We start from the raw sequence: 72089 nt of genomic DNA on the forward strand, positions 1-72089 counted from the left end.
GATATTACTGATGAATGGGTCTGACTGTCACTTCCAAGCTCAATATATTTTTCTGGCTCTCTGTCTCCAGGATTAAATAGAATTTCCCTTATTTGACATTTAAATCCCTTCAGGATCTGGCCCCAGTCTATCTTTCCAGACTTATCTCACTAGTCTACTCAGTGTTCACCCAGCTTCCTGCTCCACATGTTCCCCCCTGCCTAGAACTTTCTCCTTACCTCTGTTTCATGGAATCACTTACTGTCTTCCTTCAAGGCTCAGTTGAAACATGACCTGTGAGGGAATTGTGGGATTTGAGTGAGTCACCCTGACTCCATCTTGTGACTCAACTCTGGCTCTTGTTCAGTTCCTTTTCTATTCAATTATGGGTCTAGTTCAATTTCTGTCCAGTGAGAAAACTTTATTGCATTGTTTGAACCTAGCCCTACGTGGCTGGGAAGCTAGACTACCTCCACCTGTTGCTTAGAGTCCCTTAACCAAGGACCTGGGTTATGCTGCACAGAAACCCAGTCATATCCAAGGACTGGTGTCAGAAGTTTTCTCATAATTTTACGTTTCAAGCAACCCATATGTCTTATCTGAAAACTGGACCAATACTGATCAATCAGTTAGTTTCCATGTTCCTTTGATTGAATACAGATACTTGGGGATGGGGGGAAATGGGCCACTTTTTTTATATTTCAGGGAATTGCATCTGTTTGCTCTTCCCCTCCCAACTTGTAAAGTCCCTAATCTTTCCTACAATTAGAAATCAGATGACCAATCTTGGATCCTGGTTTCTATCCTGTTAATTGTTTTCTTTTAATGTATAAAAATCTGTCTCCCCCTGTATTCAGGGTCCAGTGGTGAGCCAAGGAGACCTGGTCCTGATTTGTTTGGCAATTGGCATGCATTGCCTAATAATAATAAAGAAGCTCAATCTTTTTTTCCTCAGTCATTTCATATTCCACAGGCCACACCTGCTACGTGTGGCCGTTGTTGATACCATCAGCTTTTATTGTTACGCTCCAACAACTCTAAAATTGTTTTATATTTATTTCATTTCTATTTTGTATTCATTCATGTGTATGAGTGTTCACAGTTCCCAGGCGAATTGACTGAGGCTCAGAGAAATAATGTAAATGCATTGTGGCAGAGTCGGGAATCAAAAGATCCTGGTTTCTTTCAAAAAAGCATGCTATACATTCATTGCATAGAAAATCAAGGATACTGTACTTAGAATCCCATTGGTTAGAGTTTGGAAAGAGTTCACTCTTACCACAAGAGGGCACTGTCCTTTAACTCTACTCTGCAGTTTTAAAGTTCTTTTCGTTTGGTTTGGTTTAACTCTACTCTGCAGTTTTAAAGTTCTTTTCATTTGGTTTGGTTCTAAATGTCCACCAGTCCCTGTATCTTTTGTCCTTCGTTCATCTGTCTATTTCTTGTTGTATATAAATCCGTAGTCATTGAACTCTGAGTGTAGAGCAGCCTAGATAGCCTGAAGAACAACTGAAGTTCAGTCCAAGGGAAGAAATGCTAACATTGCCTAAAACAGAGAATGTTGTTCAGTCATTTCAATCCTGTCCGATTCTTTGTGACCCCATTTGGGGTTTTCCTGGCAGAGACGCTGGAGTGGATTGCCATATCTAGCTCATTTTACAGATGAGAAAATTGAGGCAAACAGAGTTAAAGTGACTTGCCCAGGGTCACACAGCTAGTGAGTGTCAGAGACCAGATTTAAACTCAGAAAGATGAGGCTTCCTGACTTCAGGCTGGGTGTTTTATCCATTGCATCACCTAGCTGCCCCTGTAAACCTTAAGTGACAGTAAATCTTTGCCTTTCTAGGACACTGGAAAGGTCTAATATCTAGAGTCCAACCTCCTTTGTTTTCACCAAGGAGGAAACTAAGACCAGCCATTTCCTGATATTGTTGGGTGAGGCTAGACCCTTTCTTTAGGAAGTCTTTTCTTGAAAGATGGCTTCGCACTTTATGTCATAGAGCAATGGACAATTCAAAGTCTTCAGACTCAGGTCTCTGGCTCGGAGGCGATTTCTTTTTTCTGTGCATCATGCTGTCCAAACTGTACAAGGCAAAAAAACATCAACTCCTTTGTTCAACATTTCAAGTGTTTCACTCCTTGGCCCCTTCTTACCTTTCCAGTCTTTCTGGAAGTCTCCCATTCCTCCTTCCTCATACTCTACTTAGCAGACATTCCACTAGTCTCTTTTGCTGCTCCTCACACACAGCACCTTTTGTCCTGGCTGATCTCCAGACCTGGAATGAGTCCTCTCCTCACCTCCGCCTCTTGAGATCCCTGATTTGCCTCCTAGACTCAGCTTAAGCACCACATTCTTCATGAAGCCTTTCCTGATCATCCCCCATACTCCCCACTGCAGCTGCTCAGGGTCCCTTTCCTACAGCTATTTCACAACCATTTAATTTATACTCACATGTGTTCCCTTATCCTCATTATTACAATGTAAGTTCCTTGAGAGCACAGACTGCTTTGGTTTTTTCTTTATATCTCCACTGCCCAGCACAGTGCCTGGCCAGGGTAAGGATTTAAAAAATGTTCATTAATTGACTGATTGAAAGACATGGAACTTGAATCCAAGTCTTCCAGTTCTAAGGGATGATCTCTTTGCTCCGTCATCATTATCATCTCAAGTGATATTTATTTAATAATTTAAAGTTTATGAAATACTTTGTCTACATTATCTTATTTGAATTGCACCATTATCTAGGGAAGCAGAGGACAGGAGAATATTCTAACTACTTTGCTGATGAGACAACCAAAGGGTGAAGAGTTTAATAGACATATGCAGGATCTCTTCATTAGCAGGTGGCTAAGGCAAGATCTGAACCAAGATCTGCCTGCAGGTCCAGGGCTCCATTCACATTATGCTGTTAGCAAACTCAGAATGTTCAGTCTGGAAAGGACCTCTGAGATCATTCCCCAGTCCAACCCCCTCCTTAATGAATGAGGAAGCTGAGACAAAGAAAAGTGCAGAGCCTGAACTGTGACTGCCTCATGACTTAACTTCGGCAAAGACTGAAAGTTCAAGTTCCCTTCCAACCAGGCTGGTGCGCTTTCCAGTCCATGAGGATTATCTGACGTGCCCAGGCCCCCCAGTGTAAGGCAGGCAGGGTTTGGAGAGTTAAGGACCAATGGAGTGACTGGACCTTCCTAAAGGCCTGGGGCTATTCACGGAAAAAAAATCCAGCTCTTAGATGCTGCACAGATTATTGGCTTGCGAATACCTCCTGCCATGGGTCAAGGGACTTCTCAGTAATGATGACCATGAAGGCAGATTGTTTTTAATTAGTCTATAAGGCTGAGTAACAATGTTCATGATAACAATAATAATAACAGTTAGCATCATGATGCTCTTTAAAGCCTGAAAGTGCTTTCCAGATGTTGTGGCATCTGGCCCTCACAAGAACCCTGGGAGGAGATGCTATCATTATCCCCACTTTAAAGATGAAGAATCTGAGACCCTGGGTGGCTCTGTGATTTGCTTACTAATCGTTCATGGCAGAATTTGAACTGACTCCCAGACTAGCACTGTTCAAGCCTTATTCAGTACCCACTCTGCACCAGGCCCTTGCTAGGTGTGACAGTTCAAAGTGGAGCAAATAGGCTCCTGCTCAGCAGACCACAGCCAAGCTAAACACATCTTCCCCTCAGGGTATGGGGGCACCATGAAGAGCTTGGGGTTGTCTGCTCTTAGCTTGAGGCTTCCCATGTTCCCTCTCCCCATTTGTCAAGCATCCTTGACAAGTGCACCAGCACCATTTTAACCACTTAGCATCAATTAACTTTTACAAAGCAATATTTACTTCAAAGTTATCGTAAACACAAATGTATCAGCATTCCCCGCCCCCCACCCCATGCCCTCACTCTCTCTGAGGGGAGTAGGCTTTCTCTGTTTCTGCGTAGCATTGGTTCCAACAAGCTCACACCCAAAGGCACATTGGTACCAGATGAGACCTCAGAGACCACTGAGTCCAACCCCTTCATGTAACACTTGAGGAATTTAAGGCCAAAGGAAGCAAAGTGGCTTTCCCAAGTCACACAATAAATAATAAATAGAGATTTAAACCCAAGTCCTTGGTGCAGTGGATAGAGTACTGGCCCTGGAGTCAGGAAGGCCTGAGTTCAAATCTGATTTCAAATATTTACTAGCTGTGTGATCCTGGGCAAGTCACTTAACCCTGTTTACCTCAGTTTCTTCATCTGGTAAATGAGCTGGAGTAGTAAATGGTAAACCACTCCCATATCTTTGCCAAGAAAACCCCAAATGGGATCACAAAAAGTTGGACACTATTGAAACAACTCAACAGCAACCTTTGACTACAAATCTGGCTCTCCTCCCAGTGTACCATGATGAAACAGGGAAGTGAGGTATGTACCATGAATCATATGTCTTCCATGAAAATAGAAATACTGGTTTATTGTTGATGACAAATTATGGGACTTCAGAAAAGCAGAGCCATCCCTACCCACAGGAGCAGCAGGTGGCTGCCTTCACGGCATGGCATCAGACAGTTGGAAATGACTTTAGCAGGCACATCAGCTAAGATTTATTTCATGGATGAGGAAACCGGGGAGCAAACAGAAGAAGCCACTTGTCCAAGTTCACATGGATAGTGAATGACTGAGGCAGGAATCTGGCCTTGATTTCCTGGCTCCAGATCCAGTTCTCTCTAGTGCACAGTGGAAAGGGCTCCAGGGCCTGAAATATGGCTCCTAATGGACTCTCTTGGCACTGTGCTCTCCCTTTATGGGGCCTAAAAGATTCCCCTTTAGAGTCATCCTTTTGATTGAGACAAAGAAGTTGGGGCTTTGATTCCAGGTCACTGTGAAAGGAATAGAGAAATGAGACATCTCCTCCCTTCTCTAGAAATTTAGGACAAAGGTAACAGGTTAGCTAAACAGCACTGTCTATTGGCCAAAAGTGAAGAGGATTTAAGAAGCATCTTGATGAAGGTCAAAGAGGAGAGTGCAAAAGCTGGCTTGAAGCTTAATGTCAAAAAAATCACACTAAGATCTTGGCAACTGGTCCCATCACTTCCTGGCAAATAGAGGGAGAAGAAATGGAAGCAGTGTCAGATTTTATATTCATGGGCTCAAAGATCACTGCAGACAGAGACTGCAGCTGTGAAATTAAAAGACACTTGCTCCCTGGAAGAAAAGCTATGGCAAACCTGGACATCAGTCTAAAAATGAGAACATCACCTTGTTGATAAAGGTCCCCATAGCCAAAGATATGGTTTTTCCAGTAGCAGTGTGTGGCTGTGAGAGTCTGTCTTATAAGGAAGGCTGAGCACTGTAGAATCAAAGCTTTCCAATTGTGGTGCTGGGGAAGATGTTTGAGTGTTTCTTGGACAGCAAGGAGATCAAATTGGTCAATACTTAAGGAAATAAATGCAGGCTATTCACTGGAAGGGCAGGTACTGAAGCTGAATCTTAAATACTTTGGCCACAGAAGGAAAAGAATTATTGGGAAAGACCCTGATGTTAGGAAAGATTGAAAGCAAAAAGAGAAGGGGATGGCAGAGGATGAGATGGGCAGTGTCATGGAAGCAATAAACATGAATGTGAACAGAGAGTGGAGATAGTGGAGGATAGAAGGGTCTGCCGCACTGTGGTTCGCAGGATCATGAAGGGTCAGACATGACTGAATGACTGAACGACCACAACACAGCACTGAGGAAAGGGGAATTTGACTTTGATGGAATCTGATTATGATAATGCAGCTGGTGACTCACTGGAAGACCTGAGTTCAAATCCAGCCTCAGACATTTATTATCTGTGTTATTATTCCATTGCCTCGGTTTCCTTATCTGTGAAATGAGGATAATGTTGTTCAATTGTTTTCAGTCATATTTGACTCTTTGTAACCCTATGACATGGGAGTGATTTGTCATTTCCTTCTCCAGCTCATTTTACAGATGAGGAAACTGAGGCAAGCAAGGTTAAGTGACTTGCTTAGGGTCCCACGGCTAGTAAGTGTTTGAGGCCAGAATTGAAGTCTGGAAGACGAGTCTTCCTGACTCCAGGCTCAGTGCTCTATCCACTGGGACACTGCTACGCAAGGATAATAATAGCGCCTACCTTTCAGGGTTACTGTGAAGATCATGCGAGATAATATTTATAAAATTCTTCACACAGTTGCCAGCATGTGGTAGGTGCTATATAAATGCTTATTCTCTTCCCTTCCTCCCTTAAAAATAACTAGTATTTACATAACCTTTTCAGCTTTGCAAAGCACTTTATACATTATACACAATTTTGAAAGGTAAGTACTACAGGTATTTTCATTCTCTCTCACTCCTTCCCCCCCTTTCCTCTCTTCTCCTCCTCTCCTCTCCCCTCCCTCCCTCCTTCTCTCTCTTTCTCCCTCTCCCTCCCTACCCTCCCTCTCTCTTCCTCCCTCCCCCTTCTCTCTCCCTTCCTCTCTCTTTGTCCCCCTCTTCTTCCTTCTTCTCTCCCCTGTGATTTCATCAGATATCTGTCAGTGAGGACACTGCTTTTATCAGTGTAAATCCTGCAACTCTTTTACAGTCTTAGAGACTGGGACACAGAGAGATTAAGTCACCTGCCCAGGATCACACAGACAGGTGTGTCAGAGGAGAAGTTTAAACTAGATCTTCTTGCCCCTTAGTTCAGCCATGCCACAAGCTCTTGTTCCCTTCCCTCCTTCCTTCTTCCCACCTTTACTGATGAGGCTAAATGTCTTCTCCCTCATCATCAGGTAGGATTTTCCATGATCCCATAGAGCCTCTTACATGATATTCAAGCTAGCAAAAGTTCAGAGGAGGGAAAAGGAGGCTTGGCTAGCATTGGGCTACCCTGGTGGGCACTGACCAAGAAGAGAGGGGGCTGAAAGGAAAATCTGCTTCTTTGCTCATGAACTGTACCACTGGTGGACTCCTCAGTTCTGGACCTCTGGGATGATTGACCCTTTTTATGGGTTCTGACTCATCAGAGAGAGGATTTTACTGTAAACCCTTTGGGGTGCATCAAGGGCCCAGATGAAGTCTATGTGATTCCAGTCTGGCAGCATCTCAAAGAAACGGAGATTCTTGATTTTGGGGAGCAGCATGGCCACATCGAGAGGGTCGACAAGCAGATCTTTCCCACCAGCCCAGATGGCTGTGGGCACCTTGATGGTAGCCAAGTCATAGAGTGGAGGGATGCTCTGTTGGAGAGGAACAAAGGGTTTTTCAGAAGAAAGTTATCACAGTAACCCAAAGAGGAGCATTTTTTAGGACTGGAAAGGGACTCCTTAACTTTAGGGAGGAAGAGATTGAGGCTTGGAGAATCTAAAAGACTCTTCTAAGATCTTTCCATGCTAGTAATATCATTTGCTCTTGCACTCCAGCCTCTTTACTGACCATACAGTCTTCATTCTATTCTGACTCACTCTCTCATCTTTCATAATGCCATGTTGGTCTCTCTCTTCTTCAGTCCATAGGCACTTAGGATCTACTTACGGTCATAGCTCATGCAGCTCCATGATGGAGAGTTTTAGAGGTCATCCTGTCCAATCCTCAAATTTTATAGAAATCACACAGCTCCTAAGTGGCAGAACTGAGATTTTGATCCCAGGTTCTTTGACTTCAAATCCAGGGTTCTGTCCACTACACACAGAGAGTGTGAGGCTTGTGGAGGTGGGAGTCTCCCTTGCACTGGAGGTCTTTAAGCAAAAGCTGGGACTTTGTCAGGGACTTTGTAGGAGAGATTTTTGATCAGGTAAGGGTTGGTGATTCACTCTTTTAATTTTTGATACTGGTAATTTGGTTTTCTTTATTTTTCTAATCAAATTAACCAAGTTTATCTAATTTATTGTTTTTTTTTTGTTTTTGTTTTCCCATGAAACCAACTTCTGGTTTTATTTGTTGGTTCAATGGCTTGTTTTTTTTAACTTTTTTAAAAATTAATTTCTTTGAGTTTTAGGATTTCTAATTTGGCATTTAACTGGGGATTTTTAATTTGTTCTTTTTCTAGGTTTTTTTTTAATTGCATGCCTAATTCACTGATCTGCTCTTTTTGTCTTTTATTGATGAAAGCATTTCAAGCTATAAACTTTCCCCTAAGTACTGCTTTGGGGGCATCCTACAAGTTTTGGTATGTTTGTCCATTTTTGTCATTCTCTTTATTCTTTCTATGATTTGTTCTTTGACCTACTCATTCTTTAGGATTAGATTATTTAGTTTCTAAATAATTTCTAATCTATGTTTCTACAGCTCTTTTTTTGAATGCAATTTTTATTGTATTATGGTATGTAAAGGATATATTTAATATTTTTGCTTTTTTATTTGGATTTCTTTGTGAGATTTTTATTCCCTAATACATGGTCAATTTTTATCAAAGTGCCATGTATAGCCAAATAAAAGGCGTAGTCCTTTCTAGTTCCATTAAATTTTCTCCAGAGGTCTATCATATCTATTTTTCCCCTAAAATTTATTTATCTACTTCTTTTTTATTTATTTTGTGGTTAGATTTATCTAGCTCTGTGAGGGGAAAATTGAGGTTCTCTATCAGTATAGATTCTGGTTTCTAATCCTTTCTGCTGCTTCCATTTTATGAGTGAGTTCATCCCATTCACATTCACAGTCATAATTACTGTGTACTTCCCTCCAATCTGTTCCCCACTCCCCATTTGTCTTTCCCTCTCTCACTTATCACTTTTTATACTATCTCTCATCAAAAGTCTGTTTTGCTTCTGGTCATTGCCTTTCTTAATCTCTCCTCCCTTTTATTATTCCTCTTCTCCCCTTACCCTCCTACTTTCTTGTTGGGTAAGATAGATTTCTGTACCCAACTGATTGTGTATGTTGTTCCCTCTTTGAACCAATTCTGATGAGAGTGTGGTTCAAGCATTTCCCACCATGTACCTCTTTCCCCCTCTTTGGTAAAAACTCTTCCCTGCATGCCTCTTTCATGTGAGATATTTTTCTCATTCTTCATCCCATCAAAGTCAACTCATACCTATGCCCTCTGTCTATATACGCTTGTTTTAACTGCCCTAATAATGATAAAGTTCTTAGGGATTACAAGTATCAACTTTCCATATAGGAATGTAAACAGTTTACATTTATTGAGTCCCTTACGAGTTCTCTTTCATTTTTGGCTTTTGGTGCTTCTCTTGAGTCTCGTGTTTGGTTAATTTTTTTTGTTCGGTTCCTGTCCTTTTTTTTTACAATTAGGAATGTTTGAAATTCCTCTATTTTATTAATTATTCATGTTTTCCCCTGAAGGATTATACTCACTTTTGTTGGGTAGTTTATTCTTGGTTGTAATTAATCCTAGTTCCTTTGCCTTCTAGAATATCGTGTCCCAAGCTCTCTGCTCCTTTATTATGTAAACTGCTAAATCTTGTGTGATCCTGACTGTGGCTCCATGGTGTTTGATTTTTTTTTCTTTTTTAGGCTGCTTACAATATTTTCTCCTTGACCTAGGACATCTGGAATTTAGCTATAATATTCTTGGGAGTTTTCTTTTTGGAATCTCTTTCAGGTAATGATTGGTGGCTTCTTTCAATTTTTATTTTACCCTGTGATTCTAGAATACCAGGGCAGTTTTCCTTGATAATTTTTTGAAATATGATATCTAGGCTCTTTTTCTGATCATGACTTTTAGGTGTTCCAGAAATTCATGAATAATTTCTCTCTCCAAGTCAGCTGTTTTCCTGATGAGATGTTTCATATTTTATTCTATTTTTTATTCTTACGACTTTCTTTTATTGTTTTTTGATGTCTCATGGAGTTATCAGCTTCCAGTCGCCCAATTCTAATTTTTTAAGGAATTATTTCCCTCAGTGAGCTTCCACACCTCTTCTTCCATTTAGCCAATTCTGTTTTTTCAGGAGTTTTTTCTTCAGTGAATTTTTTAACCTACTTTTTGATTTGGCCTAGTCACTTATTAAAGTGAATTTTTGGATTTTTTTTTATTATTAGGCTGTTTTGACATGGATGTCTTCTTCTAAGCTTGTGTTTTAATGTTCCTCACCACCATAGTAGATTTTTATGATCAGGTTTTTTTGTTTGTTTCCCCAGCCTATTTCTTGACTTTTAAGTTTTTATTGAGTGGCGGAGGCACTGTCCCAACTTTCAGGTTTTTCAAGCTCATGTTTTCAGATCTAGTTCTGAAGATCTGTAAGTTTTTTGTGCTTCCAAAGTAGTGTGATTTAAGGAGAAGTGTAGTCACTGCTCTTCTGGCCTGCACTCTGGTTTTTACTCAGAAAGGGACCTTGTTTGCTTACAGCCATAAGTTTTGGCCCTGGAGCTGTGTTAGTGCCTTGGAACTGAGACCAGGGTTCCCACTCCCCACATGCATTCTTCTCTACCCTGGAACTCTGACTGAGGACCCTGATCCCCTTCACCACAAGCGTTAGTGCCTCTCTCCACCAAGGGTCTGTGACCCAGAACTGTGTATAGGTAATACAACAGGGTCCTATACCAAGTGCCACCAAAGATTCCCCTGTAATCAATCTATTTCTGACAGACCCCCTTACTGCCTCTGGGCTGAGACCTCCTGAAGCTGCCACCACTTTCTGTTGCAGCTGCCTCCAAGGTCTGCAGCTGGTGTGCACTGTGCTCCTGGCTGAACACTACCTTGCTGTGACAAACCTTTCCTTCTGACCTCCTAAGTTGTCTTGGGCCGGACAAATGTTGGCTCTGCCACTCCAGAATTCTATTTGTGATGTTATTTTAAAGTTGTTTGGAGAAAAACTTTGGGAGGGTTTTGCTGAATTGCTACCTGTACTCTACCATCTTGCCTCCCCATATCAGCTTTCTAATCTTCCTCTATAGGACAAAAATCCTTCTGGAACAATGAAGAAAAAGGGCCAGTGCTGTCTAGGGCAGAGAAGATTATTGAATGGGAAGTATCTATGGAGGACAGACCAGGGAGGTCAGTGGTGAAAAAAGGAGAAAAAGAGGAAGGAGAAGTGAAGACAAAATCCGACCTTCTGAAATAGCTGTTTGTCACTTCTGAAATTATACCTGGAAAATATCTGATGTTGGGGGAGAAGCATTCAAAAACAGGGAAATAGTAATGGGGCTTAGTTCTCTTCCTTAAAATGAATGAATAAGTGAGTAAGTGAACAGATGAGTGGAAAAGCCTTTATTAAGCCCTGTGTGCCAAATGCTCTTCTTATGTCTGGACATACAAATACAAAAAGTGAAGGTGGGCCCTGCCCTTAGGGAGCTTATCTTCTCTTAGGGGGCTAAGATATCTGTGGAAAAGTAGTGGCCAAAGGGAGTTATTTTGGTTTGGAAAGTAACTGGAGCGGTAAGTGGAGCAACAGGGAAGTATATCACTCACCTTTCCTGCAAACAGTGGCTGTAGTGAATTAATTAAGGCTGCCGAACTGGAAAGGGGATGGGCATGCATGTAGCAACATGGTGACTGGTGAAGAGATGGTAAGGAAGCAAAAAAAGCATGGTGGGGCATGCCTAGGAAGAGCAAACCACAGAAGCCCAGCTATCAGCCCATGCTGACAGAAACTAGATGAAATTCAGGGGATAACTGCAAAGCATCAGAACCTTCTGGAGGCTTGTTGGATAGAATGCTGGCTAGAACTTCAAGCAAGCAGAGAATCTGGTTCAACATACTTAAAATAAAACTGTTAGAGTTAAAAAGGATTAGAGAGATGATTTAATATAGACAGTCCTGCCATTTATCAGGTAAGGAAACTGAAGCCCAGCAAAGAAGTGGCTTGGTCAGATGAATGTTAGACCCTTGGGTTCTAATTGTCTTATCTGCCGAGGAGCTAACCTGGTTGTAATGACGAATATTCTCGGCCTTGCTACCCCAGTCGTAAGCTCTGAGCTCATCTGATTGGAAAAGCTGAAACAGACAAGCAAATGGTAAATTACAACGTGAAAGAGCTTCAAGAGTGCCTTATGGTGCTAATAACATTGCTTCAAGAAGAACCTAGCCTTCCCATGGTTTAGGGAGGCGGAGGTGTCAGAGGGCAGACAGAGGCACAGACACTCATGCACATGCAGATATACACAGAGAATGGAGGGAGAAAAAGGAAGACAAGGAGAGAGATGCACAGACAGTTGACACAGAGACAAATAGAGGAGGAGGAGGAGGAGGAGAAGAAGAAGAAGAAAGAGAAGGAGGAAGGAGGGAGGAGAAGGAGGAGAAGAGAAATCAAGAAAAAGCAAAGACAACAAAGAAAAAGAGACAGAAATGGAGACAAAGTAAAACAGAGAGACACAGAGAGGCAGAACAGAGAGGACAATAGAAAGAAAGATAATAAGATAAGAAAGATATAGAAAGGAGATAGGAAACGGGAGAGGGAAGAGAGATGGTGAGAAAGAAAGGGAGAGAGAAAGGGAGAGGGAGAGGGAGAAGGAGAGGGTGATGGAGAGGAAAAGGGAGAGGAGGAGAGAGGGAGAGAGGGAGAGAGAGAGCAGAACTTCAGTGATCACTCTTACCTGTTTCAAATGCAGAATGTTCTGTATGGATGTCCCAGAGGGAGAATGGGAAAAGTAGATGGAAGTTCGGCTCTAAAAGAAAAAAATGCTCACTCAGCAAATGTCATCTGAAGAGATAGAAATCTCTATTCCTCAATTATTATTCAGCAGAGAGCAATCATCTCAAAACCTAGAGCTGAGTTTGTAGAGCAGGAAGTTACCTTGAGTTCTAGTCTAAGCCCTTCATTTTACAGAAAAAGAAACTGAGTCAGAAGGGGTGTGAAAGGGAGGTGAAGTCAAGCAGAAGTTAGAGGGAAGAGGCTTTTTCTGCTTGGCCTCAGAGGTCAGAACCAGAAGCAGCAGGAAAATTTGACTACAGTGAGGTCAGTAAAACCTGTCCAAGAATGAGATCTTTTAGGCTCCCAGGTTAGAATGGAAAGGAACTGCAGAGGCCTCTGGTCCAACCAGCTTTTTTTCATCGAGGAGGACACTGAAGTCCAGAGGGGCTCAGAGATCTCAAGGTCACCCTGCTAGTAGGTGATGGAGCTAGAAGTGAATCCATTTCCTCTGATTGTAAATCCAAGGCTCTGGACTGCTACTGTGTCATGGGAGGTCAGGCCCTACAAACCAGGACCCTCCAGGCTTCTTTACTGGAATTCTGGATGAGTTCAAGTAGCCTCACTCATTGGTTAGAGGGTTTTCTAGCTCTCTTCCTATTCTTGTCTGAGGGTGTTCTGTGAATGTGGTGTTATGTTGTGTCCTGCCTGGAGCAAAACCTACATTTTGTATGGGGGTGGGGCTCTGATGAACTGGGGTCTAAGAAAATTTTGGACCTGGAACAAAGTAGTAGGGGTGGGAAGGAAGGAGTCTTAGTTGGGATGTAGCACCTGCGGGAAGGAAAAATGACTGAGGAATATATTCAGGTTTTTGTACTCTGGAAAGAGAGGTATTGAAGAGTGTGAGGTTGGGGGTGTGACTTCTGGAAAGGGAGACAATCAGAATAGGGAACAGAAGTGTTCCTCCCCACTCCCCCAACGGGACAAGATAGTGCAGTGGCACTCTCTATATTTCCCACCCTGCGGCAAAGTGTTAATGGCTTTGCCCTTGTTCCTCTTCCTATGCCAGGTGCTTGTTTTTCTCCAGCTTGGCCAGGAACCCTAAGGAGAAGTCACACATTGGGGGCTTCAGATGTGGATGCACAGAATAATCTGAGTTCATCATCAGTGCTGGACTCTGGGGCATATGGGGCTTATAAAGCCCTAAAAACTAGGTGTGAGCAGAGAGGAACCAGAAAAATGAAAGAAGTATAGATCCCTTAAGGCCCTGGGTTTTACATACCACATTCAGGTTTTTGGCATCATATCCAGCCCACAAGGAGAGAAACCCAGAACATATCCAGGAGAAGATTTTCCTGTTGCACAATTCAGTAGAAGGTGTTTTCTTTACAGTATCTTCTAATAGAAAACCTTTGTTTCCCCAGAGAGCCTGTGAACATGGCAGACAAGTTTGATTTGAAAGAGCAGGCAAGCTTCTTGACTTGGGAGGTCATTTTTATCACTGGCCACTTAAAACCTTCAGGGTCACATTCACTTGTAAGAAGTCAATTTTCATCCAAGACAAGCCAGAATAACAATAGAAATGTTGGCATAGCCTTGGACACACGAAAGATGGCATCCCACTCACAACCCAAGGAGGGAGGCAAGTAGGGACTATGGCCCCTATTTTGTTATTATTGTCAAAGCTTAGAGAGGCAGAATAGGAACATGGATTTAGAGTTACAAAAGACTTAAGAGGCCATGTGGTCTAACCCCCTCATTTTACAGATTTCAGAGGAAACAGGTCCAAAAGCATTGTTGCGTGATATACAGTATAGGGTGTCCCAAAAGTCTTAGTGCAGGTTGAAGTTTAATAGGATTAGAGCTAGAATTCTTTAAACGGTACTAAGGTTTTTGGGACATCGACTTACAAGTGTTTAGAGAGAGATCTATTGTCTCCCCCTCTCTATCTTTCTCTGTCTCTGTCTCTTTCTATCATCTATCTCAAGACATTGCCACCATGCCTCAATTTTCCATCTCACCTGAAACAGCCCTCAGTGCCTGCGATCTTCTTGTCCTGGAGCAGCCCTCTGTATCTCCAACCTCTTCCTCCCTCCTCTCATTTTTCAGCTTTTTTTGGTGTATGATCTTCTCCAATTGGAATGTAAGCTCTTTGAAGGCAAGGGCAATCTATCTTTCTTTTTGCTCATATTTGTGTTCCCAGGATTTAGTACCTGGCATATAGTAAGTGCTTAATAAATGCTTATGGCTTATTGACTACAAAATCTAAAAGGCAATAAAGTAAAGGGAATTCCATTCCAAATAACTATAAGGTGCATAAAATATTTGGATATTAATCTGCTAAAGCACACAAAGCAGTTGTATATAAATTCAGTCACAAAGCGATCCCTAAAGAAACATTAGGAAACTCAAACATTCAGTGCTCATGGCTGGGACATGCCAATATAATGAAAACAACAATTCTACCAAAGTTAATTTATAGTTGTAATTCTTGAGCCATCAAACAGTCCATGGGGTACCTTATATATCTTGCTAAAATAAATTCATTTGGAGAAAAAAGTTCTAGAATTGAGGGAAAAACAATAACAGTAGCAACAATAATAATATCCAGCATTTAGAAAGCACCTACTATGTGTCAATACTGTACTAAGTGCTTTATAATTGTTATGTCATTTGATCCTCATAAGAACCCTTTGGGAAGGGGGTACTAATGTCATCCCCATTTTACAGATGAGGAAACTGAGACAAACAGAGACTAATTGATTTGTCCAAGAACACACAGCTATTAAGTGTTTGAGACTGGTTTTGAACTCAAGTCTTCCTAACTCAGGCCCAGTGCTCTATCTGTAGAGATGAAAGAGGTGAAGGGATGAAAGCATTTCCAGACCTCAAACTGTATTATAGAACAGAAGTCATTCCAAAAGACCTACTGTTGATTAACAATAGAGGAGATCCAGAAATACAAGGCTTAAACACAGCTCCAAAGGACTCATGAGGGAAAGAGCTATCTATACCCAGAGAAAGAATTATGGAGTCTGAATGCAGATTGAGGCAAACTATTTGCTATCTCTTTTTTTCTTTTTTTTTCCTCCTCTTTTCTGGTTTTATTTCTTCTTTCTCATGGTTCATTCCATTGGTCATAATTCTTCTTTACAACTTGACTATTGTGTAAAAAAGTTTAATGCAAAAGTTATGTGTGGAACATATATCGGATTCCATGCCATATTGGGAGGGAGGGGAGGAAGGGAAGAAAATTTGGAACTCAAAAACCTGTGGGACTGAGTGTTGTAAACTAAAGATAAAAATCTAATAAAATAAGAAAATGATGAAAAGGACAGTTTCAGAGAAACCTGAGAAGACTTGTATGAACTGATGCACAGTGAAGTAAGTAGAACCAGCAGAAAAATTTATACCACATCGATAACATAGTAAAAATAAACAACTTTGAAGGACTGAAGAACTCTGATCACCATGTTATCAATGATGATAAATCACGATTCCTAAGGACTGATGATGTATTATACCACTTACCTCCTGATAGAGAAGAAATGGAATCATGGTATAGAATGAGGCATATTTTTGGACATGGCCAATGGGGGAACTTGGTTTGTCAAAGTATGAGAATAAGTTTATTTAAGTGGGTTTCTCCTCATTACAAAGGCTCTTTGACAGCCTTTAAGAAATATTTATTTTTAACATTAATTTTAAAAAGAAATTTGAGTTTCACATTCTCTCCCTTCCTCTAACTGTTCCCTCACTCATTGAAAAGGCAAGCAATATGATATCAATTATGCATATGAAATCATTCAAAAGATATTTCTGTATTAGCCACATTGCAAAAAAAGAAAAATAAAGTAAGTGAAAAATGATACTTCAAAAAAATAGAGGAGATCAATGGAACAGGTTAGACAAAGAAAAATCAGAAGCAATGAAACTTAGCACCCCAGTGTTCAGTAAATAGGAAAACATAAATTGCTTAGGAAGGAACTCTCTGTTTGATAGAAACTGCTGGAAAAACTGGCAAGAAGTCTGAGAGAGTCGAGGCTTAGACTAACATCTTACATCATCTTCCATAATCAATTCAAAATGGACATGTGACCTTTATGTTAAATATCATGCCATCACAAATTGGAAAAGATTCAGTTCATGCACCCTTCCACAGCTCTTGGTAGGAGATGTGTTCTTAACCAAAAAATGATAGAAGATTTACAAAAGTCAAAATAGATAACTTTGGCTACAAGAAAAATGAAAAACTTTTGCAAAAACAAAATTTCTGCATCTTACAGAAGGAAGGAGCTGGATGGGGGAAAAAATCTTTATATCACATTTCTCTGATAAGGTATGCAAGATATAGACAACTAACACATACACACAGATGTAACCAAAAAGCATTCCCCAATAGCTAAGTGGTCAAAGGATGTGAACAAGCAATCTCAAAAGAATATTTGCAAACTATTAACAACTATATCAAAGAATGCTCCCAATCAATGAGGATAAAAGAAATGCAATAGAACATCAATATTTCTCCTCACATGCAGAAATCGACAAAGATGGGAAAAATGACAATTGTCAATGTTGGAGGGGTTGTGAAGATATAGGCACACTAATGCATTGTTGGTGGAGCTGTGAAATGGTACAACCATTTTGGAAAGCTATATGGAATCATGCAAATAAAGTGACTAAAACGTTCATCCCCTTTAACCCAGAGAGTCCATTTCTGGGCCTAAACACCAAGGAAGCCATCTATAAGAACAAAATCTCCTTATACGTTGAAACATTAATAGCAGAACTTTTTCTGGTAGCAAAGAACTGGAAGTGAAATAAATCCCATCAGTTGGGGAATGGCTATATGAATTGTGGGACATGAATGTAATGAAATTTCACTGAACTATTAGAAATGACTAATACAATGAATTAGTAGAGAAACATGGGGAAACGTACACAATCTAATGTAATCTAAGCATGTATTAAGCACTTATTATGTGCCAGGCTCTGTACCAACCCCTGGGGATACAAACACAAGCAAAAAGGAAGACAGATTGCACTTGCCTTCAAAGAGCTCACATTCTAAATGGGTGAGATCATGTACTAAAGGAAGCTGAAAGATGAGGGAAGGGAGGAGGAGGCTGGAAATACAAAGGGCTGTTCCAGGGCAAGAAGATCCCAGGCACTGAGGGATGTTAATGGATGAGAAGGCAACAGAGGGAGTAAGCAAAGCCAAGAAAACAACATAGACAATGATTAGAACGATGTAACTGCACCATACTCCTACAACATAATCAGACATGAATGTTGCAAATTATAAAGAGCAAGCATCGTCCAGCAATGAGAAGGCACTTCACCTCATTCCTTTGGGAGGTCCATGGATGTGGTACATTGTGTATATTTTTAGGCTTTTTGGACATACTGTTTGGTATTCTTTATTTTTTTATTCTTTTTCTCTTTCTTTTTAAAAAATATTATTTGTTATTTGGGATGGCTCTCTGAGTGGGAGAGGGGCAGGGTTACTGAGCAAAATTCTGCTGATATGAACAAAGGTATTGGTTAAAAATTACTTTGCAAGAGAATAACATGCATATGTGGCTTTGAAAGGGGTGTGAAAAGCATTCTTTCCTCATTAATCTGTGTGAAGATCAGGGGTGGGGGCTGGAAGAGATCTTAGAGACCATCTTCTCCAGCACCCTCATTTTATAAATGGGGAAATTGAGGTTTGGAGAGGGGAAGGACTTTGGATTTTAAGATCATAGAATTGGAGGGAAAGGACCTTGAAGGTCATCTGTACATCTTCCTCGTTTTACATCTGAGGAAACTGAGGCTCGGGGAGAGGGGACATGCTTGCTCAAGGTCACACAGGAGGCAGGTGTCAGGGGTGACCTTTGAACCCAGATCTTTGCCACTATTCCTGGGTCATCTCTGGTCATCCTGGTACATGTCAGGCCACTGGACCCAGATAGCTCTGGAGGAGAAAGTGAGGCTGGTGACCTTGCACAGCCCTCCTTCACTCAAATCCAAGTCAACTGCAAGTCATGTCATCTCTGCCTGATGTCACGGTATTCTTCGAGAACGAAGGACAAACACAACAGCCTGTACAAGCAGCTCCATGTTCAGCTGTTGCCTTAGAAAACAAAGAGCTGTGTAAGGAATCACAGACATAGGACCAGAATAGATCATAGATGAATGGAAACGGGTGACCAGATTGTGACTCACTCCTGGTGATGTGGCAATTAAGAAGCCAAGCCAGGATTCTAACTCATGTCCTCCAGCTCCAGAGGCTGCGTTCTTTCCAGTATTCTGTTCCTTACCCATAAGGAAAGGAATCGGTAACCAACTATTTATTGAGATTACATTTTATCAGGGGACTTAAAGCAGCCAGGATGAATGGATGGAGGTTGGGACTGAGAAACTATAGGGTGGGAGGTGCTGCCCACAGAAGGAATGGCCCCTGCCACTTGGCCTGTCACCTTTATTAAAATTCTTTGCAAAGGTGATTGAGGAAGGTATTGGAGGAGTCAAAAGCATTCTTTACCTTGAGCCCCACCTGTCTGTATGCCACAATCTGTATGGAAAAACTGGTTGATTTCCAGAAGAGCATGTTTAAGGATTATTACTAATGTTAATCTCCAGCCTCGAGCTGGAAGAACAAGGCAATGAAACTAAACTCCATCTGACCTATGCCCAGAGTTGGGGGAGACTTGTCTGGAATGCCTGGAATTTCCTTCTATCATTGAGGCCTGCCCTCTTTCAAGATTTCATTGTAGCATCCTGGGATTTCTGTAGTACAGTCCTACTGTTATTCAGTACTAGTGATCAGGGAGTTGTTTGCAGACTTAGGAGACCTGAATACCTGAAGATTCTGTCTCTGATACTCATTATAGGCAAGTCAGCCTCTCTTGGCCTCAGTTTCTTCATCTGTAAAAAGCTTATAGAACTTGAGCTGGAAGGAAACTTGAGAGGTAGCCTAGTTCACAGGGTGACAGACAGAGCTGGAAGGAACCTCAGAGGATCTAGTGTAACTGCCTCATTTTGCTCCTGAGGGTCTCAGCCCCAGAGAGGTTTTGCCCACGGTCACACAAGTCAAGTCAACTAGCATTTAGTAAGTGTTTACTATGTGCTAGGGACTGTGTTAAGTTCTGGGGATATTAAAAAAGGCAAAATACAGTCCCTGCCCTTCAGATCACAGTCCAAGTGGGTGACAATATACAAGCAAGTTATAGACAGGGTTAACTGGATAACTATTGGAGGGAAGGAAGGTGGGATTTTAGCTGAGACTGGAAGGGAAGTCAAGAGGAGGAATTGAGAAGCATGGAAAATACCCAGAGTCAATTAATGGAGTGTATTCTGTGGCTAGTGGCCACAAGAGGCCAGTGGCATTGCACTACAGAGGGCACAGAGGGGAGGAAGGTGTAGGAAGACTGGAAAGGTAGGAGAGAGCCATGTTGGGAAGGCCTTTAAAAGACAACTGTTTGGTCTTGGAAGTACTAGGGAGCCAATGGAGTTTATTAAGGAGGAGGGTGATATAGTCAGACCTGAGCTCTGGGAAAATCACTTTGGCATTTGAATGGAGGATGGACTGGAGTGGGGAGAGACTTGAGGCACACAGAGCTCCCCCCCACCCCAGAAACTATTACAATACTCCAGGTGTGAGGTGATTAAAGTCTACACCAGTGTGGGGGCAGTGTAAGAGGAAAGGAGGGGGCATATTCGAGAGATATTGCAGAGGTGAAATCAATAGGCCTTGGCACCATATTGGATCTGGGGGATGAGAGATAGTGAGGAGTCCAGGATGACTTCTAGGTTATTGCTCATGGGACCAGAAAGATGGAGGTGCCATCCACAGTGGGAAAGTAGGAAGAGGAGAGGCTCGGGGGTTCCCACACAGCTAGGACTTGGCAGAGCCAGAGGTGATCTACCTAAACCCTTTCATAAGGCCAAGGGAAGGGAAGTAACTTCCTTAGGGTCACATGGGGCAGTCGCATGAGAGCCAGGATTCAAACCGAGCCGTTTGATGCCAAATCTGCTTCATACCTATTTTATTTTCCTCATTGCCTAATTTCCTCAGTGCCCAGGGCTTCCATCTTGGGGAAATGTTCAAGCTGGCCAGCTTTCATTCCCTTCTTGGATTTGTCTCTGACTTCCTCAACTTGGCCGCCACGCTCCATCAAGTATAATTTCTGCCCCCACACCCCCAACCTGTTAGCTCCTTTAGGGTTGTCTTCCTCATGAGAATGTAAGCTCCTTGAGGACAGGCTCTGTCTGTTTTGGCTTGTATTTGTATCACAAGCTTTTAGCACAGCCTGGCACCCAGTAGGTGCATAATAAATGCTTCTTGCCTCCCCTTGTAAAAGGAGAATTTTGGACTGTCCAAAATCGAAATTCAGAATACTTAAAGGGGTAGTGTAAATGTAGAGCATGGAGGCCAGGGCCATGGCCCTAGAGGCAGAAACCTTCAAGTTCATCTGGCCCAAGTTCTTCATTTTACAGATAAGTAAACTGAGTCCCAAGGATTGTTACCTCCGCAGTGACTTGTACATACATATTACCTTTCCCAGAAAAAGGTAAACACCTTCAAGGCAGGGACACCTCCAAAAGACCATTAATAAATGCATGTTGATCTTTTATTAGTCACATAGGTATTGATCCTCAGAGGTAGGATTTGCACCCCGATCCTCTGACCTCACAACCTCTGCTCTGTCCATCACATTGTAGTGTCCTCCAGAAAAACTCGTTTTGAGATCCTGTCACCAATATTTATTGACTGTGTGGCCCCAGGGAAATCATTCAACCTCTCTGAGACTCAGTTTCCTCAACTGTGAAATTGAGATGTTAATACCTGCCAAACTTAGTTTACAAGGTTGGTGAGAGGAGCAAACAGTATGCATACAGTGCTTCACAAAACTTAGTAACTCTATAAATGTCTCCATTAGGAATGGATGGTGGTGGATGGCTCTATCCTTTTCTACCATCAGTACCGAAAATCCAAGATTGGAATACACATGCACACATACACATACAAATAGATATTCACAGATGTGAACATGCGTAATAGACATCTTGCAAACATGCCCATAATACACACATATACACTGGTGCACACACACACACATGCATGCACACACATACACAGATACACATATGCACAAACACATGTATGCATATGTACATATACACAGAAGTACACAGAGACACACAAATATACACACTCATGCACAAAACACACATCTCCACAATACATTAACACAATGCATATGCATACACAATGGAAAACACACGCATGCATGCTATACACATACATGCACACACATAGACCTGTACAAAAGAGAATAAACATTCACACACATGCACAATACACACATACACATGAATGTGCAGTATATATGCACAAGCACGCACATACATGTATACACTCACACACATGCACCAGCAGTCATGCAAAAGCTTTGTCGCCTTTCATTTTCTTTTTATGATTCTCAAAAGAATTTAAAGCCTCCGAGGCTTGGGGTCCTTAGTGGAATTCCCAAACATATGGGGGAGAGGACGGCGGGTGCCTACCTTGATGACCGACTGCGGAAGGAAAAAAAAATTGGCAAAAATGCTTTTGGGATATTTGAATGAAGCTACTGGACCCAGGACAAAATTCATTTTGATTCTTCGGGCTACTTCTGGTTTAGTGGCGAAGGCAACAAACCCTGAAAGAAGAGGACAAGACATTGGAATGAAGGGAGAAGCCCTGAGGCCTCGTCTGTAGGGAGATGACTAAGGGTGGGGCGGGGCTATGGCCCACAGGATGTGGAGCTGGGAGGGGCCACAGTCATCTGGCCCAACCCCCTCATCTTTATGGGGCGGGGGCGCTCTTTTCCTGTTGGTTCTTTAGAAGATCTAAGTCCTTTTCCATCTTCAAGATGTATTTGGATCCTCTCTTCCTAAAGGAAGTCTTCCTTGCCCCGCCCCTCTCTGCCCTGCCCCACCTCCCAGACATAAACACATAAATAAATAGGTGAATAAGTACCCCAAAGCCCTCGTTTCATGGAAGAGGAAAACGAGGGGATGAGAGAAGAACTCACTTCCTCGAGATCGCAGAGCTAGTTTGGGGGAGATCCTTCTTAAACAGAGGACCACGGGCAAGGTGCTTGCCTTAGTTTTCTCATATTCATTTCTTAGTCTTTTTTTCCTATAAAATTATTATATATATGTATATATATATTTGATAAAAGTATATGTTTCTATTTAATATGTATTATTAATATTTACATTGGTATTGATGGATACTTGATAAAGACATTCACATAAGGCTCTCTTGGGGGAAGGGTCCAAAAGATGAATGAAAAATAGTCTCATCTGCAAAGCAGAAGGTTCGAAGAGGTGCCTCTGGGGTTTCTTCAGGGAGCGTCCCTCATGGTTGGAATCCTGGCCTTCCTCATCCCAGCCTCCTGACCTCCCTGGCTTTCTTTAAGTCCAAACTCCAATCTCATCTTCTGCAGGAAGCCTTTCCCAACCCTTATCATTCTACCGTCTTCTCTCTTATACTCTATTTATTTTTATTTATTCATTTATTTACTTATCTACTTATTTACTTATTCATTCATTTATTTGTCCATTTATTTATCTATCTATTTTAATTAATTAATCTATTTATGGAGCTTGTTTGTACAAAGAATTTCCATGTTCTGTCCCCCGTTACTCTGGGAGCTCCTGAGGTTGGGACTGATGTCTGCCTCTTTTTGTGCTTCAGTGCATAGTACAGGACCTGACACATACAGGCACTTAATAGATGCTTCTTGACTGACTGCCTGAACTCCACAAAGGCAGTCAAAGAGCCTTGGATTGATACTTAGAAGACTTCCATTTAATTACTGTGTGACCTTGGTCAGAGTATTTCTCTCTGTGCCCTGTTTCTACATCTGTAAATCAAGGGGATTGGTCTAGATAACCCCTGTGGTCACCTGCAGCTCCATGTCTATGATGCCAAGACTTCTTCTTTTGTGCTCCATGACACCCACCACCCATCAGACCCCCATCTCTGGGAAGAAAGTGTCACATCATTTGGCAGACAGCCACTTGGTCCCTTCTACGCATACCTATGGTTGTGCCCAGTGAATGACCAACAAAATACAGCTTCTCTTGCCCAGTCTTTTGTACGATGAAGTTGATCACACTTGGGAGGTCGTACCTGCCCATTTCATCAAAACTAGAAAAAGAAAGGAGAGCAAAGTTGTAGTATGAATCCAGAGTGCTTGACTGCTGAGCTTGGTTGGCACCAGACTAAATGCGTACGCCTACTTGGGTTTCATTTAATTGTTTATTTAGCTACCTCGGTATAACAGACCCAGCAGCAGACTGTGAGTGTCTACTTTCTGAGTCCTAGCCAAGGTGAGTCAAGAGAGGCTTATCACCAGAAAGGTGGCCCCAGGGGTTGAATTGTTTGGCCAAAGCAATTCATGAGGACCAGTTACTGTGGAATGAAGGCGTACCTATGCAGCCTGAATATCAATACTCCCTACTCCCAAAACTAAAAATAAATAAACACATAAATAAATAGGTGAATAACTAGATAGATAAATGAATGGACAAATGAATACATGAAAACGAAATGAATGAATGAATGGATAAGCACATTTGGAGGCTGCATGATGCAGGTCAGAAGATCTGAATTCAAATCCTGCCTCAGTAACTACACTTTCCCAGGCCTTCCAGATAAGTTTCCTTCATTTCTCAAAGGAGGAGGTTGGATGCGATGATTTGAACATCCCAGTGTTCTCAAAAGGTTATGTGGTACAGTGGGGAAAGAAGTGCTTTGGAGTCATAAGATCTGGATTCAAATTCTTTCTCTGAAAATTCATGGAACTCATAACCAGAGCAGCAGAATGCCCTGAGTGGGAGGCTACAGGTACAATGAATGGTCAAATGAATGAATGCATACAAAAGCATTTCTTCCCAATGTATTATGTCTTAGGCACCATTTTAACCAAACTCTAATAGTTGACATTTTTACAATGCTTTGAGATTCGCAAAGGACTTTATATGAATTATCTCGTTTAAGATCTCAAGAGCTCTGTGTGATAGGTATGTTAAATATTATTGTTGTCTCCATTTTATAGGTGAGGAAACTGAGGCTTAATTGTATTAAGTGACTTGCCCAAGGTTACACAGCTTGTAAATGTCAGAGTCCAGAATCTCTTGACTCTATAGATCATAATTTAGAACTGAACAGGAAATTAGAGACTGTCTAGTTCAACCACCTTGTTTTACAGATAAAGAAACTGAGGCACAGAGAAGTGAAAGAGATTTGGCCTCCTAAGATTTAGAGCTGAAAGGGATTTTCAAGAGGTATGTGGTACATTAGAAGTCCTGGGTTCAAATCCCACCTCTATGTGAGCTTAGGCAAGTCTGCTAAGCTTTGTACCTCAGTTTCCTTATCTGGATTGGATAGCTTCTAAGATCCCTTCAGATGCAGAGCTATTACCCTGAGTGCCTTCAGTTCATTGATGAGGATACTGAGTCCTTGAGAGGGCAAGTGGCTTGCCCATGGTGAGAGGCAGCAAGAACTTATGTTTCAGCCCATGCAGTCTGATTTCCAGACCTCCTCCTCTTTCTTTGCTTGCCCCCCTGCCCTCCAATTATTGGTCTTTTCCTGAAACCCAGTTTACCTGAAGGCCCAGAATTCCTCTTGCTCGACTGAAAGGGTCTTGTGTCTTCTGGACCAAGTGTTGCCCCGGCTGTTTCCCATCCACACATCATATCCAGCATCTGCTAGAAGAAAGCCCAGGCTCTTGTTGGGCTGGTTCAGGAGCCAGGAGGCATTATCCGCAAATAGGGCATGTTGCAAATACACCACAGGCCTTGGACCTGAAATATATATATATATATATACATATATGTGGAGTGAGAGAGAGAGAAAGAGAGAGAAAGAGAGAAGAGACGGAGAGAAATAAAGCAAGAGAGCAAGAGAAATAGTGACAGAGAGAGAGAATTATCACAGAGATGAAGTAAGGCAAATGGTATTTTGGAGGAGCATAGCATGTAGAGCTGGTAGGGTCTTTGGAGTTCATCTAACTGACTACAGAGAGAAACTGAAGCCTAAAGTGGAATGTGGCTCACTCCAGGCCACACAGGTGTTAAGTGGATCTATCACGCCAGAAAAATTGACAACATTTATTTCAAGCCAGAAGAGCAAAGTTTTAAAATGTACCAAAGTGAAAGGTCAACCAAGCCTGTCCCTGATGTAACTTCACTGGCGCAGAATCCAATGGAACAATAGGCCTTGATTGTCACTATAAACCACATGGGAAGTATCCTGAGGCTTCTTCACATTTTGAGTTCCATCCTTCATTCCATAAAGGTAAATTACCATAATTACTGACATTCCTATGCCACCATAAGGCTGCCGAAGTCTTTTCCTTACAACTATGTGAGGTTGGTAGTTGTGGAATAGTATCCCCATTTTACAGGTGAGAAAAATGAGGCTTACAGAGAAGTGTCTTGGTCAGGGTCAGGTTCCCTTCCCCCCCAGTGAATATTTGAGGTGGGATCCAAAGCCTGCTCTCTCGATGCTGAGTTAATGTTAACTTAGTGCCAGGCAACATGCTCAGCACCAGGGATACAAATGCAGAAAAGCCCTCAAGAAGCTCATATTCTGATGGTGGGAGGCAGTTGGAGGCAGAGGGCACAAAGTCCAGGCCAGGAAGGGGGGTGATGGTCCTTTAATATTTTCTGATGATGTGGATTTTGGGAGAGGAGGTGGACCAAGAAATCCCCTTATTTCAGGAGGAAAGAGTACTAGAGAGATAGATAACTTGTGGTCTACACTGGTAGCTACTGGTTATTAGTAGGAAGGCCTCCAGCATGTATAGTGATCCCTCACTACACATTTGTGGTAGGGCATGCCTACCAGGATAAGACAGCATGGGCAGGTTGCAACCTGTACCAGTGGAGGGAGTGTCCACATGGAGGAGAGGAAGTATTGATGCTTGGATCCTTCATGCTTGGATCCTGGGTGAAATCAGAGGCACTGGCTTTGGAGTTGGAGGACTTGCTTCAAATCTTGCTATTGTCTCTTGCTGTGTGATCTTGGGCAAGTCTCCTCACTTCTCTCGGACCCAGTATAATGAAGGAGCTGAATTTCTGAGGCTTCTTCTAGTTCCAGTTACATGAGCCTATGACTTCAGGAAATGAGTGACCATCGCTTATCAGTGAACCACCTTCCTCATCCTCCCTTGCAAATGGTCTGTCTGTCTCCATCCTTGCAAAGTAGCAACCTAGTCCTTTCCCTTAAGACTTTACATTCTATTGGGGGAAAGAAGTAGTAAACAGATTAAAAAATACAAAATAATTTTAGATCATAGGAGAAGAAGGCGAAAATTCTAATGACTGGGGGAATTAGGGAAGTTCTTATGTGGGAGACGGCACTTGAGTGGAGTCAGGGATTCCAAAAGGTAGGGGTGAAGAGAGAGAGCATTCCAGGCATGGGGGTGAGTTTGTTCTGTGGGAAATGACAGGAAGAATTTTGTTTCCACAGGATTAAAAGTACTCTTAGCTTTGAGTGCTAGCAGGATGTAAGTTAGAGGTGACTGGTTCTAATCAAAACTGTGATCTAGCAGAACCAGGCTTCTGATCATGTGAAAGGTTAGAAGCTTGTACACATGTTTAATGAGCTGTTTGAGGGGGGCATGATGTGGGCAGTTCAGGGGGTTGCCTCTGGCCAATGAAGAGCAAGGTGGGAGATTCTAATTGGAAGCAAGCCATTTAAGCCCAGCCTTTGTTTGAAGCAAATGTAATTGTCTATTAGGAACTACTGGATATGTCTGAGATTCTTATTAATAATTGGGTAGCTCATAAGAAAGATTGGGGTAAACCTGAGTATGATATGAATTTTAAAAGTAAAACCATTTAGGAACTGCTAAAAAGAGTATTTCATACAAATGAGGTGCAAGAGGAAGAATAGCTACAGAAGAATTAGATGGGGAAGGAGGGCTGGTAGTTCTGGTAATCTACTTTCATCAGGAATGGGTTTAAGAGGGAACAATACATATATATTTAGAAGAGTATAAAAGTCTTCTAAATTCGGAAGAAATAAAACAGTAAGGGGATAGGGAGGGGATGAGAACAAGTGAGGGGATGAGGACAAGGGAGGGATCTTTAGAGGGGAGGGTGAGGGAATAGGTTATACAGGGCTATGGGAATGGGAGGATAGGGGAGGGATTCTTGGATGGAGGTAGGGAAGGAATATGAGGGCAAGGTAGCAGCTAGAAGTAAAGTAGAAGGGGCAGGAGGGATAGAAAACAAGAGATATGCACAAACATAAAAACAAAGATCAGCAGTAGAATTTGTTTGGGAAAGTGTATGTATATATATGTATGTATATATGTATATGTGTGTCTGTACATCTATAGCCATAGAGAAATATATCTGCACTTAAATATAGACTTTTCCGGGGAAAGGGGGGAGGGGAAAAAAGAACAAAATAAAAAAGTGCAGAGCAGAGAACAAAAGAAAACTTAAAGGCGAGCAATAAAAAGATGGACAGTTCTCAACACAAGGTGTATTATTTATCATACAGGTTTTCTTGAAATGAAAATTTATTGTTACATATTTTGAATTCTCTCATGTTCTGCTATGCACACGACATGCTTTTTCCCCTTTTCTTTATTTTGTATTTAAGTTTTAATATTTAAATTTATGGTTTGTTTTTGTTTCTTTTCTGTATTTGTGTTCTGGTGTTTGAGTCTAAAATAAAATTTAAAAAAAATTGGAAACTAAATAATCTAATCCTAAAAAAAGGGTGGGTCAAAAAACAAATCATAGAAGCAATAATTTCATTAAAGAGAATGACAACAATAAGAGAACATACCAAAAATTTATGGGATACAGGCAAAGCAATACTTAGGGGATAATTTAAAAGCTTACATCAATAAAAGAGAGAAAGAACAAATTAATGAATTGGGTATGCAATTAAAAAGCTAGAAAGAGAACAAATTAAAATACTAAATTGAAAACCAAATTGAAATCCAGAAAGTCAAAAGAGAGATTAATGAAATTGAAAGTAAGAAAACCATTAAAGAAATAAATAAAGCTAGGAGCTGATATTATAAAAAATAAAATCAATAAAACTTTGGTTAATTTTAATTAAAAAAAGAAAAAAAATTGCCAGTATCAAAAATAAAAAGGTTGAATTCACCAATAAAAATTAAATTAAAGAAGTTGTTAGGAGCTACTTTGCCCAATTATATGCCAATAATTCCAACAAACTGAGTGAAATATATGAATACTTAGAAAAATGTAAATTGTCCAGAATAACAAAAGAGGAAATAGAATACCTAAGTAACCCTAACTTAGGAAAAAAAAATGAACAAGTCATCAATGAGCTCCCTAAGTCACCAGAACCAGATGGATTCACAAATAACTGATCATTTAAAGAATGATTAATTCTTATACTACATATGCTATTTGGAAACATAGGCAAAGACAAAGTTCTACCAAATTCCTTTTACAAGACAACTATGGTGCTGTTACATAAACCAAGAAAAGTGAAAACATTGAAAACTATAGACCAATTTTCCTAATGACTACTCATGCAAAAATTTAAATAACATACTAGCAAGGAGATTACAGAAATGTATCATAAATATCATACACAATTACTTTGTAGGATTTATACCAGGAATGCAAGGCTGGTTCAATATTAGGAAAACTTAGCATAAATAACCATATCAATAGCAAAAACCAAATGATTATCTCAATAGATGCAGAAAAAGCTTTTGGCAAAATGCAACTCATTCCTATTAAAAACATTAGAAAGTATAGAAATAAATGGAGCGTTCCTTAAAATGATAAGTAGTATCTATCTAAAATCATCTACAAGCATTATCTGTAATGGGGATAAGCTAGAAGCCAACCCAATAAGATCAGGGATGAAGTAAGGATGCCCATTATCATCACTATTATTTCAATATTGTACCATAAATGATAGCTGTAGCAGTAAGAGAAGGAAAAGAAATTGAAGGAATTAGAATAAGCAATGAGGAAACAAAACTATCACCCTTCGCAGATGATATGGTGATGTACTTAGAAAATCGTAGGGAATCAACTAAAAAAAACTAGTTGAAATAATTAACAACTTTATCAAAGTAGCAGTGTATAAAATAAACCCACTTTTATCAATTACCAACAAAGTCCAGCAACAAGAGATAGAAAAAGAAATTCCAATGAAAATAACTGTAGCTAATACAAAATACTTAGGAATCACCCTGCCAAGACACACCCAGGAACTACATGAGCACAATCACAAGACACTTTTCACACAAAGTCTAATCTAAACAATTGGAAAAATATTAGTTGGTCATAAGCAGACCAAGCCAATATAATAAAAATGGCCATCCTACATAAGTTAATTTACTTTTTCAATGTCATACCAATTAAACAACTAAAAATTACTTTATGAAGCTGGAAAAATAATAAGAAAATTCGTCTGGAAGAACAAAAGGTCAAGAATATCAAAAAATCAATGGAAAAAAAATCTGAAGAAAGGTGGCTTAGCCACACCAGATCTCAAATTGTATTATAAAGCAGTAATCATTGAAACAATTTGGCACTGGCTAAGAAATAGAGTGGTGGATCAATGGAAGAGATGAGGTACACAGTACATTGTTGTAAACAACTGTAGAAATATGGTGTTTGATAAACTCAAAGACCCAAGCTTTGGAGACAAGCACATAGGCCAAAAAACTGCTGAGAAAACTGGAAAGCCCTTTGGTAAAAACTAGGTATGGTCTAACATATATAGCCAGATAAGGTCAACATGGGCACATGCTTGACATAAAGGGTGATACCATCAGCAACTTAGGGGAGCATGAGATAGCTTACTTGTCAAATGTATGAATAAGGGAAGACTTTATGATCAAACAAGAGATAGAAATCATTATGAGATGTAAAATGAATAATTATGATTACAGTAAATTAAAAAGTTATTGCACAAATGAAACCAAGGCAGTCAAGATTAGAAGAAAAGCAGAAAACTAGGGTTTTTTTACAGCAAGCATCTCTGATAAAGGCCTTATTTCTCAAATACATAGAGAACTGAGGCAAATTTATGAGACAGCAAGTCATTCCCCAAGTGATAAGCTATTTGGTCCAAGGATATGAATAAATAGTTTTCAGAAGAAGAAATCTAAGAGCATAAAATGTTCTAAATCACTATTGATTAGAAAAATGCAAATTAAAACAACTCAAAATCAAATTAAAACAATTACCTATCAGATTGACTACTTTGATAGAAAAGGAAAATATAAATGTTGGAAAAGATGTGGGAAAATTGGGACACTAAAGCATTGCTGGTGGAGTTGTGAACAGTTCCTACCATTCTGAAGAACAGTTTGGAATTATGCCCCAAAGGCTCTAATATTGTGCATACCCTTTGAACCAGCAATAGCACTACTCACTTTGTATCCCAAAGAGATCTAGAAGAAGGGGAAAGGACATTTTTGTGCAAAAATATTTCTAGTAGCTGTGTGTGTGTGTGTGTGTGTGTGTGTGTGTGTGTGTGGGCGCGCAAAGAATTTGAAACTGAAGAGATGTGATTCAGTTGGGAAATATGATTCTAATGAAATATTATTGTGCTATAAGAAACGACAAGAAGCATGCTTTCAGAAAAACCTGGAAAGACTTTCACAAACTGTTGCAAAGTGAAGTGAGCAGAACCAGGAGAGCTTTTGTACACAATAGCAGCAATGTTATATGATGATCAATTGTGAATGGCTTATCCATACTCAGCAATACAATGATCCAAGACAATTCCAAGGGACTCATGATGAAAAAAATTCTATCCACCTCCAGACAAAGAACTGATGGAGCCTGAATGCAGATTAAGGCATACTATTTTCACTAACATCTACCTCCCTCCCTCCTCCTGCTGCAAATGTGACATTTCAAATTGTCACTCAGCCCTCAATTTCTTTCTCCTTCTGAAAATGAAAGGCTAGCTGTGTAATCTTCCTGTGCACCCCCTTCCCCTTACACACACATTGTATCCAGATCTTGAAGGGTTTATTTGAAGCTTCGAAGTCAGGGTCTCTTTTTTGTCCAAAGGAAATTTAAAAAAAGACATTCCTGACCTCCCAAATAAAAACCATTCTCTCATCCCACCCTGATCAGTGGCTCTAAAGAAAGCCCATTGGTCTTTTTCCTTGACTACAATGTATGACCAGGTTCTATTCCTTGAGTTTTTGCTAAGCTACTGGTCACTTAGTTTAAGTGAGCAGCAGACAGGGATAACATTGATCATTTATTCCGTCCTTTAAGTTTAGGCAAATTATTTTATAAGTAGAATTGTAGGTAGTATAATCCCCCACTTTATAGAGGAAGAAACTGACACTCAGGGAGGTGTAGTGACTTGCTGTGGGTTCCAAAGCTTTTTTTTGTGTTAGAGGCAGGATTGGAACCCATGTGTTTCCAGAATCTAACTGCAACACTTGACTACACCAGGCTGCCCTCTGAAGGTAGCTAAGATCTATTCTGACCTCACTACTGAGTGTCCTTGCATGCTGCTGCATTTACGATCAGAAAACATATCCAATTCTGGCTTTACTTTTTACTTTCTGTGTGACCTTGGGAATGTCCCTTCCTTTCTCTGAGACTCAGTTTTCTCATTTGTAAAATGGGAGGGTTGGATTAGATAGTCTCTAAAGTGCTTTCTTGTTCTAAAGCCAATCCTGTCCTAAATGTTAGGAGCTGGTCACTCCAATTACATGAAAGCAGAGTGGGCAGCATTAACTCAATTTAGCCTTTCCTCATCTCCCTCACCCCTCCCCAAGCACCTCCCTGCTAAGTTGCTAGTATCTTTGTCCACCAAATTATTTGTATAGTCCTCTATAGACTCATTTGTCCCTTGGCTGGGCTGTAAACTCCTTGAGGGAAGGAACTATTTTACATCTGTCTTTGTACACTTGCAGATTGATTGATTGAGTCATCCCTGGGGTCAAGCTTCCCAAACTGATCCAACTTGGCCTGCCCAACTGGATCACCAATGTTGCTTCCCATCCTTAAACAAGCCATACCTTTTCTCTCAGGGGGGCTATGACCATGGGGAATTCGATTCACACTGAGTATGTAGCCATCTTCAGTTGGGACGTCATATTCCTCACTGGGGTAGCCACAGTAGGTGATGAGCTCACTCTGCGCAAAAATACAAAATGCATTAGTGCCAGGAGTTGGGTCAGGTCTTCCTGGATGCTGTCAGAAATGAGGTGCAAGTCCCCAAGGTGGGGCTTTTTTTTCTTGCTAAAGTCATATGAGAAGTCACCGTGGAATTCCAAGGGATGTGGAAGGGGCTACAGTAGAGTTTCCAAGCTGCTGTTGTAGCCCCTAACCACTGCTTCAATATATCTAGAAAGCGTGATCTTTTCAGTTTATGGGTCTCCTACATGCACACAAATCTGAGGTGCCCTGTTGGCACGTAATCTTGAATGCCTACTGTGATGGTCAATAAAATCCATCTCCAAATCTGTCACCTTGAAGTCAGTCAAACATAGGAACTCGGAGCTAGCAGAGATCTCAGAAGTCCTCCATGCCCATCTATCCCAGGACAAGGATTCCCCCCTGCAACACACTCAATCAGTGGCCATCCAGTCTCTGCTAGAAGACATCCAGTGAGGGAGAATGCTCTAGAGGTTCAAATCTAACATTTCCTTCCCCCTTCCATAACTTACAATATTCATCCACACTTCTGGTTCCACAGGATATTTGGAGTCAGAGAATCCTTGGGCACTTAGAATTCCACAGATGAAATATATTACTGCTGAAAAGAGCCACATCTCAGGGTTACCTAGAACAAGACACTGACTATTAACATTAAAGGGTTTTAGTTATTATCATCGCTTTTCAAAGTTGGTTGGTACAGAGAAATCCAAACCCTTAAAAAATAAACCCAAGCTTTGGATGACAGACACTGTGAAAGAAGACATTGCTCAAGATGGAGGAAGGAGGAGAACAGTACCACTAAGATATTTGTCTGAACAAGAACAGCAAGATATTTGTCTGACTTCTCTCAGTTATGGAAAAGATGACAATATGCTGAATTCAGTGGTTCAACCAGGTTTGTGTCATACCTGACATCAGTGTTTCCTGACCTCTTTCACTTGACGACACATCAACAAGAAACACCCCAGAAGTTATGGGACACACTAACACACCAAGAAGGCAGTTTAAGGAACAACTTGGATTGGAGCTAGAACCCAGATCCCAACAAAACCACTTGTGGGAATGAAATGCTGCCTTCCCTGGAAACCCAAAGATCCATCTTATGGCATTTTGATTTGTCACTCTTGTCCTTGTCTAGTTGCAAGACAGTTGCATCTCCATGGTGGGGGTGTGAAGAACATGATTTCAGCACTTTTGCCACAAATAGTATTATATTTTGAAAATTATTATATATAAATATATATTTATATATAAATATATATAAATTATTATATATAATAATATATATTATTATAAATATGGTACCTTTAAAACGGCATGCTTTGGCAGCAAAGTTATTTTCCATCTAACGTCTGTAGGGTGGGTCACACTTGTAGATTCTGAGGAGTTGTATAGAATAGCAGATGACGTTTGCTTGCCGGGCTAGCGTCCTTTGAAATGTTATAACCCTGTTTATTCTAAGCTATTGAGCTTAGATTACTTACCCGTTGTTGTTGCTCTTTACGTTGTATACTATAGGTTAGGAAGTGGGGATAGGGACCGTTGGGCAGCTAGGCGGGGCAGTGCATAGAGCTCTGGGCTGAGAATCAGGAAGACTTAACTTTAGGAGTTCAAATTTGACCTCAGACACTTACTAGCAGTTTGACGCTGGGCAAGTCTGAACGCTGTTTGCCTCAATTCCTCATATGAACCATGTTTAGCTTGTGTCCCCCTCCCCACCACCCCCCACTTTCCCCTCTCAAATAAGCATAGTACTGCAAGGTGGAATTGAATAAAATGGATGATTGAGGACAAAATTGGGAGGATTACAACCCAACACCTCCAGCTATCTTTGAGCGGATAGGGATTTGGAAGACCTAGGTTACCTATATGTGACCTTGGACAAGTAATTTCTCTTCTCTGAAATTTAGTTCCCCCACCCCTAAAATGGGGGTGGGAGGGTTAGACTTGCTGGTCTCCAAGTCCCTTTGAGTTCTAGAGCCTAGATAATGATGGCAGTAGTGAAGGTGAGAGCTGACATTTACAGGGCATCCTAGTGTTACCAAAGGACTTTTCAGCTACAATTTTACACCGCCCTTGTGAGGAAACAATGATATCCATCCTATGGATGAGGAAATGGAGATTAATAGATTCATAGAAGGGACTGGCCCAAGATAGTCACACCAAACTAGAGAAACTTGAAGCATGCATGCCTCGATTCCTGCTTCCTTTTGTGTGTAGACCCAGCCAAGGCAATTATTCAATTAGATCATAAAGTCTTTCATTGCCTTGCTTGGAAAAGGAAAGGGAGAGATCACTGGGTCCCTAACAAAACTGATTTACTTGAGAAGCTTGGTGCTCTTACCTTGTACCTATTCCTCATTCCTAAGGGAAAGGAAGAAAAACAAATGCATGTTTTAGTTGGCCCTGACCTCATCATGGAGTTTTATCCATCTTGTCTTGAAAAAAAGTACTTGGAGCACCCAGAGATGTTCTTACTTCCCCTCCCTGGGCCTCAATTTGGTCATCTGTAAAATGGGAGGTTAAATCAGATGACCTCTGAAGCCTCTTTTGGCTCTAAATCTATGATCCTATGACATCAATTAGCAAGTACTTGTGTGAAAGGTGCTCCATGCCCAGCCCCAAGCAATCCCAGGAGTCCTCAAAAATACATCTAAGTCATGAGATTTGGCCAAGGTCATCCAAACAGCAAATGACAGCAGCAATTAATAAACCAATCAGTTGACAATAAGCCTTCATTAAGCCCTCTCTGGGTGCCAGGGGCTGTGCTAAATGCTGAGAATTCAAAGGTGCAACTGAAACAAGTTCTGCCTTCAAGGAGCCTACATTCTAATGGAGGATGGGACACATTTCCATGAGGGAGGAGGGGCTGCCATTGCAAAAGTACAGTGATGGGAAGTGAACTGTTGTGTGGACAGAAAAGCAAGGATGTTGGTGTGTCTGGATCAGAGAGTGCTCGGAGGGGAGTGATGGCCCATAAGACACATCTGTGAAGAGCTTTGAATGCCCCTCCAAGGACTTATGAATCGATCCTAGAGATAATAGGGCTTTATTTTGGGGGAGTGGGGATAGGACAGGGACAGACCAGCATTTAGGCAAATCACTGTAGGGCTGAGTAGAAGATGGATTAAAGAGGGGGGGAGACTTGAATTCTAGAGACCAAATCTGGGGATATTGCAATGGTCCAGGCAAGAGGTAATGAGGCCCCAAACTAGGTCTGTGTGAGCGAAAAGCAGGGAATGTATGCAGTCGGTGTTTGGAACTCCACATCTCACTCCAAATCTTTCCATTGCCTGGAGCTGCCCAGCAATGCTGTTTTTGGCTGAGGGAGGGGGCACGTTTGTATTATTCATCTAGATGACGAAGTGTTTTGAGAGCTCTGTGGGGGTGTCTTGTGGCTACAATTACAGTTGCAACCTTGTCCAAGCTTCTGTGCAGGAATTCCTCTAGCTCTTTGGATGACTCAGAGATATGGCTGAACATCAGCACTTGAGTCTATTTGTCTAGAACATGGTGCCCTACCTGTGTGGGCTCAGCTCAGTCTGTGAACCTGGGAGGTCATCTTGTCCTATTGTCTTACCTGACTTTAGTATCCACTGTGCATGGAGGGCTGGGGGCATAGGAGACACTCCACAAACACAAGTGGAAATTAATTGAAGGAATTAGAAGAGATTTCCAAGGCACTTTCTGGGCACTGGTAAGGAGGGGATTGAGTGGCTTTTTCCCTCCAGAAGGTGATTTCCCTACCTCTCCAACCCTGCTTCATTGCACTTGATATCATGTCGGGAAAGGAGAATGAGTGTGGAACATAGAGTCCCCTTGGCTGGAGGGGATTATTGTAGTTTTTATTTGGCTCCCTACTGGGGGGTTCTGACTCTAGTGGTGAACGATCTCAGTCAATGAAGGCCTCTTATTGCCCTCTGGGTGCATGGAGGATACTAAGGTGCTTAGTCTCCTCACCTGAGCCATAAGTATGGTTTGGGGAGCTCTGGGAAAGAGTTTTGGCATCTTAAAGATGAAATCCTGTCACTGGAGGACTGATGAGTGAGCTGATTTCCAAATACTGAGGCATTTGGGTGACCTTAGTTTCTTTATCTGTAGAATGGAGAGGCTGGAATAGATAGCCCTTGTAGTCCCTTAAGTTCCAGCTCCATGGTCCTTTGATCCAAAGGCTTCCCGACATGGAGACTTGAGTTGGGCCAGTATATGGCTGAGCGTAATGGCATACACATATACACACACATGCACATACAGATGTGCATGCGTGCATGCAATGCATGCACACACTCACACACATGCACACAATGCACATACACACACATGTGCATACATGCACACCTGCACATACACATGCACATGCATGCCCATGCACAGCACACACTCACACCATGCACACATACATGCAAACATATGTGTGCACAATGCACACGTGTGCACATATGCGCATACACACGCACACAACACTCACACGCTTATACTCATACATGTGTGCGCACACACATACACACACAGATGGGCTCAATCCAAGTTTTTAATAACAACAACAATTTGGTCTTAAGGTTTGCCAAACTCTTTGCCTGAGATCCCTTTGAGACCTACAAAACCCTGTGAGGGATGTAGTGCAGATGTTATTGTCCCCATTTTACAGGTGAGGGAAACTGAGGCTCAGAGAGAAGTGACTGGCTAGAGGGGAAACATCTGGAGAATTCTGGATACTGGATTCACACACAGATCTTCCTGGCTTGGCACCATTTCCACTGTACATTCCATGATGCCTCTTAAATTGGAGGAATTTCTATTTATCTCTTTATCAGACAATAGTGGGTGAAATGGGATAAAGCAGCTGATGAATGTGCTTTGTAAACCTCTGAAGTGTCAGAGAGGTGCTGGTCCCCTTTGTTTATTTTCTAAATCATTGTCACCCTTGAGAGACTTTCCTCAATTTTCCTACTCACTTGGAGCATAGAGAGGCAGTCAAACTTTCAAAGCTGGACAAAAGAGCCCAAAAGATGGCAGGGTCTGTGTTCCTGCTCTAGACATTCTTCGGTCAAGAAGAAAGAAGCAGTTCTGTCAGCCATCAATTCAATTCAATTTAACAAGTACTCATCACATCCCTAGTCTGAGCAAGGCCCTGCCCCTGCTAGGGTCAAGAACTGACAATCCGCCTAGGAAGTAGACCAATATCTTGCTATAACTGCCCTAGATTCTCTCTTCTGAGGTTCTTTTGTCTAGAAACCTGTTTCATGTCCCATTCATGTAGCCCAGTCCTGAGCCACACTCCCTCAGTCCCCAGAAGGGCCCTTGGCACTGAAACAGTAAGGCGATAATAACAACGTAGATGATAATTGTCAAAATGCCTATGTAGTTCTGTATTGCGAAGTATATGAGACTCTCCACATATAAGGTAGAAGAAGTAAACCATTTATTCAGACACCAGAGAACCATATCCCATACCCAAATTCTCAACTCCCACAGCCAGTCAGTCCACTTCATCATAACAGCAAGGAACCCAAAACACTCAATACAGAATGTCACAACATGGAGCCTCAACATCCCAAAACCTCTCTGACCCCCTGCTGGGGTTTTCCCAAAGACAAACTCCCAGTACAGCTAAGTCAGCCTGTTCAGTTCTAACAATCACAAGGGTGGCCATTAGCAGCCATAACATCTCTCCCTCTCTCAGCATTTTCTGTGACATAACTTCCTTTTCCTGTCAGGAAGCTCCTCCCGCCACATGTAACTTAGGCTTCCTGTGATGCAAGCAGGTCACATGGCTTATTAATGGGTGGGAAAGATCTTCAAATCTAATTGTACTACAGGCACTCAATCAGATCATCCCTTCCCAAGATCAATTCCTTTAAAAGGGCTCAACTGGATACAGTATGGCATTAGTTTGGAGCTAAAAGACTCAGGTTTGAACCCAGGCTCAGCCACTTATTCTCTCGGGATCTGGGGTGTCATTAAGCCTCTCTGGCTTCAGTTGTTCACTTGTCAAATAAGGGATTTGGATGAGATGACTGACAAGAGCTACATCTATGATCCCATAATTCTCGTGTCCTGAAGACTGAAAGACAGGCTTTTTTTTGGTCTTCTCTCCATCATTGGAACCAGATACTATAAAAGAAACATGAGGAAATCAATTTTTCTTTTGCCCCTGGGCTGTCTCTTGGGGAGCCTAGGTTCTCACCATTTATGCCTGGTGCTTTTGGGTATCTTGCACCTAATAAGGCAAAGAGATTTAGATTGAAAGTATTAGGAGTCTTTACCATGAAAGCTTTGGACAGACTTGAAGCCTATAGCCTCTCGGGGGTGTCCAATTCTTGTCAATCCTTCCTCCAACACATGGCATTTCACAACCATGCCCTTCTCTCCACCCAGGTAATCCCTACCCTACATCAGGCATTCATCACCCCTCCTACACTACTGAAATAGCCTCTCATTTGGATATCTAGCTTCCACTTCTGACATCTCCTCTTTCCTTCTATAAACCACTTAGCTGCCAATGTTCTTAAAGCATAATCCTGACCATATTAGTTTTTGATTCAAGAATCATCTCTGACTTCCTAATTTCTCTAGGAAAAACTACAAGTTCTTCAGCTTTGAATTTAAAGCCATTGTCAATCTGACTCCAATTTATCTTTTGCAAATGATTATGCATCATTGCTCAACTTCATGAATTCTATGATTCAGCCAACTGTCTACTCACTGCGCTTCAAAGGATCATGGTTAGATTTAGAGGTTGAGAGGATCCTGGAGGCCATCAGATCCAGTCCCCCCACTTTACAGATGAGGAAACTGAGGCCCCAGGGAAGTGAGGGCACTTATCACACTGTCTGAGATGAGAGATGAACCCAAATCTTCCTGACATCAGGTCCAGTGCTCTTTTCACCAGACCATGCTGCTCCTGTGACTCACAGGTTGTCTGTCCTTCATGCCTGGAATATTCTCCTTCCTTGCTTCCATCTCTTCATTCAAGTTTCAGGTCATGTGCTGCCTGCTGTAGGATGCTTCCCCTGATGCTCCTAATTGTTGCTGTTCTCTCTCCCTTCTCAAATCATCATGTGTATACTTATCTGTGTATATAACTCTAGCCTCCACCCTCACTAGCATAAAATGTGAGCTTCTTGAGTGCAGGGACTGTCTGTTGGTGGGCAGTGGTATTCATAACCCCATCACTTATCACAGCACTATGCATATAATAGGTGTTTAATAAATGCTTCTTCTGTGGAAGTCAAATTCCATGTACCCGCATGGACGAAAAAGCTATAAAGCTTGTCTCCTTTTTTAAGTAAAAAAAGTATGCTTCAATCTGTATTCAGACACCATCAGTTCTCTCTCTGAAGATGGATAGCATTTTTCATCGTTAGTCCTTCAGAGTTGTCTTGGATGGCTATATTGCTGAGAATAGCTAAGTCATTCATAGATGAACATCGTACAATATTACTATTACTTTGTACGCAGTACATTTCACTTATATCAGCCCATGCAAATCTTTCCAGGTTTTTCTGAGAGCATCCTGCTCATCATTTCTTATGGTACAATAGTATTCCATCATAATCATATACCACAACTAGTTTAGCCATTCTCCAATTGATGGGCATCCTCTTAATTTCTAATTCTTTCCCCCCAGAAAAGATCTATTATAAATATTTTTGTACTGGTCCTTTTTCTTTTTTTTTTTAATTTTAATCTCTTTTGGGATACAGACCTAGTAGTGGTATTGCTAGGTCAAAGGGTATTCCTGGTTTTATAGCCCTTTGGGAATAGTTCTAAATTGCTCTACAGAATGGTTGACTCCAGCAACCAGAGTGGTAAAACTCCACCAACAGTATGTTAATGTGTCTTTTTTCCCACATCCCTTCCAACATTTGTCATTTTCCTTTTCTGTCCTATTAGCTAATCTAACAGGTATGAGGTAGTACCTCAGAATTGTTCCAAATTGCATTTCTCCAAACAATAATGAGTTAGAGCATTTTTTCAAAAGGCCACAGACAGTTTTGATTACTTCATCTCAAAACTGGTCATATTTTTTAATCATTTATCAATTGGGGAATGGCTCTTATTTTTATAATTTTGACTCACTTCCCTTTCTGCTTGAGAAATGAAGCCTTCATGAAAGAAACTATTAAAATGTTGTGTTGCAGAGGTAAGGACAAAGGAACATTTGCAAATGAGCTTTCATGTTCTGTACTCCACAACACAAGAGGTTTAAAACAATTTTTGTCCCCTATCGCAACCAAATAGAAGCCATGCTTTCAGTTCTATGGCCAGCAGGGAAGATAATTTCATAATAATCTCAGTGAGATTAAATATACATCAGAAAACAGAGGAGAATTGGCTGTTTAGAATATTTATGCCCAGAGGAGAAGAATTTCCATTAATGTTTAAAAACTAATTTCTTTGTCCATGATGCAATGCAACAAAAGCCTTGACTTTCTGGAGCCCTATGTCACCATGACATACTAACAACATTCATGTGGTCACCCACTGTAATGGAGAATACTCTCCTGAGCCCTAGCCCTGGCCAAGCCCTCCACATCTTCTAAAACACAGAGATGGGGAACTTTAATGAAGAAGTAGCAGGTGGTAAACTTTTAAAAGAGTTTTACCTCACATTCTTGATTCTAATAGGACCGCCTCCACCCCCAAAAGGTTTTGGTAACAAAGCCATCAAAGCTCTTTTGAAATGCTCTCTTTTTGTCTAACTCAGAAGCAAGTCTCCTAGAAGAATAAGAACCATAATTACCAGTTTCCAAAAGCTGGAGGTGCCAACAGCTTCATGTGATGAGATCCAAGCTTAGCAATGGCAGGACCAGAGATGGTGGCAGAGCTTAATACTTTCTGGAAAAAAGGAAGGGAAAGAGCACACCTTATCAGAAGCAAGAAAATGACCCTGTTTATTTGATACAGTCATCATCAACGGTATACATACCTGCCACATTGTTTGCTCAATGGGCCCACTTATGGGTGATTGGTCCACTTTGGAAATCTTCCTGTGTTTGAATACTTGCAAGGGGCAGATTCAAATGGTGACATTTTTCTCCTTGGGCATGTGAAACAAGTAGCCAGAAATTCAAGTTGGAGCTAGTTCTCCATTACAGCCTCACCCATTGGTCCTAGCCTGGATGAATGTGCCTTTTCCTCATGGGGATGATGTCACCTCTTCACATATATATATATATATATGTATGTATGTGTATGTATATGTATGTATGTATATATATGTACACACACACACACACATATGAATAGTTCCTTCCACCTGGATTTCTTCTATTTCAGTGCAATAGCTATCAAACCCTACGGGAGTTGCTCCAACATCCCATAATGTTTCCTTTCGGGTTTGAGTTATGACAGATTTTGCTCATAGGCAGAGATGGGGTATGGAAGTGCATTGGGCCAGGAATCAGTGGAAACATGGATTTGAATCCAGATTGACTCTTAGTAGCTGTGTGACTATTAATGAGGCCCTTGCACTTCTCTGGGACAGAGTCTTCCCATGTGTAAAACAGAGATCATAATAGCACCTACTTTCCATTTGGGAGGAAGGCTTTGTATATATCTCAGACCACTGTAGATATGGAAGTTTATCTTAAATGAAAGCTGGAAGAGATGATGCTATCTATAATCACAAGGTAAGGGCAGTTAGATAGCGTAGTGGAGTCAGGAAGACCTGAATTCAAATTCAGCCTCAGACACTTACTAGCTGTGGGACACTGGGCAAGTCACTTCACCCTGTTTGCCTCAGTTTCTTCATCTGTTATGCTGGAGAAGGAAATGGCAAATCACTCCAATATCTTTGCCAAGAAAACCCCAAGTGGGGTCAAGGACAGTTGGACATGACTGAAAGGACTGAACAAGGGTGTGATCACAGTGCAGACTGTCCCAAATGGTAGCTTCTAGAAGTTTATTTGCAAGGGTCATTCTTGGCATTCTTGAATGTGTCGGGTCTATGGAGGCCACATGACCCAGCAGCAGTTAGCTACACATTTCAAAGAGAAACAGAAAAACTGAGGGGAATGTCTGGGCACATCAGGAACAGGAGAGGTAGCTTTCAAGTGATCATTTGTCTGTGTGGGAGTTCTTAGCTCTGAGGGGTATAACTCAGGTGGGGCTAGAATTCTAAAACAGATACCACATCACCTGTGCCCTTGAGACATTGACCAGAAATGCTGCAAAGAAAGAGTTGGTGTATGTCATAAGACTTAGATCTAGCAGGAAGCTTAGAGGCGATCCGTCTAGTCTAACCCCCTCTTTCATTTTATTTATTTTCATTTTTTCTTTTTTAAAATCATATTTTTATTTCTCCTAATTACATGTTAAAACAGTTCTTAACATTTATCGTTGTTGGGTTTTTTTGATCTGACATTTATGTTTTCTCAATGGTAATTTTTATATTACAGTTATTTCCATAGTAGTAATACAAATGATAACTACTGTTTGTATAGTACTTTAATGCAAAGTGATTTGCATATTATTATCTCATTTTATCATCACACCCCTGTGAATTAGGTGCTATTATTGAAGAAGCTAGGGCTGAGAGGCATTGAGTGACCCGGGGAATGACTGACTGACCTAGGATTCGAACTTAGATCTCCCTGCCTTGGATTCTAGTGCTCTTTCAGCTAAGATTGATTGAGATGCCATCTCCCTGACTCCTTGCCTCCCATCTAACCCCTTCTTATAAAATAGAACAAAATATTAAGGAAACTCAGAAGACACAGTAAATATGTTTGGCAGTGGAAAGCAATGGTGTCAACTCCAATAGAAACGAGGCCTCTAAACTGTACATGAGGATCCCTGTAGCTGCATGTTGACTTAGAAAACCACATGTCAACATTATGTTCTATTGTACTGTTGTTTGTTTTGTTAAATTATCCCCATTGTTACAGTTGCTGTACGTTATTTTCTTGGTTTAATTTAATTTGTTCTGTATCCATTAATACAAATCTTACTGAGTTTCTCACAACTGTCTTTTCTTACTACAAAATAATATTCTATTAAGTTCATATCCCACAGTTTGTTCACCAATTTCCCAACTAATGGGCACCATCTTTGTGTCCAGTCTTTTTATTTTCTGCAACCACAGTAAGTGCCGCAATGTATTATGGTTTGTTAAAGGCTCTTATTTCTGTATTTGATGTCCTTGAGGTATATGCTTTATACTGGAATACAAGGGGAGGAGAAAGGGACTGGACCTATGATTATCTCATTGATATGAGGAACTCCCAGATGAGGGGATTCATTGTAGGCAATGTATAACCTTCCCTACCTCTACCTCTTAGCCCCCTTGGCTTCCTTTGAGATTCAACTCAAATCCCATCTTTTCCGGGAGGCTTTAATGGCCCCCTGCCCACTTTTGCTGCTTTCTACTTGAGATTACATTCCGTTTACTCTGTATCTAACTTGCAGATACATAGTTATTGACATGTCTCCCTCATCAGCATGTGAACTCCCTGGGTTAGGGCCAGTTTTGTGTTTCTTTGTGTCCCCAGAACTTCATTGACAAGAAGCAGTTAAGGAATATTTGTCGATTGGCTTCCATTCTCCACTGGTTCTGCCTCTTGCTTATCTAATATTTCACTAATCCACTTTTCCATTTTTATAATACTTATGCCAGAAAGGTTTAGTTATTACTGTTTTATAATATAGTTTAAATCTGATAACAATGTGCCCTCTTTATCTTGTTATTTCTACTTTTCCTGTTTTCCTTGAGATTCAAGACCTTCCTTTAATTCTGAAGGCTGAATTATTTGGGGGGTAATTCTATAAAGTAACTCCATGGAAATTTAATTAATATAACATTAATGTGTAAATTAATTTAAGTAATATGGTCATTTTTATTATGTTTGAATATCCCAACAATAAACAACAAGTCTTTCTACAATTTCTTCTTTTATTTCTGTCAAGAGTATACTGTGGTTGTATTTATGTAAGACTTAACCATCACATGACAGGCTAGCTCCTAGATGTTTTATACATTTTGCAACCATTTCCAATGTATTTTTCCTATTTCTTTTTTTTTTTTTGGTTAGTATTATATATAAATGCTATTTTAAAAATTTCTTTTTTATTCTCTCGCTTTACTGAAGCTACAAGTCATTTCATTTTCTTTGCTGATATTGGGGGTTTTTCTAGGTAAATTGACACGCCATCTATGACAAGGACAGCTTTGTATCTTCTTTGAAAAAAAATTAGACTTTTAATTGCTCTCATGTTTATGCTATAGCTAGAATTTATGAGACCCTGATAATGAATCAGGAGAAGAGGTTCTTGCTTTTCTTTGCACTTCATACAGAAGGCTCTTGTGTTTTGTCATTGCAGATAACACTAACTCTCAGTTTTAGCTATGCACTTTTGACCAACGAATGTCTCTACTATGTCTTTTCTAGGATTTTAAAAAATATAAATGGATGATTCATCCTCTACAAAGCTGTGCTCCCTCCTTTCCTTTTGGAATCCCTTTTCTGTGTCAAGATTCAACTCAAGTGCCACCTTCTGAAGGAGACCTTTCCCCATACTACGAATAAAGACCTCAAAATATCCCAGAGAACTCACTCAATAAACCACACTGAAGCTAAACCAGTCACAGACCCAACTAGTCACAATACTGATTCTAAAAACTTGAGAACAAGATGATCACAAGGCAGTCTGTCCCAAGTAGTAGCTTCTAGAAACTAAATTAAAGTAAACCGGGAGAATAAGGCACTATTACAACAATGGGGGAAAACAAACAAACAAGCAAGCAAAGTTAAGAATAACTTTTTTTCATAGATATTATTAAACCAATTACTTTAAAAAGGTGAAATAAAGATTTTTTGGATTCAGAGCCCTAGTAAAGGGGTCATGTGTTTTTTTAGAACAAGATAAAGTACATGTCACCCCTATTGTCCTGTATCTAGATAGTAAATCTAGATAGTAAATCTAGATAGGAATAACTTATGCCTCAAGACTTTTTGTTCAGTAGCCCCCCCCCCAAAAAAAGTGATCCACTCCATCTGTACAAGAGCCCACAGCAAATTAAATGTGAAAGAATAAATAGCAGGATAATGACTTATTCTGGGACCATTTCTATGTGAACACCATTGAAAAAGAATAGAGGAACATGGCAATAATGAAGCAAGGGTTTTGATGATTTTTTGGCAATCCTTTTCTCTCACCAAATCCAACTCAACCTCTCCTAGTCTTATACTATGCCCTTGCTGTGGTTTGGACTCCCCATGAGAAGGCAAGCACAGTTTGGCCCCCTAGATGGACAATCTCCTTCAATGTTCCTCACAGACTCCTACCCAGTCACCTGAAGACTTGTAGTGACACCATGTGGTTTGGACCATGACCAGATGGCAAGCACAACTTGTAGCTGCTAAACTGACAGCGCTTTTCCCATGGGAACCACATGATCTAAATAACAATGGGAGGGGGGTGTCAAGGGCTTGATCACTAGGTCCTCCACACCACTTAATTTCCATGCTGCTGTTCCTCAGGCTGTAAGAACTATGTGGGCAATTCTCTCTCAAAGAGGCACAGTGCTTATGAATACTGCCCCCAACACTTTCTTAAAAATTCAATAACTTTTTATTTAAAAACATTTAGATGTTTATTTTCCCCACTTAATAGTATTTTATTTTTTTCCAACTATACGTAAAGATAGTTTTCAACATTCATTTTTATAAAATTTTGAGTTCCAAATTTTTCTCTTTCCCTTCCCTAGAGAGCAAGCAATCTGATATAGGTTATACATGTACAATCATGTGTAACATATTTCTGCATTAGTCATGTTGTGAAAGAAGGATCAGAACAAAAGGGAAAAACCATGAGAAAGAAAAAAAAACCCAAACCAAAAAAGTGAAAATAGTCTGCTTCACTCTGCATTCAGATTCCATAGTTCCTTCTCTGGATATGGACAGCGTTTTACATCATGAATCTTCTGGAATTATCTTGGATCATTGTATTGCTGAGAAAAGCTAAGTCTAACAAAGTTGGTCATCGTACAATGCTGCTGTCACTGTGTACAGTTTTACTGGTTCTGCTCACTTCACTCAACATCGGTTCATGTGAGTTTTTTTTGAAAAAAAATTATTTCTAAGGCTTAAGTCCACAATAAGAAAAGAAAAAGAAACATAATGTAAACTTAAATACTAAAACTTAAATTACAAAATAAGAAAAGAAAAAAAAACATTATCATGTGCACAGCAGGATGTAAGAGGAGATTCAAAATATACAGCAATAAATTTCCATTTCAAGAAAGCCTATACAATAAATACTGCACATTGTGTTCAGAACTGGCCATTTTTTTTCTTTGCTTCCTTGTAAGTTTTCTTTTGTTCTCTGCTGTGCACTTTTTACTTTATTCTTTCCCCACCTTCCTTTCCCCCCCCAACCCAGAAGATACGCACACACACACAAATACACACACACCCCTAAATACATACTTATATACATATACATACAAACACACATATATACATACATATATGCATAAAATTACATGCATATATATACTTTGTTATCTATAATCATACTCATATATAGACATTCATATGCATCTATATAAGACAATACTAAACTTGATTGTCCCCTGTTTCTCTGTGTCTGGGTCACATCTTCTTTCATAAGTCCCATTCTTTTCACATTTTTCTAAGTCCATCAACTCATCATTTCCTATACTACAGCAATATTCCAACCTTATACTGTCTAGTTGTGTTAAATAGTATAAAACAAAATTAATGTGGCTGACATATAGTGCATGATTGCTACCCCTGCTTTTTTCTAATAAATTCTACTCCTGATCTTTCTTTGATGTTTGTGTGTATCTCTTATTTCCTATCCTTCCTGACTCCTCTACTTTAGTTCTACCTACTAACTTGCCCTTCTATTACTTGACCTACCCCTCAAGATCCCTTATCCCTTATCGTCTCCCTCTCATTAATCTAGACACCCTTCTAAAGCCCCCTTGTCCTATTCCCCCCCCACCTGTAAAAATCCCTCCCCCTCCCTATCCCCTTAGCCTTTTATTTCTTTCTGAATTTAGAAGACTTTTATACATACATACGTACACATATAATATGTATGTATATATTTTTCCCTTTTTAACCCATTCCAGAACTACCAGCCCTCCTCTCCCCTCTAACTCATCTATGTCAGCTCTTCCTCTCACATCTCATTTGTATAAGATAATTACTCTTTTTATCTTTTCCGAGATGGCTCACTTTTTAGTATTTCATCATACTCAACTCTATGGCAGTCTTTCTATCTAATTACTAATTAACTAATTACTAATTAGTATCTAATTACTGATAACAATCTTAGACATCCACTTTAAATTTCTTGGTATAAAAAGTAAACAGTTGGTCCTCATTGAGTCTTTGATGTTTACTTTTTATGTATCTTGGATCTTGTATGTCAAATTTTTATTGATTTCAGGTTTTTTTGCAACAAAATCCTGAAAGTCTGGCAATTCATCAAATATCCTTTTATTTTTGATTGAGAATTATGCTTAACTTTGCAGAGCATGATATTTTCCACTGCAACCCCAGTTCTTTTGCTCTTTTTATATAGTGTTCCAAGATCTGTGGTCTTTTAGTATCACCACTGCTAGGTCTTGTATGATTCTAATTGTGGCTCCACTCTATTTGAATTTTTTTTCTTGTTGTTCATGATATTTTATCCTTGAGCTGGTGTATTGGTAATTAAGGTGGGACTTTTTTTTTTTACTGTTTTAGAATGCCAAATTAATTGTCTTTGATTGAACCTTACTAGGTGCGAAGCCCCAGGCCCAAACCCCTATTTACTAGATGCTAAGCTGATGTGGGCATGAAGCCCCCAGGGCCCTAAGGGGAGTTGCTAAGACCAGAGCCAATAGTAGGTGCCTAAGTTCTGGTTGCTCAGATGACATTTGATGATGTCTAAAGACTATATGAAAAGAGAGAACAGAGCTGTTTGCTGGGGGCTCTGAGCCACAGGAGGAGTGACATGTGATTCTGGGCCAGCCATTGTTAAGAGCTCCTCGACTTGTCAATCCAGATGTTGATGGTGTCTTGGTAACTATGGATTGTGATCTGGTCTGTTTATATTGTGTATGTTTGTAACTTGTTTGTATTTGCTCTGAAGTTCATGTTGCTGGCTATTCCTCCTGAACTAAGTGAGTTTATATGTATATGTTGGATTAAAGTAAGATTGTTAACCCCTTAGCATTACTTTCCTTAGTAAAGCAGATGAAAAGTACCTGTGCTGGCAGTGTTCTTGTTGTTGGGCTTGTGTTGGTCTTTCACCCCCACAGCAGCTACTAGCCAAATTGTTGCAAAAGCTGGGGTTTTTGGAATTTGGCTATAATATTCCTGTAGGTTTTCCTTGTAGGATCTCTTTCAGGGGGTGATTGGAGGAATTTTTTTTTCTATTTCTACATTCCTCTCTTGTTCTAATGCTCCAGGACAGTTTTCTGTAATTATTTCCTGTATTATTGTATCAAGATTATTTTTTTATTGTAGCTTTCAGATAGTCAAATTATTCTTATGTTTTCTCTTCTTGATCTCTTCTCCAAGTCAGTCTTTTTTAGTGAGATGTTTCACTTTCTATTCTATTTTTCATTGTTTATATTTTGTTTTATTATTTCTTAGTCTCTTATGACTTCACTGGCTTCCTCCTGTCCTATTCTAATTTTCAAGGAGTCATTTTCTTCCTTAAGATTCTGGATCTTCTTTTCTAGTTGGTTGACTTTCTTTTCATAATCTTCTTATTTTTTTTTTGGATTGTTCTTATTGTCGTTTAATTTTTTTTCTCAATCTCTCTCATTTGAATTTTAAAGTCTTTTTAAAGTTCTTCTATAAACTATTTTTGGGCATGTGACTATTAGATATTACTCTCTGGAGTAAGAGAGGCTTTTTTGTTCTTCAATATCCTCCTCTGAAGACAAACCCTGGGCTTCTCTATTTCCACAGTAATTTTCTATGGTTGGATTCTTTCTCCTTTGCCTGCTTTTTTAATTATAGCAGTTTGTTATTGTAATAAACTTTAGTCCTGGGGTATGGGAATGGCACCTCTGGCCTTAGATCCCCCTTCAGTTCTTCCCTCTGTCCTGGAACAGAAACCAAGACCTCCACTCTCCACCCGCAGCCAGAGGCATCACTAGGTCACTGATTCTGCAATCACCAAGCATGTGTTGGTTCCTTTTCACCCAGGGACATGTCTTGGCAACACGGCTGGGCCTGGAATTCATTATCAGCAGAGGTTCCCTTAATCTTCCTCTACTCCGAAACTGGACTTCCCACACTGTCCAGGAAGTTAAAATTCCTGTGGCTTGGGCTGAGGTTACCTCCCAACCCAGGTAGTTCCAGGGCTCACCACTTGCTGTTCCGGTAGAACTAGGTTGGAGATACCTACACTTCATAGGGATCAAACTTTGGTCCTGGGATTTTTCTAGGGAGGACCCTGTTCTGCTCCAACTCTTTGTTGTTTTGCCACTCTACATTCACTCTGAGGTGCTATTTTGTCTTGTTTGTGGAGGAAATCTGGAGAGCTTGGAATTTTCTGACCTACTCTGTTATATTCCCAGAGTCCTCTCTTTCTCTTGTGAGTCTTTCCAGGTTTTTCTGAAACCAACATGCTCATCATTTCTTCTAGCAAAATAGTAATCCATTACATTTATATACCACAACTTGTTCACCCATTCCCCAATTGATGGGTATCTCCTCAATTTCCAATTTTTTGCCACCACAAAAGAGCTGCTATAAATATTTTTGTACATGTGTGTCCTTTTCCCTTTTTTATGATCTCTTTGGGATACAGACCTAGCAGTGGTATTGCTGGATCAAAGGGTATGCACAGTTTTATAGCCCTTTGAGCATAGTTCCAAACTGCTCTCCAGAATGGTTGAATCAGTTCACAACTCTATCAACAATGCATTGAGGAACACTCCCTTTTTCAACAGACTTTAGTTTCCCAAATTGTCAAACTTGGGTTTGCTTGTGAAGCAACTCACAAGGCCAAGTGACTCTCAACTGCCTGAGCAAGTCTCTTTTTCGAATAAACAGCCAGATTCTTGTCTCACATTGCCTAGGAAAGTTCAACATTCAGGAGCATTGTCCATGAATGACCTTTGTCCTGCTAGAATGGAAGCTCTGCCAGGGCAGGGACTGGCTCTTTTTTGGTCTTTATCTTCGGTACTTAGCAGATTATTGAACACCCATGGGTGCTTAATAAGTGTTGTTGAATGAATGAATGAATGAGTGAGTGAATGAATTCGTGGATATATGAATGACTAAGCTATGTTCAGCCACATCAATAAGGCAATGTAATGACTGTCAACTTCTACACCAAGTCTCTCCCTAATCCAATCCACCTTCAATTTTGCCACCAAAATGATTTTCTTAAAGCACAGGCTTGATTGTGTTACCTCATTATTCAGTCAACTTCAGTGCCTCCCAAACACTTCCAGGATCAAATAAAAAATCCTCTGCTTGGCATTCAACGCCCTTTATCAACCCAGCCCCCTCTTCCCTTTCCAGATTTCTTACACCTTACTCCCCGACGCAATCCAGTGACAGTGGCCTTCTGACTATTCCACAAACAAGACACTCCATCTTTCGACCCTGGGCACTCTTTTTGGATGTTCCCCAAGCCTGGGCTGTTCTTCTCCCTCTGCCCTGAGTACTGACCTCCTTGGCTTACTTTAAGTGTCAAGTAAAATCCCATCTTCTGCAGGAAGCATCTCCCAATCCCTCATAATTTCAGAGTCTTTCCTTCATTAACTATTTCCTATTTATCCTTTATATAACTTGTTAGTTCATATTTGTTCTCTTGTTATCTCCCCCAATAGACTCTGAGCTCCTTGAAGGCAAGGACTGTCTCTTGTTTCTTTCTGCGTCTCTAGTATTTAACACAATGCTTGACATACAGTAGGTGCTCAATAGTCACTGACTGGCTGGCTGCTTCTGATGATGGTGGACAAGAGGAGGAGGACTGAGTGAATTCAGAGATTTCCCACCCTTAACCTCAGTTCTGCTCTGAGCCCTGTGGATGTCTGGATCTCTGACTAGGGAGAAGGTGAACAGCTAGAGGGATGATTTTCCTAGAATGTAAATTGCATGACTGTTACAGAAAGCATAATAATAGAGCCAGGCCGCAGAGAGCCTTAAAGGTCAGGAAGGGATTCTGTATTCCATCCTAGAGGTAATAGAGATGCCTTATGAGCATAAGAGTGACATTGTCATTTCCAAATCACACCTCATGGACTCTTCTAGAAACCCAAACCCAAAGGGGAGCACAGCTAGGTTGCAGATTCAGAGCCAGCATGCCAGGCAGACACACGTCTCTGCTGCCTCTGTACTGGTAGTTTGCAGATGGGAGGCAGCATCCAGAACAAAGCTCCTTCTTATACACACAGGTCCAGGCACAGCTAGAACCACACAGGGCTCCCTACCTCTCTTCTTATCAGCTTTCAGATTTCTCTTAGGGTGCTCCCTGCAAGGCCCTGCACTCACTCCTCACTTTCCTCTCTCCCACCAATAGACACATTTTGAGTGCCCCCTCCCCATAGCCACTGCCTCACCTTCTAAACTCTCGCTTTCACTCCAGCAGACTGCTTGCCCCTCACCCTTGGCCACTAACAGAAGTTACTGCCTCCTTCCTCAGAGACCCTAAGTAACCCAAGAAATTATAATCAATGGTCACCTTTTGTACTGACTCCACTAGAGTGAGAGATGGGGTGGGAATGTCTCCTCCGAGCCCTGCAGTATCTGTACCACCTGACTTAGAGAAAGGAAAATAAGAGGTGTTTACATTTACACATTACACATTACATACTTTATCATGTTAACTATCTCATAGTAAATTTGCTGAGCTGCATGGATTCCAAGGAAAAAGTCCAAATGATTGTAGCATGAAATCCTTTTGTGCTAAATGAAGTTAGAGATTTTGGAGAGCAAAATGTCAACGGCTTTGGGGATGGCCACATGCTCATAGCCCCTACTCCACTCAGCTGTTGGCAAAATCATGTCTTCCACATGATAAAAAGGAGAGATGGGATGGATACAATTAAGGGAGGAAATGTTTCCAACAGGAAACATGGTATAGAAGAAATGTTTCTACTGAAGTAAATCAAATCTCCAAACACTCAAAGAATGCTGTCTATAGGAGAAGAACTGATTCATGAGGATGGAAGGCGCCACATCTCAGTTTACAGCAGAGATTGCAATGTTTATGAAGAGGTGTTCAATATCTGATTTTGGCATGAGCTGAGGGGGAGGCATTGGCCAGTGGGCTTCACTCAAGGGATACCAGGAAAATGGCTTCACTTTATGTTAATAGCAAAAATTCTGGTTTTAAAATGACATTGTTCTGAGGACCAATGGAACCATTTGCAGATCAGGCTCCCATCAAGGATGCTGAGACGTAACAGGGCCCCTCTTCTGGTTCCAGGTAGTACTGCAGCCTAAATACAAAGGCTATCACTTATCTAGACCCCTTATGTGACCAAGGACCTGAAGGTTTTCAATCTCTTGAGGACTTCATGCCAGCATCCTAACTAGACAGGGAGAATCTCTTTTTCCTAACTGGGTTGGCCCCAGAATTGCTTTCCTAGCTGGAGTGAAGCATCACCTAATCACAGACCTGGAAAGAAGTGGAGATGCCTTCTGGTTCAACCTGCATTTGGACCAGAATGCCCTCCTACAACTTGCCCGGTATGTGGTCATCCAGCCTCTACCTGAAGACCCCAGTAAGGGAGAGACATAATCTTCCGGCAGCCTATCTGACTGGCAGATTCCTCTCAAGGTAGGCAAGGTCTTCTTTGCACTAAGCCAAAGTCTTTTTTACTGTAAATTCTGCCCATTAATTCTTAGTTCTACCATTGAGGCCAAGCAGAAAAAGTCTAATCTTACTTCTGTTCGACAGCCCTTCAAATATTTTGGGAGCAGCTGCATGTTCTTCCCTGAGTCTCCTCCATCTCCAGTTAAGGCAACTGATCCTCGAATGCCACAAACTGGGGGCTCTCTGCCATCCTCATTGCCAAATTCTGGGGATGCTCCAGCTTGTCAATATCCATCCTAAAATGAGGTGTGTGGCAGGGAAGGCAATTCTCCAGAGGAATGCCTTCTTCTTGTTGGTAATAATAGTTACAACTGTTTTTTTAAAAGTTTTATAATATTCGTTCTTGCCAACAACTCTGTGAGTGCTTAGAATAGTACATTCAACAAACATTTGTCAACTATTACCTTGTGAAGCTGGTGGCACAAGTAAGACTATCCCTATTTTCCAGATGAGGGAACTGAGGGGGGCGAAGTGACTTTAGTTCAGGCTCCAGCGTCTCTTACCTAGATTATTGTAAAGACCTCCTCACTAGTCTTTCTAACTCAGGACTCTCCCTGTCCCAATCTATCCTCCATACAGTTTACACCATGATAGAGTGCTGCTCCTGGGGTCAGGAAGACTCGTCTTTATGAGTTCAATTCTAGCCTCAGACACTTTGGAGATGTGTGACCCTAGGCAAGTCACTTAACCCTGTTTGCCTCAGTTCCTTATCTGTACAATGGGCTGGAGAAAGAAATGGCAAACCACTCCAGTATCTCTGCCAAGCCCTGCCCCTCCCCCTGCTCCATGGGGTCATGGAGAGTTGGACACAACTGAAGAATGACTGAATTCTGTACAAGCTCATATATGGACACATTGTCTATCCTTTTAGAATATAATCTCCTTGAGGGCAGAGATTGTTTCATTTTCATATCTGTGCCCCCAGTGCCTTCAAAAGTACCTGGCACATAGTAAGAGCTTAACCAATGCTTGTTGATTCATCATTTAAGTGAGGGAGTAAAAATTCGGCCAATTTCTGGCATTTGAAAACTGTGTTGCCAAAAGTTCAGAGACAAATTTTTGACTCATCTGGAAAGTGGACTAGACCTCTTGGCTTCTGTTAGCATGACCTAAAAATTCTCTCCTTGTTCTCAAAAAGTTTTCTTCCTACCCTGAAGGGAACAAGAAACATAGTTTTCAATAGTCACACAAGAGATATGGCTCATGACTCACTGCTCAGCTATCTTTACCTTGAGCTCTTCTTGGGTTATATCCCTATATCCTGCTCCTCCTCTCCTCCCAATGGCTGTTCCAAACCTTCACTCCCTAGTCATTCCCTTCCCATAACTGTTTTACTAAGAACATGGAGGCCATTGGATAGGAACCCCCTCTACTTCCACACACACATAGACACTCATACACATGCGCACATTCACAGCTACACACACTCACACACACGTGTACTCACAGTTACATATACATTCACACACATGCACATTCACAGTCACACATACACTCACACATATGTATGCTCACAGTTACACATACATTCATGCACATGCACATTCACAGTCACACATACACTCACACATATGTATACTCACGGTTACACATACACTCATGCACATGCACATTCACAGTCACACATACACTTACACATATGTATACTCACAGTTACACATACACTCATGCACATGCACATTCACAGTCACACATACACTCACACATATGTATATTCACAGTTACACATACACTCACACATATGTATACTCACAGTTACACATACACTCACACAAATGCACATTCACAGTCACACATACATAACTCACATGTACACTCACAGTTACAAATACACACTCACACAATATACATTCACACATACACACTCACACATGTATAGTCACAGTTACACATACACTCATGCAATGCACATTCACAGTCACACATACACACTCACACACATACACATACTCCCACACACACACATCAAACCTTTCTGACCTCTTCACCTGTTGTCTCCTTCTTAGATTGTCTATTTGATAAAAGTCCTTCTCTCTAAAGCTAGATTTTCTACCTATATCTTCCATCCCATTTCTGCTCATTACCCTTGGAATATTAGTCCATTGTTTATCCATCTTTTCTTCCCCTCCCCCCTGCCACCAAACATCCCTTGCATCTTTAAACTATTGCTCCCTACAAACATTCGAAGTCTGCCCCTCAAAAGTGAAGTTCTCATGGTGCTGACAACAGGGCTAAGAAGGGTTTCGGTCCTATGCCTGTGAACAGTGAAGCATGTTTTGAATGGATGTTCCTGCAGAGTTCTGAGATACATGGCTGTCCAGGCTACTTGAAGGGTGGGAGGAAATATGTCTTCATTCCAAACTGAATTACAGGAAGAGGAAATTTGGAAAAGAAGTGAGCTTTGAGAGCAGAAATGTTTTTGGCAGAAAAATATCCCCACCTGGGGGTAAAAAAAAAAAAAACCTCAACTAGGAAGTTGATCGATAAACTATTTTCAATCCACTATAACCTGCTGACCCCAGTCCCGAGATTTAGGTACAGAGAATTTAAATAAATTTTCCCATTTCACAGTGAGTGAGGATCAAAAGAAGTATTGGGGCCATGTTTTCCTGAATTTGAATCCAGGTCACTGCAATGCTGTCTCTTTCTTAGCAATGAAGCATGTTTAACAAAGGACCCACTATACTACGGGTTGTGGGCTGTTTTTACAACACTGGGCAAAGGAGAGGAATAATCCGATCCATTCATGAATGATCCTATGAGGTGAGAATCCTAGGATTTTCACTTGGAGGCCTTGCTTTGTAATCCTAGCACTTGTCAGGCATTGGTACCTAGGAAGCCCTTCATAAACTAACTGAAGGACAGTTAGAAAACCAGAGGAAGAGGAGAGGCGATAGCAGTAGGAAGCCAGCAGGGGGCGCAAGGGAGCCAAGCTTATAGCCAAAAGGAGGAAAAACTATGGGAAGTGAGGTGTGTTGCTCGTGGAGCCTGTACCTCTGGGGCAGCAGACCCCTTCTCTTCTTTACTGTGCCCACCCTCCACCTACACACCCACCCTGACCACATCCTTGGATTTTCTTCCTTTCCTCCCAGGAAATCTCCGCCCAGACTTTAGAGAATAGGAAAAGGACTGAGAAGGTAATTCACTTTCAGGTCTACTGATGAGACTGATGATAGCTTCCTGAGCTAATCTCCCTTCATCCAAAGAACTCTTTAATGTTGAGCTTTCTGGGATCTAGGGGTAGGGGGAACCTCCCCCACCAGCCTCCCCTGCCCCCCACCATTGCAGCATCTGAGCCCTGGGAGAACCAATCTCCACCAAAGTCATGGTTCAGGACCTTATCCTGGCGATAGAGGGATCCTGGTCTCTTAGTCAATAAACATACATTGAGGGCCTACCATGTGCCAAGCACTGTGCTAAGCAATGGGGATAAAAAGAAAGGCAAAAGATGGTCCCTGTCCTCAAGGAGTTCATAATCCAATGGGAGAGACAACAAGTAAATAACTAAGTACAAAGCAGGATGTATACAGAATGAATGGGAAATTCCAGTGGGAAGGCACTGGAATAAAGAAGGTTAGGAGAGTTTTCCTATAGAAGGTGGGGTTTTACTAGGGACTTAAAGGAAGCCAGGAGGAGGAGGTGACATAGTAAGGAGAGCTTCCCAGACATGGAGACAAGCAGAGAAAATGCCCAGAGCTGAGATGGAGTGGCCTGTTTGAGGAGCAGCCAAGAGGCCAGTGCCACTGGATGGAAGGGATATGGAATAACAGTGGCCCTAGAAACCTCAAGTGAGGACTTTTGGAGGAGAGAGAGACATGGACCTGTTAGTAGGCAGGAAGGAAGCAGCGAGTGGATGAGCAGATTTTAAAGAGAAGTATGAGGTTACAGATGATAGAGGGGGCAATCTGCTGGAGGAAACAGGATGAAACATGATCCCTTGTGCATTTAGAAGGCTTAGCCTTGAAGGATTAAGGTCACTTTATGTGGGACTAGGGTGAAGGAGCAGATAGTGGCAGGAGTGATAGGGGATGAGGAGGAAGGAAGCTGAGACAACTCACACTGAATGGCTTCAGTTTTCTTCTGTAAGATATGAGACAAGGTTCTAGCTGAGAGAGTGAGTGGAGGGAGGGCCGTGGGATGTTTGATGAGGCATGAGAAGGTTTGGAAGATTCACTGTGGAATGAGAGTGATCTGATAAGGGAGGCACAGCAGGATGGCTGAGCAGCAGTGAGGGGTCACTTGAGGTTGTGTAGTAGACCCAGTCAGAATGGTTGTGTGGTGTTCTCCACTTTCTTTCAGCAGCATGTGTGAAAGTAATGGTGGGAGTGAACCAAGCTTAGCATGGTAAGATTGGCAAACTGATAAAAAGGCTAGAGATCTAAGAGAAGATGTCAGAGTAGAATTGAATTGGCTCATCTCAGAGTCAAGGAGGGGAGAAGAGGAGAGATTGGCTAATACGAGGGGATAGACTCAGAGAGGGTTGAAGGGTCAAGTGGTTGAAGGTCACTGTGTGGATGAAGAATAGGGTAATATAAAGGAAGACAGAGGGAGAGGTGAAAAGCCAATGGATTCTGGTCAGATAAGGGGATTTCAGAATTTTTTTAACACAGAGGGGGTACATTTGTTGGCAATGGCAAAATCAGGGGTATGGCCATCTTTGTGTGTGATTGGGAAGAGGTGGAAGAGTTGGTCATGAAAAGTGAGTCATTTGAGGACCTGAGAGGCTAGGGTGTTCGAGGTGTTATCAACATATAAGTCGTGTCCTCTCCTCTAGTAGAATAGGAGTTTCCGAAGGTCTTGTTAGATGCTGCAGATAGATGGATATAAGGAGGAATTTCCTAACAAGTGGAGCTATGACAAATGACATGGGCCACCTGAGGAATGGAGAAATCCCCATCTCTGATGTTATCCAGCAAGGCTGGCCATCTCTCTGGGATGCTGCAGAGGAGACTTCCGCTCCAATGGAGATGGATCAGTAGACTTTGAAATGTTCTTCCATCTTTGAGAATCTGTGATTGGTCAATACCGGGTTGGAAAGGTTCAGAGTCTGGGGCTGGTGACAGATGCTTTGGGGCAGAGGCTGGATTGAGCTCCCAAGAGGGTTTCCTGGCCACAATAACTTCAGGGAAGGCTGGAAGAAGTTAGAGTTTGCTCTATGATGCAAGCATTGAGTTTTGGACTTATTAAAGCAAGGGAAGGAATCAATCTCCTGAACAATATTTCCAGAAAATCCTGGCATGGGCTCCAAGCCCTCCCCTTCTCAGAACAAACAATGAGGGGGATGTGCCTGCCATGTTAAAGTCTTCCCACTGAGATCCAGTTATTTGGAAGAGGAATTCAACACAAATGCAATTGAACACTTTCCAAGGACACACTTGGGTGGCAGAGAATTGATTGAAGGCTGCATGTGAAAATAACTCCTTTTCATGAAAGAGAACCTGAAGAAGAAGAAAAAAACACAACAACTTGGAGCACAAAAAATGGAGTTTGGATTTGGGGACATTGCACAAGCAGGTGCTAACCTGAAGCTGATTCCCAACAGGAAGGGGTTTCTAGGCAAAATGGTATAGAAAGAGTCTGTGTAGGTGGGCTCTTTCCCTTACCTGTCTCACTCCCTTTGGTGTTTCTTCCCTAGAGTCCTCTCCTCTGGTAGTCACTTTAGAAAGTAAGTGATGAGGACTGGTTGGGAGACCCCTTAATATTGTTGGAATTTTAACAAAGGATCCTACTAGGATCCAGAGCTGGGAGGGATGGGGTGGTGAGGATTCAGGCTTCACAAAGAAGGTGGTGCCTGGGTTTAGCTTAGAAGAAAAGCAGAGATTCCAAGTAGGTTAGATGTATATGTGGTGAGCATTCTAGGCATAAGGGGCATCTACAGCAAAGGTAAAGACATGTGAAATGGAGTAGCATATGTAAGGAGTGAGTAATTGGCTAGTATGGCTGGACTGTAGATCACATGGAGGAGAGTAATGTGTAAGAAGATTAAGATGGTAGAAAGAGGTCAAGCTGTAAGTTGCTTAAATGCCAGACAAAGCAGTTTGTATTTTATCCAGCAGTAATAGGAAGCCATTGGAGTGGAGTAAGGAGGTGACATGGTCAGATCTGAGCTTTAGGAGGTTCAGTTTCACATCTGTATGGAGTATGGATTGCTGTATGGGGGGGGGGGGAAGACGCTGAAGGAAGAGAGGCCAACCAGAAGGCTATTGTGATGATACTGATAGTGCAGAGTCATCCAGGCTCACTGAACCTTTGGATAGAGGCTCACTGGCAGGATCACTGGCTTGGTCCAGAGCCAGATGACAAGTTCTTTTATTCATTATCAGGATGACTTTGGGACAATTACCTCTCCTCTGTAAGCCAGTTTCCTCATCTCTAGAGGGTCTCATAAAGTAGATGAGGAAAACTGGCTCAGTGGCCTCTAAGAGCAAGCCTAGTATGACAGTTACATGGCCCATGAAATGAGTCATGGATTGACCCACCAGAACTTAGGAAGCACCTCCCATCCCTGAAGTATGGCAATAAGGGGTTATTCTTAGTTGGCCTACTATTGACAATCTTCAGAAACTACCTAGCTTGAATAATGGCTGCAGGACAGATGCCAGAATTCACAAGGGGCCCTTGGAATGGAATGAGGTAGTTACTGGTCCCAAGGCAAAGAAGGTCTTGATTCTTTTTTTTAAATATTTCATTACTTTATTACTAATTAAAAATCTTATATTTAATTATATATTAACTTAATTACTATTTCATCATATATTTTATTAAATATTCCCAAATTGCATTAAAATTTTTTAATATTCACTTTAAAAATTTGAGTTCCAAATTCTCTCCTTCCCTCCCACCCTCCCTCACCTCTCAAGAAGGCAAAGGAAAATGATGTCGCTTAAGCTATGAAGGCATGCAAAACATATTTCCGTGTTAGCCATGTCACAAAAGAAAATACACACACAAGAAAACTTTTTTAAAAGTTTAAAAAACATTCTTCAATCTTCACTCAGAGTTCATCAGTTCTCTCTCTGGAGGTGGAGAGTCTAATCCCCTCATTTTGCAGATTAGGAAACTGAGATCCAGAGAAGAAAAGCTGTTTCACAATGTTGCATAGACAGTGAGTAGTAACTTAGAACCACTAAACCAAATTTACTAAGAGAAACATGCCACTCAATCTAGGGAACAGCTTGCCACCAATCAGAGCGACCCCCAAAACGAGATTGACTTTTTCATGTAATAGTTGTTCCAGCCCAAACTAATGACTACTCCTCAGGGAGTGACTCTGGAATCAAAAGATCTGGGTTCAAATCCTAGACTTGCCAGTTGCTAGAGGTCTTGATTCTTTGAGCCAGCTTTAGGTTGGTAGAGAATGCCATGAATACTGGAAGAGAACAAAAGTCCCATGCAGTGTTAACATCTCCCTGCACTGGCAGAGAGTGAGACTAATGATAGCCTGGATGAGAACCCAGAGTTCATGAAAGACCACAGAATATAGAGCTAGAAAGGATCTCACAGGCAAGCCCAAAGTCCCTGCACTATTGGAGAGTAATTAGAGATGAAGGCATGGCATAGGAGAAAAGAAGACATGTATTCAAATTCTGCCTCAGACATTTACTAGTTGAGTGATCTTGGGGAAGTCATTTAACTCACTTGGCTTTAGTTCCTCATCTGCAAATTGAGCTAGCTGGCCTCTAAAGTGCCTTCTGGCTTTAGATCTATTCTGTCTATGGGTACCTGAATCTAATCAGAGGACCTTGGAGCTAAAAGGAAACCCCAGATCTGAATAGTTCTCCCTCTCCTGGAAAAGAATCCCCTCTACCACATCTCTCCCCACTCCCACCTCCAATGGTCATCCAACTTGTGTTCACCACCGCCCAGGACAACCCATTCCACTTTGGGACAGCTCTATTACATATTCAGTGCTTAGAACAGTGCCTGCTACATAGTAGGTATTTCATGGAGGTTCCTCGACTTGACTCTATTAGGATGTTTTTCTTGACATTAAACTTAAATTTACTTCTTTGTAACTTCCGCCTACTACTTACAGTTCTGTTCTCTGGAACCAAGAAGACTAAGAATGATCCCTCTTCCACCTGACTGTTTCTGAAATACTTAAAGGCAGACAGTTGCCAGGTCCTCCCTGAATCTTCTCTTCTTCAGGTTGATCATCCTCAGTTCTTTTGAGTGATCCTGAATCAGGACCAATGAGTGCATGCTGCAAAGAAGTAAATTTAGTCTTAACATAGGGAAAAACTTTGTGACAGGCAGAGTCATCCGAGAGTAGAATGGGCAGCCTTGGGGAGTGATGAGATTCCCTTCCTTGGAGGACTTTGAGCAGAGGCTGGATGACCACATGTGTATGTTATACTGGGGTGTCCTTTGGTATGGGGGTGGACTAGATGGACCTCCTTCCATCTCTTGGGTTCTGTGACTCTAAGATCCTCATATGACTGATCTTGAAATCCTTTTGCCATCCTTGGGTTCCTCCTCTTGACACCATCTCACTCATCAGTGCCTGTTCTAAGCTATGCCTCCCAGAACAGTATTAATTTTCCATTTTCCTGATCAAAGAACAGTTTCTAGCCAAGCTTCTGCACACTTAAGCTTTAGAACAGAGTCTAGGACTGTATCTGGCCCTAACTCTCACACTGGACACTGACCAAAGAAGAAAGAGGCCGACTGCTGGCCAACTCTCTCCGTTGGTCTTTACATACCAATGAAGGTACCCTGGGGATGGCCCTTATAATACACTTGCTGCTGCTTGGTTTTCTTTACAATGAAATCAATTATGGCAGAAAGGTTGTATTCAGCCATTTCACCAATACTGCCAAAGGAAAAAAAAAAGAAATGAAGCTGGATATGTACAGCAGCTGTAATATTTGCTTTAAAATAAATGGATATTTTCAGATAGTCACATTTCAATTGAGCATTTCAAGCCAACTTGAGGTCATTAGTGTCAACATTCTCTCCACTGATAAAGATCCCAGCCTCCCTCACCCCTCATGCTCCCCATCATCTTAATGGACCAACAAGGCTCTATGGAGCACCTCCTCATTCACTTCAGTGTGGCAGCAAGGGGCTATTTTATTAGGCTCATCATCGGTAATTTTCCAAAATCATCTACCTTGACTGATGGCCGAGGGGTGGATATCAGTGTTCTCAGGGGGCTCCTCAAGTGTATTTGAGTGCACTCCAACGTAAATATGCCTTAGGGGATTTTGACAGCCAAAAAATTCATTGTGACCAATATATACTGGCCAGGCGCCAAATTATTTATATCCTTAAGCTTGGCCATTTTGGCCTTCCAACAACAGACAGATAATCCTTTTCTGGCCATAGAGTTCTACTGGCATAGCCTTTAAGAACTTAGTGACCTTTCTATGCTGTGACAGCACATTAAAGACCATATCAATGGAGGAAACATGCTTTAGAATTGTTTAACATAAGCTTCAGTTTTCGGACTAGATATCTAAGTTCACAGAACACGTAGAGGTCAAAAGCACTAATATTATTCATGTTTATTTCCCCTGTTGGACTGCGCCATGAAGGCAGGGAGCTCACATTTGTCTTACTTTCATCTTATCTAAAAATCTTAATTCCAAAAAGATGAGTCACCAGTGTGATACTGCAACTGAAAATGCCAATGAGGAAACTCCAGCTTCATTAAGAGGGGTATGGCTTCTAAGAGTTAGGAGGTGAGGGGTTGTTCTCTGCCCTGATCAGACCGCTGACTCAGAACATTGTGTCCCATTCTCGGGGTCAAGTCTTACAAAGGATTATTGATGAGTTGGGGTGGGGAGGGGAAGAGTCTCATGATGTATCAATGAATCAACAAGCATTTATTAATCCAGGAGCTGTACCACATTCTGGGCATACAAAGCTAGAAATGAAACAGATACTGCCATCAGGGATCTTCCATTCTATGAGGATCAGTTGAAGGGACAGTTGATGTTCAGCCTGAAGAAGCAAAGACTTAATGGAACCATGGCAGCTCTCTAAAGTGAACAGCTATGGTGCACAAGAAGGGTTAGCTTTGTTCTGCTTGGCCCTGGAGGCCAGAACTAGGAGTTCTGTGGGAGGAAATTACAAGAGAGGAATTTTTTGAGCTGCCTTCAACTAGAACAGGCTGCCTCTGCATGCAGTGGGCTCCCTCTCTTGAAGCCCCTTGAAGCAGAGCTGAAAAGGAGATGCCTTAGTTTCTGGAGAAGAAAAATGACAAACAACTTTAGTGCCTTTGCCAAGAAAACTCCAAATGGGATCACAAAGATTGAAAAACAACTGAAGAGCAAACATTCATTTTAGTGCCTGCCCTATATCACGGACTGCGCTCAGGCTGACAGAGCTCTTAGGAACTCTAAGAGGTGGGGTGGTGTAGTTTAAGAATTATTATTCCCATTTAATAGTTAGGGAAAGTGAGGCTGAGAGAATCAACATGGCCTGCCAAGGCTACATAGATAGAAAGTGTCAGAGCTGGGATTTGGACCCCATGGTCCTGACAGTCCCAGGACTCTGCCCACTAATCTCCAGCTGCCTTCTGCTCAGGGGTACTCTAGATGTTTACACCCCTGAGCCTAGCTTCATAATGAAGTGATCCTTACCTGTTGTCCATGAACGCTCTTTGCCCCAAGGAATCCTGTAAATTGAAAGGATACAATCATCTTCAGTCACCACTTCCTACCACCTTTCATTAGGGCAGTCCTAGTAGGAGATGACCTCGGTCAGTCAGGAAGAAAGGCAAACAGTTGATCTCTCCACCTTTGGCCCTGTGGGTGTGCAGACTGAGCACAACAGGCAAGATGACCCTGTCAGGGTCACTCAAACTATCCTCCATCTGCCCTTCCATCTGTTACAGACATGCGTGTACAAGCCAGAGACATAAAATATCCTCTGCATTCTTGGGGGCAGGGATTGTCTCATTTCTTTCCTTGAGAAATCTAGGTGTTGCAATAGATAATGCACTGGGCTTCAGATCCTGCTTCAGACACTTACTAGGGGGTGACCTTCTCTTCGGCTTAGTCTATAAAACGGGGTGATAATAACATCTATCTCATAGGGCTACTGTGAGGATCAATTGAGGAAACAGATAAGATAATATCTGAAATCATTTTAGTTGTTATGATAATGATTGTATTACCAGGGCCATGCACAGCGCCTGGCACATCGTAGGCACTTAATAAATGCTTGTTGGTTATAGGCACTTAATAAAGGCTTGTTCATTGCCTTTCCTCTAGTGCCACAGTCTGGAAGCTAGGAATCTAGATATACTAGGATTCAAAGGCGGGTCCTCAGGATCCGTCCAAAGCTCTTCTCATCTTGCTTCTATGCCAGGGTGAGTCTGAGTTATTTCCCGACACAGCTCACAATGGTCCCCTGGGCTTTTGGGTTCGTCAAGTATCTTTCCTCAATGCTAACACGTGCATGACCAAAGAGCATCCAACATCCAATTGCTCCCAGCCACAGCACTGGGGTGTCTGTGTGAAAGAAAAAGTGGCTGATGGGTACCATGAATACAAAGATGGGGTCCGGCAAAGTGAAACAGCATAGTGCCAGGAATGTCACTGGCCATATGGGCTGTGTCCTGTGACACTGTGCTCAGGTTTGCTGTCTGACCTGGGTCAAGTTTAAACTGTGTGATAGGACCATAAGAACAAAGATTTAGAACTAAAAGGAGCCTCCAAGGCCATTGAGTTCAGCCCCACATTTTACAGTTGAGGAAACTGAGCCACAGAAGCTAAGTGACTTGTCCAGGGTCACACAGCTAGTAAGTGTCTGAGATAGGGTTGAACTCAGGTTTTACTGATTCCAAGTCTAGCCTTCTACCCTATGCTATGCTGCAGGGGACTTCCCTTCTGTTGCGCTCTCTCTCTCTCTCTCTCCCTCTCTCTCTCTCTCTCTCTCTCTCTCTCTCTCTCTCTCTCTCTCTCTCTGACTACAGCATTGGAAATGATGAAAAAAGACACTGATGAACATTGCCCATTACATGTTAGTTCTCTCTATCTGGTGACTTTTTCCCCAGGTTCATTTCAGAATTGTGGGAAAGAGTTTAGGTCTGTGGGCTGCTGACCTGGGGAAGATGATTTGCCAAGGGATGGATATTGTCAATAACTCCTGAGCCTTTCCTGGCCGTAGGCATTGGTGACTTCTTCTGGGTTCTTCTCCCCCTGTGCCTCACAAAAGTTGGAGTTGGGTTCACTGACAATAAGTTTACACGGAAGTCACAGGGATCGAGGAAAGTACCCTAGAAAACCTGAATCTGAAACCCCAACCCACTACTTATGTTCTTTAGGGCAAATCCCTCCCTGGCACCCAGTTGCTCATCCATCAAATGATGGGGTTGGATTTAGGATTAGTTTCTTCTGCTTACATCCGCTGCCTTGACTGGTTACAATTTCAAGGAATGAGGTGCCCCTGCCAGGAAAAGCTCCTTACTCCTAAACACAGCACCTTGCTGCTGACTCAGCCTCAATTGCTACCACCTCCCTCAGCTTCCTCTCCCCTCTGACTGGAGGGCACAGTATCCTCCTAATACCTTCCTTTATAGAAGACAGAAACTGGGCTCTCAGCTCACTCCATCTTGCATCTGCTGCCCTGCCTGGCTCCAATTCCATGGAACAAAATGCCTCTGTGTAGTGTAAACTGTAGTGTCCTGCGTTCAACCCCCACCCCTGCCTCTTTTTGTGTGTCGTCTCCCCTTTCAGATTGTAAGCTTTCAGAGGGCAGAGGCCATATTTCTTTTTACTAATTGTATCCCCAGCACTCAGTGTAGTGTCTGGAACATAGTAGGTATTTAATGAATGTTTATTGGATCCAATTTATTGGATTGGATAAGAGAATCTCTGAAATCCCTTCCACCTCTAAATCTGTGATGCAATGGGAGGACAAGTGTTCATTTTACAGACATGAGGATATTTTCTCAAAACATTTTGGGAATTCTCCTTTGTAAATTGCCTTTAAAGTTATCACTGTGGACTTTGGGAGTGTTTTCATTGATGGCAACATTTTGTCCTTTCGTTTGGGGAAATGACTAAGAATCATTTAGGACTAAGTAGGGCACATGGTCAGGCAGAGTGGTACAGAGTGATACAGTGAATAAATCACTGGATTTAGAGGCAGAGGGCCATGGTTAGAATCTTGGCTCTTCCAGTTGGTTGTATGACCTTCAGCGAGTTACTTCTCTAGGACTTAGTTTCCTTGTCTGTAAAATGATAGAGTTGGATTCTACCATCTCTCCACATCTATGAGCCTTTTTCATTCTCACTTGTTATTTCAACCCATCTCAAATGCCATGGTTTCCAGTCCTTTTTCAATTCTGTCCACTCTTCCATGAGCACTCCACCCCTCAACTCATCAATGTCTTTCCTAAAATATAGTGCCCAGAATTGGGCAAAATATTCCAGACTTTTCCCAACTGAGGGAGCATACAGTGAGACAATGACTTCACTAGTCTTGGACACTATGTTTCCCAGTGTGGCCTAAATCTGGATTTTTCAGCTGCTTTGATGCACTGGCCAAAATGCCTGCTGCTGCCATATTATGGAGAGAACACTACATAATGCATTGCTAGTTACTAGTGATTCTACTTACATAATTTATTTTATATCCACCCCCTTTTCTCCTATCAAATGGCCTTGATTCTTTCAGGCCCTCATCTCATCTTTCTTGGACTACTGCAACAGCCTCCAAATGGGTCTTCCTGCCTCAGGTCTCTCCACCTCCCCCAACCTTCTTACACACAGCTGCTAAAATGATTTTCCTAAAGCATGGATCTGATCAGGCCACTCTTTTGCTATAGGAGCTTCAATGGCTCCCTACTGCCTGTGGAGCCAACTAGAAATTCCACCTTTCGCATTTGGATCTCTTTACCATCTGACCTCATCTCTACATTTCTAGATTTATTACACTTTATTCTCCTTCCTGTATCTTTCAGACAAACTGGCCTTCCTAGTGTTCCTCACACATGATGCTCCATATCCTCTCTGAGCCTCTGCTCATGCCCATAATGCACTCAGTCACTACCTCCATGTCTTAGAGTCCCTGGCCTCCTTCCAATATCATCCCAAGGGCCATCTCCTACACAGCTCCTCCCACTCAAAAGGACCTTATTTTTTTCTCTAGATATTGCTACTGATGAGGAGAGCATGCACTCTATTTATTGAATTGTTTAATCAGCTCAATGAAATTACAGAGCACGTTCCATGATCCGGCGGCAACCTCCCACTGAGGTGGACTTCTCCACTGGCATTTTACTGACTGGGCTTCAAAGATTGGGTCTGTCTTCTAAATTAGCTGAGGATAAGAGCATTCTTAGAGAAGCAAGATCCTCTGTTGTCTACAATGGCAAGCTGTGAAATCACTTAGGCTTCATTGTTGTAGTCTCTCTCCCTTGAATGGGATCTATTTCCCCTTTCCCCTCCCCCACCCAATATGGTGGTTTATAGGAGAAGTGCATGGCAAGTAGACTGTGCTTTCTCCATGCATCTTGAGAAGGGAATTCCTAGACCTCAACTTCCAGCTGCCTTCTTCTGCCTTTATATTTCCTTTTCTGAAAATAGTCTCTGACTAGAGTTCCCTGGAATGAGTGTTTCCAGCATAGGGGGTTAGCCCAAGTTCCAGAGTTCCTGAGAGATTCCCAATTCCTGCATCTGAGAGGTAGATGCCAGGCTCCAGTGAAGTTTGCTTAAAGCATGCTTGCACTGTGGCTAAAGCATGAAAGCCACATCGGGGGAAGCCAGGAGACTTGTACTTCTCCCATCCTCTGTGATACTGCTGTAAGCTGATCTGGACAGTGGATGGGGAAGGTTCATTAAGCTATTCCAAAGGAGAGGAAGGGGAGAACACTATAGGACATCTGATTTGTCTGTTTGTGTTTCCATATTTTTCCCCCTTGGGCATGTGTTAGTCCTTGTATCTTTTGTACACATCTTGAGGTGGGTGGATGTAACAGCAAGGACACTTTGCAATCCTACCAACTACACCAAATGTAACAGCAAGTACCCTGGCATACCCAGGATGGCCTGCCAGCACAGGTTCTTTGATCTGCTTTTCTGAAAGGAAAGCAACTTTTAAGTGTCAACAATCTTACTTTAATTACATTCACTAGTTCAGGGGAAAGGTCAGCACCCTGAACACGGAGAAAACACAAGCAGAGAAATTAGTGCAGAGATTCCAACAGACTGGCTTCCAACTGTCTGAACAAAGTAATACAACCACCTACATACACCACCAGATTGGGGGAACATAAACAGCTGAGTAGTCAGGGGGCTCTTAACAAAACAGCTACTCAGAGTCCTGTCCGGGGAATCAAAAGGTCCTTCTCATGAGCAAGCCCCCAAAGCAAAATACCAACCTCAGAATATATGTACACTTTTGGCTAATAGGCTCCAAGCCAGAAGGCATCACAACCTTTGTGACTCAGTGCCTAATTAGCTTAGTACCAAAAGGTGTGAAAGCCTTCCTACAAGCAAGCCTCCCTGTAAACAAGCTTCCCTCTTAGGCAAGTTCCTCCCCCAATGGGCTCTATGTGACTCAGGATGGACTGGAGCTCCAAGCAGTAAGACATCTGTGATTGAACACTTGTGATCACATAGGCCTATTAATGGGTGGGGAAGGTCTTTATATTCCATTAGCATTACAGTGAAATAAAGTCTATCCCATCCCATTGATGCCCATATTGTATGCTGAGTGCCCAGGTCGGAGTTAGAGAAATTAGACAAGTGCCATAGTTCAGCTTTATTGAAGAGCCTTTCCCAGACTACTCCAAGATGGAAGCAAAAATCCTTGGATAATAACCCTTTTAGGGTCAGCTGTCCAGTCCCCAAATGCCCCTCCACCCTCACAACACACACTTTTTTTTACATATGTTTAGTTTCATTAAAACCCAGATTGATCCCAAGCTAGGAGGGACTTCAAAAATTATCTAGTTCAATCCCTTCACTGTCCAGTTAAGGAAATTGAGGCACAGCTATATGATGTGACTTTCCATGTGAATACGGTTCCCCTGAAGGAGTGGAAGGCAATGACTGAGGGCAGGTACGTTCTGTCTTTGTGTGCTTAGATGCTAAGATAGTGCTTGGTACATGAACACAACATAGTAAACTCTTGATTAACAAACACTTGTGGGTTGACTTATACGTGTAACCAGCACAACCTCCAGAATAATTTGAACGCTTCATAAGGGCAAAAGGAATTTTAAAGCAAAGCTTGTCTTGAGATTGGAGCAGAACTTACAAAAACTTCTGGAAGACCTGTCCAATTAGAATGTTTTTTACAATGTAAAGGAAGAGAGCCATGAACTGAGGCATTTTGCTTTACCTGTCCTGGAGAAGTAATTAGACCTAGCAGACTGAGGTTAATAATGCCTCTCCCACTTAGAAATTGTAAACAGAAGAGTGTTGACTAACTGTGCTGACTCCAAAACTTCCAAAACAAGGCCTGAGAAGCCAAAGTAGGTAGAATCAGGATTTGGTTAACAAAGGATTAAAGGCAAAACTGTGAATGGATTCAATGCACCACCAATGAGGAAAACAGTGTGATTACAAAGCACATGAAGGATCCATTGATTAGGTACTGCTGCCCATCACTGAAGCAGTGCCCAGGTAGTACTTGGAGAAACTAGATCAGTGCCATAGTTCAAGTTTATTGAAGAAGTTTGTAGGTAGATATATGCGGATTTTATTTATACTCAGAATGCCTTCTGAGATTTCATCTGGATGAAAAGTCAGAAAACCCACAGCATCGGTTGCCACAACCTTATATAGAATGTGAATATATAAGCAGGGTGGGTACAGTGGAATTTTACGGAAAGCAGGAGAAGATAAGTCACAACAGGAGCTGGCTTTTTTTTTTTTCAAACTTGACCGAGCAGTTGATGTAATGGAGGCAATGTCTTTTTCTTTTCATAATGATGGCAATAACTCAGGGCCAGAATTTCTTTCCCATCGCATCTTCCCACACATTTCTTCCCATCCCTTCACATCACATCACAGTGTCAATAAGAGGCCTGATTCAGGAATTCTCTTGCCATAGTCCCCACTTTGGTGAAAGATCATATATATGTATCTCCAACCAACATCCTCCTATATAATATTGTTTTATTCTCAGGATACTTTTATATAAGTTTTCCGGCAGGCATTTCCACAAGTATATACAAGTATAGGGGAACATCGGAAACCATAATAAAGCAAATTTAACAAATAGCAATTGCTACTACTGTAAGACAGAGTTCTCAAAACTTCCTTAATCTAGCCTGACTTTGGCAATCAATCCCAAATATCCCAGTCAGATATACTTTCGTGTTTAGTCTTCTCTGGACTCCCCAGCACAATTCAGGTGCTTAATAATATTAAGGGTTTGATCAAACACATATGTGAAATACTCAGCTAATGTTCCTTTAAACAGCAAACTTCTTTTTCTGTCATCTTGGGGTCAGCTGTCTACTTTATAAAGTTGTCTGCTTCCAGAAAACATTTAACCTTGGAAATTCTGAGTCAAAGCCAACTGTTCTTGACCACTGTTTAAAAATTATAGTTTGGTCTATTCAAACTGGGAGACATGTATCCCCAAATCAACATCTCGGTATCTTTAACTAAAGTGTCTAAAATGGACCATATTTTTAGGGCAGATTTGCAGATGTACTTCTTCAAGAAGATTTATTTTCCAGGTTCTGAGACATTTGAATGCTGTTTAAAACTGCTAGTGGTAAGACTAAGTGTAATTTAATAGGGTCTTAAAAAAACAAATCACATTGGTAATTAATTTATGAAGTGAAAGCCTGTTCAAACATTATGGAGCTAACCTCATAACCATCAAAGCTATAGGAAGAACATCAGTTAAGCTACTTGTAACTCATCTGAAAGTTTAGAGATTCACTCTTTAGATATCATTTGTTTGTTTTATTTTTACCTGAACTCTATGTGTATTATGGATATTATTTACAAGCGAGAGGAAGAATCTAAACAGGGGTTCATGAGGACCTGACTTTGTAAAATAAATCCTTTTGTTTTTTTATATTTAATAAGAGCTCTAAAATAAACTACAAATTTATTATTTAAAGGAAATTTAAACATCTATTTACCATCTAACACATACTGAAATTCTTTGAATAACCAGCCCATTGAATGTATGAACTTTAACAAATCAAGACAAAGCTTTTCCTAAAGCTAAATTCAAATTCGAAATAAATCACAGGTCTGTTACACTTCCCATAGAAAATTCTACTGCTACTAGTTTAGGGCAGGGTACTCTCATCTGATCATGTAGTTGCAATAACAGTTAATGATAAATAATGATAAATAAAAACATTTATTTTCAGTATGTATTAAGTACGTACAAAGTCTTTCCAAAAGCCTTCAGTCATCATTTGACTTTTCCAGTTTAAACACATCATGGTGTAAAAACCAATCATTAAAAATTAAGAAAATACTCATACTCTACAGTTTCATACAGAAACTGAATTCATGATAATTCACTCAAAACCCAGAAACACCTTGGCCACTGTAAGCCTCCAGATTCCCAGAAATCCATGTTTTAAGGTATTGCATATTAACCATTAAGGCAAAAAAAAAATCAAAACTTTAAAAAACTGGGGTCTGTTAATACTAAGTTGGCTCAAAGATATATCTTTAATATATGTTAT

General features: G+C 41.4%; 1 protein-coding gene across 1 annotated transcript; it reads right to left on the minus strand.

The window, feature by feature from the left end:
* Positions 1–6952: 6952 nt before the first annotated feature.
* LOC118828557 (lipase member N-like) lies at positions 6953–33276 on the minus strand. The gene is made up of 9 exons (XM_036735242.1): positions 33172–33276; positions 32521–32638; positions 25120–25318; positions 23551–23660; positions 22025–22161; positions 13758–13904; positions 12441–12512; positions 11770–11841; positions 6953–7186 (listed from the first exon to the last, which is right to left on the minus strand). The coding sequence occupies exons 1-9, from the start codon at positions 33274–33276 to the stop codon at positions 6953–6955; spliced, it is 1194 nt and encodes a 397-aa protein (XP_036591137.1).
* Between the last annotated feature and the right edge of the window lie 38813 nt (positions 33277–72089).

The sequence above is a fragment of the Trichosurus vulpecula genome, chromosome 8 (genome assembly GCF_011100635.1).
Source record: "Trichosurus vulpecula isolate mTriVul1 chromosome 8, mTriVul1.pri, whole genome shotgun sequence".
Lineage (NCBI taxonomy): Eukaryota > Metazoa > Chordata > Mammalia > Diprotodontia > Phalangeridae > Trichosurus > Trichosurus vulpecula.

Excerpts from the sequence above, each read along its gene's own strand:
- LOC118828557 (XM_036735242.1), bottom strand. The coding sequence starts at position 33,276 with ATGTGGCTCTTTTCAGCAGTAATATATTTCATCTGTGGAATTCTAAGT. Across the intron at positions 12,513-13,757 it reads ATGCCAAAAACCTGAATGTG|AGCCGAACTTCCATCTACTT; the intron begins GTATGTAAAACC and ends TTTTTCTTTTAG. Across the intron at positions 7,187-11,769 it reads ATATTCGTCATTACAACCAG|AGCATCCCTCCACTCTATGA; the intron begins GTTAGCTCCTCG and ends CCTCTCCAACAG.